Source organism: Sturnira hondurensis, unplaced genomic scaffold (genome assembly GCF_014824575.4).
Source record: "Sturnira hondurensis isolate 20B ecotype Veracruz unplaced genomic scaffold, ASM1482457v3 Scaffold0020879, whole genome shotgun sequence".
NCBI lineage: Eukaryota > Metazoa > Chordata > Mammalia > Chiroptera > Phyllostomidae > Sturnira > Sturnira hondurensis.
Window position 1 is genome coordinate 611,435 of NW_028093510.1, and position 72,089 is coordinate 683,523.

General features: G+C 43.0%; 1 protein-coding gene across 1 annotated transcript; it reads right to left on the reverse strand.

Annotated features, from left to right (window-relative positions):
* Window positions 1-1,770: 1,770 nt before the first annotated feature.
* Window positions 1,771-27,038, reverse strand: VSTM5 (V-set and transmembrane domain containing 5). Its single transcript, XM_037030681.1, has 4 exons — window positions 26,640-27,038; window positions 4,430-4,756; window positions 4,188-4,328; window positions 1,771-4,058 (listed from the first exon to the last, which is right to left on the reverse strand). Exons 1-4 carry the CDS (start codon window positions 26,728-26,730, stop codon window positions 4,015-4,017), a joined length of 603 nt encoding a protein of 200 aa, XP_036886576.1. The 5' UTR covers window positions 26,731-27,038; the 3' UTR covers window positions 1,771-4,014.
* Window positions 27,039-72,089: the final 45,051 nt, after the last annotated feature.

The following is a 72,089-nucleotide window of genomic DNA, read 5'->3' on the forward strand; positions in this document are numbered from 1 at the left end:
TTACTCAATGATTCCTCTTAGTCACCTGGACCTGTTGTGAATCTTTCCTATACAAGAACCCACACACTATGGCTGGCCCTAGGCAGACCCACTCAGGGCCAAGCCCCTGTCCGGTAACAAATAATGAACTCAGCCCCCTTATTCTCAAGGCTTGGGAAGCTGGGACGGGTTTGTGTGTGCAGTGAGGTACACACAGTGGCAACTCACCCCATTTTTTGGTAGAAGTTGAGCTGTGGATAGATGTGCTAACAGTAACCGCAGGGATTTGCTCTGTTTTTATAAATTGTAGATGTGTCTGATGTTTCCCCAGAAACTGGACAGAAGACAACTACATTGGATAGATGAAAGCTAATGACAGGAAGAGGGTTTCCAAAGGGTTGGCAAGGAGACTGCATTTGAGTCGCAGCCCTAGGGACTCACCCCACCACATTTGTTTCCTTGGCCTTGGTCACCTCCCCCATCATTCCATGCTGCCACTCCTCCACGGTGTTACCTGACCCTTCTGCACTGCGTCCTTCCCTGGGGCTTGTCTCTGCATTCCAGGACCGAACAACATGCCCTGATAAACTGTTCCTATCTCTCAGTGCCTTTGCTCACTTTTGTGTGGTATGATTTGAAATCAAGTGAGCGTGGTGTACTGCTAGGTATTCACCATCTCATGTGGGGTTCAAAGTACAGAGTTTCTGTTTCAGCTCTCCTTGCATACCCAGAACACCATGGAATGAGAAAAAATGGTAACACAGCTGACCCTGAAACAGCATGGGGCTTAAGGATGCCAAACACACACTGCCCTACAGTCGAAAACTCAAGTGTAACTGCAGTTGTCCCTCCACATACATGGATTCCCAACTGTGAATGGAAAATGCTGTTGACCCTTGAACACCATGAATTGGCACTTCACGGGGCCACTTACATGCAAATTTTAAACCTGTGCTGTTCAAGAATCAAACGTATATTACTAAAAAGAAAGAACAGACCCAAAATGGAGTTACTTTTCCTAAGCCCACCAACTCAATACCTAACCGAACTGCAGTTTCAACCACTTCTAGGAATGGACTTCTAAACTAATCAGTTTGGAATTCCCTGGTCCTCAGTGGAGCAATCTGCCTGATAAAATCCTGCCGCCCTGCTAGGAAAGGCAACCTTGCCTGGAAAACCCCGCTCCTAACTTGCTGGCCCTCCTCTCTTTTTGCCTGTGAAAACCTTTCATTTTGTACAACCCCATGAGATGCTCAACCCCTTTTGAGCGCCCTTTTAGTTACTAAATGATATGCTGTCTGATTCATGAATTGCTTAATAAAGCCTGGGAGACCTTCAAATTTACTCGGTCAAATTTTGTTCTTTAATGATAACTTTTTGGTTTCTTAGATCACAGTCCCCAAGAGGACATTCTGTTGGCCAAGCACGTGTGTCCTGTGGAGTGTCCTGCGCACCATCGAAGGGGGTGGGACAACTGCCACATCGATTCAGTCCTTTCCAGAAGCAGGAAAGACTGCGGAGTTAGATTCACATTCTGGAAGCAAAAACTTCAAATTCATCCTCTGGCTGCAATAGAGGAGAGAGTGATGGTGATAATAAAGTGTTGTTTTTCTGAATTGCTACAGAATGCTTATTGTTAGAACCAATGTGATTCATTCATCTGTTATTTTTTTAATGTGCCAGACTCATCACCATGGCTTAGAGTTTGGCTTGTGCTTGCAGCTGACGGAGCCCTGGCCCGGCGCCTCTGAGTCCACCGCTGGGGTTGGCTCACTCACAAAGAACCAGGGCTTTATTTCCAGGTTTTATTTCATTCTTTAAAACAATTTTCACAGTTTCAAACATAATAACTTATAGCTTAGCATTTACAGTGGCTAACCTCTGTGATATATTTTCCTTTTTGTAAAAACAGACAAGAGCCTCAGGCTCTAGAGTCAAAACCGTCCCATAGGAATGCTCAGGGTGAAGGGAGCTTAGAAGTGCAAAAGAAAGACACGCAACGCTGAGGATATAGCCTTTCGGGACATGTTTGGGGGACAATCTAATTTACATCTGGGTTTGCCCATGGAGGCCTCTCACTGAGTATTCTCCATTTCTCCTTTTATATGAAGATGTCCAGCCCTGAGTTCTGATGAGCAGAGAGGTCTGAAAAGCAGGTAGTGAAAGAGGACACACAGACTCCAGCAGCTACCAGGTGCAGATTGTTTCCTGCTGATGCACATTGTGTGTGACAGGAGAAACATATAAGCAGGTTATCCTTGACACCCTGTTCTCTTGGGTTCTCCTTGCGCAGCTTTTCCAGGGCCATGGAGACCCACGGGTAGAAGGAACCTGTCCTGGCACAGGCCTGGCTCCTCTGCTGCCTGGGCAAAGAGCACAGGTGTGCACGTTTGCCAGTGCAGGTGCACAGGAGGTTACCTCAGGTGAGAATGCTGATGTCAGGAGCTAGAGCTGCAAACCAGTTGCGCAGACCACTTACTCTTGCCTTTCAAGTCAGGAAGTGCCTTCAAAGCCCCGCTCAACATCACTGATAGCTCCTGCCTGAATAGTCCGAAAGATCTCTCCCTGCCACTCTGGTTCCATTACTCGAGGAAAGACCACATACTACCTTGTCCAGGCAGCTCCTTCAGCCACATGGGAAGCAGAATAGATGTGGGTGTTGGGGACGTGAGGAGGGAAATAGAGAAGGGAATGTTCCAGCTCTCCTTTGTATGGGTGAATTTTCAGCTGAGGGCTGGGGACACAGCTAATAACCTCAGCCTCCATCAGTAATCGGGGTGGTACCTTCAATCTGTAGCTAAGAATATTGGAAATAGAAAAGATACTGGAAAATAAACACAGGCCTGCTTTAGGGCTTGCCAAATAGGAGCTGGGATGGAGAAAACTTTCAGGTAAACACGCTAACCAACACCTGAGAGAAGGGCCAAAGCCAGTTGTGATCCTGCTGCCAATTTCACCCAGAGCCCAACAGCCAGGACGTTTATCAATTTCCCGTAATTGGTATAGCGCAGATTGCTTTCAGATCGCCGAAGAATCCTCACACCTGTCTTAAATTGCTTGGCGAGCCCTAGGCACATTATGGGCTTCATTTGACTGTATGACTGTGAGGTAGGTGGGCTGCAAGTGTTCCTTTGCCCAGCTGCAAGAGAGTGAGGGCCTGACTTGAAGCATGAAGCATTAGAGATTTAAGGGGACACATTAGAAGCCTGAGCTGACTGACCCCCCATTGATGCAGTGTACCACCCATGATGCAGGCCCAGCCTTCACAGTGCTTGTCAGGAGGCCCTCTGGGAGGCAGATGCTGCCCAAGTGAAAAAGACTCGTTCTCCTCAGACCTGCCTAAGCTGGGGCCACAGGCAGGATAAATTCAATTAAAGTTGGACTATGAGGGGAAGAGAAAGGTGATTTTCTCCCTTTTCCTTATTCCCAATGCTGGTCAAGAACAAACTAAGCTCTTCTCCCTAAAGTTCCAGGCCACGGGAGGCTCTCGCCCCTCCCTGAGCCACTCACTATAGCACAGCAGCACCCCTCACTCTGTTCCTTCCTGTCTCGGGCAGCAGGCTGTCTGAATGCCTCACGTCTTTTACCAACACCTTCCACAGCAGAGGGTTGGAGGGCACAGCCAAGCAGACAGCAGCACTGACTGCTCGTGCCGGTGCAGGCTGCATACCTGATCTGGAGCATGCTGGCCTCTGACATGGGGACACCTTCTGTGGCCATACTCCGGCTCGAGCAGAGTGTGGTGAGCAAGCAGCCAGTGTTTGCCCTGTGACATTGGTTACGGGCTCCCACGCTGCCACCACACAAAGCACTCTTCTTCCTGAACTTTGTGCAAGTGCAAGAACTGACTTTGTCTAACCCAGAATCCTCAGCTCCATGCAGTCAACTTCGTTCACATCTGGCAGTCCCATCACAAATGGGCGGTTGTGGCAGGACAATGGGAAGCTCTCAGGATGGATTGTTATGTTTGCTCCTTTCATCGGAAAAGAATGTTTTTCCTCTTGAGGTAGGAATGTAATTGGGGCTCAGCCTTGGCTAACACTCAACGTCTTGTAGCTCAATCTCCTCAGCTGTGTTCTCTGCAAAGCAAAAGACAAGTCAATGAGTTGCAAGTCAGCCATAAACCTGTGTTTATGGAGAGAACAAGATAACATGGGTCACCTCCAGCCATAAAAGCATGAATTGATTCTCACAAGGCCCAGAGTTACCTTTGAGCTTGTGTCTTCTCTTCCTCTGGAATTTATATGCACACTTATTACAAACCCACATGAGGCTAATTAACACTGCAGCTACAGCAGCGAGTAAAGCAAGGAAGACAGCGACGAAGTGGAGGTCTTCATAGAGGATCTCTGTAAGGTGGGGGGCAGGGAAGGGGAAGATGAGTCTCTTAATGTCTCGGAGTCAGCCTCCCGGACACTTGCAGTCAGAGGGGCACCAGGGTCCGTCTTACCTGACACGTGCAGCACGATGGTGCCAAACTGGCTGCTCCCCAGGTGCTCTGTCACCGTGATGACATAGTAGCCAGAATCCCTCACCCCCACGCTGAAGAGCTGGATGGAGCCATTGTCAAAGGTGCAGACTCTGTCCTTGTGGCTTTGGGAGATGTTGGCCTGGGTCCCCGGCTCCCACTCCACGATCTTCTGCACTCCCCAGGTGGATGTGTGCTTCCATTCGATGGTGGGGACGCCATGGCAGGAGTACGCCACCGAGAGCAGGATGTCTTCTTTCACTGTGGCGTTGATGGTGGACTGGGGGATGTGCAGGGACACACCCTGACCTGCAGGATGGAGCGCTAGGTGTGGGGCAACTTACAGGAGCTCAGCAGTGCGAACTTCCTGTAATTCATTAATTTACTTAGCAAATATTTCTTGAGTGCTTATTACATGCCAGGCTCTCTTCTAGGTTCTGGTCCTCGTGCTACAGTGGTGAATGTTATGGTACAAACGTTTATACCCTGCCCCTCAAATTTCTGCATTAGGACACTAACCCCCAGTCTGGTTGTACTTGGAGTTGGGGCCTAACTCCAGAAGGAGTTAAGGTTAAATGATCCAACAGGATTAAGGTCTTTATAAGAGGAGACACAAGAGAGCACGTTCCCTCTCCAGGGGCACACGTGGATGAAAGGTTATGTGAAAACACAGCAAAAAGGCAGCTGTCAATAAGCCAGGAAGAGAGCTCTCACCAGAAACCAAACCCTGCCAGCACTTTGATCTTGGACTTTCCAGCCTCCTGGACTGTGAGAAAATAAGTTTATGTTGCTTTTGCTCCCCAGTCTGCAGTATTTTGTATGGCAGCCTGAGCTGACAGACAGTGAACAAGACACACAGTTACTGTTTACTATTCCCTGGAGATTTCATTCTGTAAGGGAGACACACAAAGGCTAAAGAAACCAATGAGATCCTCTTAGATAGCAACAAGTGTTTAATAAAACAGGGCACTGGTGCCCAGTGGGGATGGAACTGGTCAACACCATTACAGAGAATGGTCATGGGTGTTCTCACTCAGCAAATGACTTTTGAAATGAGACCTGAAGGATAGGGAGGAAGAGGAAGCAGCCAGGTAACGAGCCGGGGGAAGCACATTTCAGGCAAAGGGAACAACCACAAAGCCTGTAGTGGAGAGGGAATGTTGCTGAGCTTGTGGGGCAGAAAGATGGCCCCTGTGCTAGAGTACAGTGGGCCGTGGGCAGAGGCGAGGAGACAAGGTGGGAGAGACGAGATTGGCAGGACCCAGGTCATGAGGTGAAGGTCAGGGGTGAAGTTTTTACCTAAGGCTAAGGGGAGGCTATAGGAGAATTAAGTGGGATTGTGATATTCCCCATTAAGCTTAAGAATGTTTGCTGTGGAGAAGGAACGTTGTGGGGGTGAGGGGACCCAAATGGAAGCAGGAAGAGCAGTTGGGTGGCTGGCGCAGGGGCCTGGGAAGAAGAGGAAGATCTAACCTTGGAGAGAGAGAAGAGGGGTCTGACTTAGGGCATGTATTTGGAAGTAGGGAGGACACGCTGACAAACTAGATGTGGGGGAGGGTCAGGTAAAGAGGCATCAAGCAGAGATTTCGGCATGAAATGGTAGTGCCATTGGCTACAGTTACATCTATGTTGATATAGGATATTAAGTAGGTAACAGGCACAGGCCCTATACTAACTGCTTTACCAAACACATTATTCATTAGCTTCACAAAACCTATTGCAATTCTATCAAAAATTTACATATAAGCAACCTCAGGCCCTGGCCTGTGTGGATCAGTTGGTTGGCACATCATCCCATACACTAAAAATTGCAGGTTTGATCCCTGGCCAGTGTGTATAGGAGACCAGCTAGGGACTCAGGCAGAATGAATTCTTGGAGCCCAGCCCTTGGTTTCTACCTGTTTCCTATTGAGCCCTCTCAGGCTTTGGGTGTCCGGATGCCCGGGGCTCCTGCTGTGTGGCTCCAGGTAACCACACCTGTTACTTTTCCAGGCCTTTCCCACTGTCCTCTACCACCCCCAGCACATGGCACTTGTGAGCAGTGCCAACTGCTCTAAAACCTGGCTCAGTGACTGGAGATAATCTGATCAATTCCATGCTGAAAAGTTGGGAGTAATGGCTTTTAAGAGTTATAGCTGCCACATAACAGAAATGTATTTTCTCCCTGACTCTGTATTTTAAAAAATGTTAAACACACAGAACATTTGAAAATAAGTACAGTTAATATACCATTACCTAGATTCGCCAATTATTAACATTTGGTACATTTGCTTTCTCTCTCTTTTTCTGAGGAAGAAAACAGAGGTCAAATTCCAGGACAGCCCGTAGAGGGCAGGAATTAGGTGTTTTCTTCATCTCTGTGCCCGCTGTACCCAGCACAGTGCCCGACAGAGTTGTTGGTCAATAAATGATTGCTGAGTGAATGAGTAAGTCAATGGACAAATATTTACAGAAGCAAGAAGGAGAATGAGCCATTCTTGATAAAACTGTTGTTGCTGTCGGGGTTAAAAAAGCTAGGCACATCTAAAAGCTAACAAGCATGTAAGAAATAACTACAGTCAAGACTTTCTGTGCCAGTTATTCTATTATATACTTACTATGTACTTTAAAATCCTTGTCTCTTATTGTTTAAATGAGAGTCAGCAACATGCCCACACAGCTGGAAACATCAAAGGTGGGATTTGCATGCAGTCTGTCTGGTGCAGAACCCATGTTTGTCCCATTCTACTTGGTGACTGTCATTTACATCTATTTATATTTTCTGATTTCTCTGACCTCAAACATGAGCAGTTGAAATAGTGATTTCTGTAGGATCTGGAGAGCCCTATTAGAACAAGCAACAAATCTGAATCATCACTTACGTGTGTTCCATATACTTTCTATGCTAGCCATGCTGATCGAGGGAGACTGCCAGCCTGAGGGACCTTCATTTGAGCTTTTCAACTACTTTGGCCCAAGAAAGAGCAAAATTGAGAAACAAACAACAATAACAAGCCCGAGTTTCTCAGATGCTGATGTAAAAACAAACAAACAAATAAATAAATGCATCCACTTTGGAATGCAGGCCTCCAACCTGTAGGACCTTGGGGGCCAGGTGGAGAGGGGCACAGGGGGGAAAATTAGGACAACTGTCATAGCATAAACAGTAAAATATAACTTAAAAGAAAATGTTTGGAATATTAAAACAGGGCAAAATAACCTTTGGACTGGACCTAAAGCAAGATTGTGCCCCAAAGAACTGTTCGCAAAGATAACAAGAAAGCCAAAGTATGACCACGCGACTGGAAACTAAAAACACTCTTTAGAAGTAACTTCACTGTGTCGGTTTGTCTGCACCAACAGAAAGGCCTTCCTTTTACCAGTGTAACTGTTCCTCTTCCCCTTCCCATATCGATTGCCACTGTCTCCCAGTCAGAACACTATTTGGATTTTTGCCTGAATCAGTGCTTCCCACTCAGTTATTATTTTTTGGCCTCAAATAAATGCATGTTGCCTCTTACTCTGCCTTTTTATTTTTAGGTTAACACCGATACAGCTGTGAACCGACCAACTAGTTTGCATTGGTTGCTGTATTTTCTCTTGACTAGAAAAACTTCCTCCTGATCAGACAAACCAATCAGGTGTTTAACTAGGTTTTAGGAACAAAGAGTTTCTCCTCCTGTCAACCTACCACATATAATTAGAAATAAATAATCTGCAGCAAGGAGAACTAACGGTTCTAAGAGTTTAAAGGCAAACTGCTTGTCAGCTGTTGAGAAAGTTATATTGACGAGCAGCCACCTCTGCACCTCATGCTAACATCATTCCAGAGCAAGTCCAGAGACACTCGGTGACTAGACCAATATTCAGACCTGGCTCCAAAGTTCTGCTTGAGGAGGTCCGTCTCGTAAATCAGATTCTACGTATAAAGTCGATGCCAAGCAGCCATTAACGTGGGTAAGCTTTGTAACAACAAGGAAAGGTGTGTGTGATATGTTAGTAAGTTAAAAAATAAATTTATAAAACGGCAGAATATGATTTATTTAGATTTGTTAATAAATATAAGAAAATGTTGGATTAATATATGCTAAACTGTTAACAGGAATTGCTCCTTAGAAATTAGATGGCAACAGAATTTTATTTCACAAGTTATACACTTCTATAATTTTGTACTTTAAAAATGTTTTATTTATCTCTAGAGGGGAAAGGAAGCAGAGAAGGAGAGAAATATCAATGTATGGTTGCCTCTCATGGGTCCCCTGCTGGGAACTGGCCTGCAACCCAGGCATGTGCCCTGACTGGGAATCGAACCACCATCCTTTGGTTCACAGGCCCGCACTCAGTCCACTGAGCTACACCAGCCAGGGCTAATTTTGTACTTTTTTATACTTACTCATTGAATTAATTTTTAAAAATGTATTTTTAAAATCTTTTTAAGTGCACCTGATTAGAACAACCAATCTGGTGGGCAAAGTTTAAAGAAAAGTTTAAAAGTTTACCTTGCTTCTCATTTTCACTTGAATTTTATGTGAAAAGCAGAGAAAAACACACTCCACCCATTTCCCAGATAGATGAAGATGCCTCCTTAAAGGAAGAAGTCACAAAACAGAAGATTTTAGCAGGGCCGAAGTCACTGGAACCCAAATCCAGAAGCATCCTGGAAGCTTGGTTTTGGGGCTTAGTGAGAAGTAATTGGAGGGAAATTATCAGGCAGGTGAAACCAGACTCCAGGCAACAGGCTGGAACACTGAGGTGGACAAAGTAGGTTAACAGTGAATAATACAATAGTTAATACACAAATAATACTATAAGAATAAACTGTTTTGTGTTCTCATATAACTGTAAACCTACTTTTGCCCACCCGATATAATACAGCAGGTTCTTGAAAAACATTTCATTCAGTGTTGTTCAGTTATAATGTTGATGAGAAAAAAAATTGATTCCTGGCCAGGGCCACCACCAGTGTGGAGTCTGCTCATTCCCCCCGTGTCTGTGTGGGTTTTCTCTGGGCCTTTCATTCTCCTCCAACACGCCTACGGTGTGCACACCAGGCAAATCGGTGTGTCTGCCTTGTCCTTGTCTGGGTGTCCCTGTCTGGGTGTGGGTGTTGTCAGTGAGTCGTGCTGGGACGGGCATCCTGTCCTGGATGGGTCCCACCCTGCACCCTGAGCTGCTGGGATGGGCCCTGGCCACGATGAGCCTGACATGTTTGGGTCTTTATTTAGAAATATTGTGAAGTTTTTGTCAGAAGTCTGAACCTGACTCTGACTTATATCAATTAGCCTAGGGCAAAATTGGTTTCGTCATCACATTGTTTTGCTTCAAGTCTCAGTTTCCAAGAACGTATCAATGATGGTAAGTGGAATTCATTGTATTTAGAATGGTTCCTTATCCCTTTTCTTACAATTAAATTACAGAGGTAGTGCTTTGCTGCTTTTAAACATATTTTTTAAGAAGGATATATTTCCTGAAATCACAACAAAGGTCAGTCAATGCGGTTCAGGACAGAATTCCGGTGGACAAGAGCACCAATGAATGGTGAGACAGATACACTGTCGATGTGGTCTCTGAGTTTAAGGAGTCGTGGAGGGGACCCCCTAATCAGGACACTTCCACCCACTGCTCTGGAAAGCTACTTATCCAGCCTGTGTGATCACCAGATGCAGCCGAGAGCCAGGAAATAAGTGTCATCATTGTTGTCATCATCCTTGTCAAGGAAGGAGAGTCAGAAAGCTGGGGTTCAGAAGTCCTGATTTGGACAGCTGCTGGCGTGGGTGGTGAGTGCTGAATCCTGGGGCAGTGAGTGTGGTGGAGACACCTGATGCGGGCAGGAGCCACAGGGGTTCAACCCTGGTGTCTCCTTGCCATGAGACCTGGAGAAAGTGCCTTCACTTCTGGGAGCCTCAGGGTCTTCCACTTTAGAATGAGGGGGGAAAACCTCGGGGAGGAAGGCTGAGGATGAGGACACACATGAGGCTGTGAGGATGAGGGATAGGTCACAGCACTTTGTGCTGGTCCAGCAGCTGCAGCCCTTATCACTGGCCCCTCTCGCATCAGTGCTACGTCACTAGCCTCAGGGTGACCAACCTTCCTGGTTTGCCTGGGACCGAGGGGTTTCCCAGAACTTGGGAGTGCCACTGCTAAAATCAGGAGAGTCTTGGGCAAACCACGACAGTTGGCCACCCTACCTGAGACTTAAAGAAATGTTGAAGAGCAAAGAGTAAACTCCAAAGGTATACAATAGCCGATTTCTAAGGTGCCCACGGGTCTCAGCAGGGGTGGGTACAGGACAGCCAGCTCCAGGTAAGCTGAGGGTGGACGAAAGCCATATTTCCCTTAACCCTCTGGCTCTGAACACATTTCCCATGGGTCAGCACTGCCACTGTGTCCCTATTTTAGTGGGGACCTCCCACCAGTTGTCAGTGAACCCAGCCTGCAGATACCACACCTTCCTCCCCAGCAAGACATGGGCATGTGGGTGCTGGCCTGGAGAATATCATTATCCCCATTTTACAGAGGACCAAATTCTGGCTTGCAGGAGTTAGGCAAGAGGGGAGATACTCCTTTAAGCTGAGGCTAGAAGAGTAAGATTTTAAAACCATGGACAAGGAAGGAAGCACAGTCCCAGCTGAGAGAACAGTGAACCTACCAGGAGCCATGGTGGATCCTCAGGTTTGGGACCTGGTGACTAAAAAGTGCAGGCTGGCTGCAGCATGAGGAATGTGCAACAGGCATGGGGTTACCCGAAGAAGATCTTCCTCAGGCCCGGAGGACACAGGGTGGTATTTGAATACAGGAATTGTAGGATCTGGACTTGGTTCCCAGAAGAGCAATCTGGCAGCAGAATTTGTCATCATTTACACACGTCACCTGCACTACCCTGGGCCCACCACATGTGCTGTCCTGTGCACCTTTAGGAGAACCTCTGGCTGGCACCCAAACAGTTGAGAACAGCCAGGGGTGGCCCCAGCTGGACCTGAACTGGGGAGCAGATAGGGGGCAGCAGGAAGTGCATGTGTGACGGTAGACCATGGGATCTTTGCTGGGCAAATCATTTCCTACCCATCTCAGAAACTCCCACAGTGGGGCTTAGGGCCTGGTCCTTTGTAGATGCTTCCCATACACTCATATGAATCCTTGTGGGACACTGGGTCCATACCGAAAGGTTCTTGATATTTGACCTGTATCCAAAGGTCCATGGAGACATTTGGTCTGTAGTTAATGAAATACAAGTTCTGCTCTTCTGCAAGATTTATACCCCAACCCATCTAACCCCACAAACCAAGACCAACTAGGCTACCATGACTTAGCTAGGCTAAGGTGAGAAGGGTTAGTATTGGCAATTTAGCCACAATGCAATTATTGGAGCAATAAAACATAACAGTACTTATTATAAATCCTATAAACCAAAATTAGAAATAAACATCATGGGCCCTTTGAACCTAGGGATATTTTTGACAGGACCAAAGGTTTGATAACTATATGAGTGAAAGAAGAAAGGAAGGAAGGGAGGGAGGGAGGGAGGAAGAAAGAGAGAGAGACAGAGAGAGAGAGAAGGCTGTCAAACTGCTGCCTATTTGGAGAGATCAGGAAGGGAGGACCTCTGCTGAGCTGAAGGAGTAATGGGTCAGGCTGAGGGAGGTGCTGGCAAGACCCCTTTCCCAGCCCCAAGTCTGCTGAGAGTTAAACAGCCAGGAGGGTCACTGGCAGTTTTAGACAACTAAAATATCCATGTCCCTGCTCATTTCTGCCATTTTTATAACAAGCAAGCTGGAATTTTGGAGACACAGCTGTGGTGTGGGTAGGAGGCCAGCAGAGTACTCACCCCCAAATAATGATTCTTGGTTTTAGATGCGGTGAGCAGTGTTGATGACTGAGTCCTGCACACAGTTTATAGGGCACCTATCCCTCCTGTTAGCTCAGGTATCGACCTGCACCCCAAAGCCTGATTACTCAGTTCATCTCTGAGGGAGCTCCCCGCATTTAATGGCCTTGGGACATCACCAGTTGTCAGACAAACCTAAACAAGACAGGCAGATGCAGGTTTAGATAGAGGCTGGTGGGCTGCTCCCCTCATCAGGCTCCTCTCTTCGTACCCCAACCAGAAAAATCACTCCAAAATAGCAGTAGCCACTACTTCTATTGGTAACACCCATTAGGTGCTCGCTGTCACACACAATGATCACAGCGAAACCAGGCTGGGGAAGGTGAATGACTTGGCCGCTATCAGACTGATAAAGATGAAGAGGTTTGATAATACTGTGTGGTCAGGAGTGTACAGAAGTGATACTCAAACATTACCGTGTGGGCAGTAAGTGGTGTGACCTGCTTGGAGGGCAATACGATGAAATCTAGAGAATTATTTACATAGCACATACCTCTTGACCCAGAATTCCACTTTTAGGAACTTATCCTACTAGTAATAAGGGCACATAGATGCAGGGATATAGGTATAGGTACTGTCACAAAAGGCTAGAGACAAGCTATGTGTCCACTGGTAAAGAAAACTGTTTCTTCCTTGACTCACAACACTTATGACACTAGCCGGACCTGGAGTCAGCACAGACCCCACAGTGTAAGGGCTCTGTCCCACAAGACTGCCCCCCACTTCAACGCCAATCACAAGTGGGGGCCTCTTGTACTTCTGACCAACTGGCTACACATTAGGGGTTCCCACGACCCTTCCCTGAGGTTTGATAGATTGCTAGAACAGCTCACAGAACTCAGGAAAGCACTTTACTTACTATTACCAGTTTTCTATAAAGGATACAACCCTCTCCCCTGAGGCCACATACATGGGGAGTGGTGTGCGTCTCCCTCCCAAGGCCTCGATATGCTCACCAACCCAGAAGCTTTCTGAACCCCTTCAGTTTATGTGTTCTTTTCTGGAGGGGTCAGGGGGAAGTTCCATTATATAGGCATGACCGGATGAAATCATTGGCCATTGGTGATTGATTAACTCAATTCCCAGCCCCTCTCTCTTCAGGGCCCTGGAGGTCAGGGGGGTGAGGCTGAAAGTGCCAACTCTCTGAACACATGGTCAGTTCCTCTGCCAACCAGCCCTCAATCTTCCAAGAGTCTCCTCTTTACGAAACAAAAACACACTCCTATCACTCTGGCAATTCCAAGGGTTTTAAAAGCTTCGGGTCAGGAACTGGGCCCTCAGACCAAACATGACAACAAAGGATGGTCCTCTCACTCAGGAAGCACCAGGAGCTCTGTGTAAGGAACCAGGAGCAGAGGCCGCCTGTTTCTTACTACGTCATAAATGAATGATCAATATCCATACTTTGAATTATGAATGTTCATACTTTAATATGCTACAGAGACATGAACAATTAGGTAGGTCTATATGCATTGGTATTAGATAATCTCAAAAATAATGAAAACACATAGAGCAGAACAGGGCATGGAGCATGTTTCCACTTGAGTAAAGGAAACATGTACACACACACACTTATCCGTGTAAATACACAGACCACCACTGTGTGGGCACAATGACAACCAGGAGCTGAGGCTATCTTTGGGAAGGAGGCAGGCTGCCTGGGGTGGAGGAAAGCCTTACATTTTCTACAGAAAATGAACAGTTGGAATATTTTAGGAAGATTGTGAATGATATAACAAAAACAGCATGATCCTAAACATAAATGCAGGCCAACACTGGGTCTGAGGCCCAGATTCTTCATGTTTGAAAATGTTAGTAATTCACATTTACACAATCTACAAAGTACTTGACAAACATTATCTCCACCTGTGACGCAGGCTGGACACTTGCTTTACGAAATCATGCTTTTTGCTTCACAGGTGCTTGCTTATTTGATCACTGAGAAGAAAACTATTACTAGTTCATTATAAGGAATACAACTCAGGGACAGCCAAATGGAAGAGATGCATAGGACAAGTGTGGAAACTGAGCCTCAGGCATAACATCAGTGCCCAAGTCCTATGTTGCCAAGTAGAAACTCAGAGCTGGGACTGGAACTCAAGTCTCTTAGTTTCTCCACAGTTGCCTCCAATAAGAGAAGGCACTTTCAGTATACAGGTGAAGTTTTCCACTTATTTTATGTTTCCCCAAAGAGCATATTGCTCCATGCTGGTAAAGACTTCGGAGAGAGACGAGATAAGCAAGAGTCTAGACCTGGGCTTTCCAATACAGTAACTGCTAAGCACACACAGCTATTGAGCACTTGAAACTGGCTAGTCCAAACAGATGTACTCTGAGTGTAAAATACACACCAGATTTTGAAGGCTTAGTACTTGGCACATTAGAATGTAAAATAGCTCATTAATAATTTACACATAGATTACATGTCGAAGTGGTAATATTTTGGATATATTAAACAAACAAGATATATTAAAAATAAAAAGAAACAGGTGAAGTTAACATGGCCACTAGAAAATTTAACATTACTTGTGGCTTGCATGAGTGTCTCGCACTACATTACGCTTGGGTCACACCAATTTAGACTCCACCCTTTTGCAAAATACACATGCTGTTCCCTTGAGGTTATTCCATTCTCTCCCCTTCTCCACAATGTGAGTGCTCTTTCCCCTGGTTCCAGCAGCTCTATGGAGAATCCATCCAGCACCTGCTTCTACAAGAACATTCTCCCTCTATCTGTTTCGGCTTCCAGTAAAGTGGCCTGCTCTGACCACAACCTTCTTTCTTGCCTGTTTACTGTTCCACCTGCCCCACTGGCCTCCTCCATCCTTCCACCTGATTGTCTCTGCTTTCCTCAATCCTCACTGCCCCTCGTATGCAGCCTTAGTTCCAAGGCCATCACGTCTTAAGCAGTCCTTCCAATCCTTCACTCTCCATTGGCCTCTCTCTTCTCGTCAAATTTGCCTGGCAACATCCTAACCCTGGATCAGCCACTCTCCATTTCCTCTCTGCTCCAACCAGATCAATCAATGTCGCGGATGAGTGTCCACAGCAGACACTCCCCAGAACAACAAAGTCCATTGTTTCCAGTGCACATTCAAGAATTCAAGAGGGCCCTCCACACTGCAAATTGTACTATGTTTTTAAATGTAAATTTACTCTTCTTTTTCCCCACAATTACTAAAATAAGATTTTCTCCATCTCTTGGGACCTACAAGTTCTTCCTCATTCTCAGTAGAGGATCTTTACCTCCTGGGACACCTGCTTGAAACAGGTGGCTTCTGGGTCACCACACTCACCTGGTTTTCTTCCCAGCTCCTCTGATGGCAGAGTGGACCCTCAGCAGGCTTCATGAGAGCGCAGCTCCACCCTTGTCCCCAGATGCCGAGCAGGCACACCTGCCTGTGGGAGCAGAGGGTGGCAGAGGAGGGCAAGATACTGGCTGGGGAAGCCCTGGAAGGGCCACCCCATGCACACTATTTGGAACCGAAAGACCCAGCTTCTATTTTGCCTGCACACACCCTTATGGGGTGATTCTGCACACACCCTTTACCTCTCGGGCCCACCATTTTCTCACTTATAATTAAGGATCATCATGGCTTGGCTGTCAATGGGTCAATAAAAACACAAACTAAAAAATATGTGAGAGAGCTTGGCAGTCAGGCACAATTCCAGGCCATGAGATTTGAATCCAGACTCATTTTATTCAATGAGCAGCTGGGAATGGAAGCCATGGGGACTAACATTTGCGCAGCACCACCTCAGTGTCACGTGTTCCACATGGGAGTTAATCTGGTGCCCCATTAGCTCAGCCCAATCTTTTCTCTGATCCCCCACAGAGTGGGTTGGTTGAACTAAGGAACGGGAGAGGCAAGTAATTCAATTTGCCCCCTCTGTCCTCTCCAATGCTATGATGCCGTATTTCTCAACATTTAGCTGTATCGGAATCACCTCGAACCCTTATTAAAACATAATTGCTGGGCCTCAGCCTCAGTTTCTAATTCAGTAGATCTGGCATTAGGCCCCAGAGTTTGCATTTCTAACAAGTTTCCAGGTAATGCTGCTCTCTGGTCCCAGAATCACACTTTTTGAACCTCAGCAGCAATGATTCTGCAAGAGGTTCAGGCAAAGGGGGACTGAAGGTGCTCCCACCATCCCTGCACGCCAGTCCCTCCTCTCCTCCAACACTGGTACCACCACTTCTGCCAGGCGGGGACCAGCCTCTGCTGCAGAACTTCTCATCTTGGGGAAGGGAAGACTTGGAATACCCCGTTACTATCAGAATGGGGACCAGGGAATAAAGATTAAAAGGATAATGGCTCTGGTGAACAGAATCGAGGCAGTGTGTGTACAATGGGTGCATTCAGAGACTGTGGAGGCAGACAGACTGGTGCTCAGAATTTAGCTCTTCCAGTAACAGCTGTGTGACCTTGGATAAAAAAATTCTTTCAGTCTCAGTTACCGTATCTATGAAATAAATGTCGTAAGTCCTCACCTAATGTCAGTGATAGGCTCTTGAAAATTATGACTTTCACTGAAATAACATATAGAGAAACCAATTTTATCATAGGCTAATTGCTATTAATAAGAGTTGAGGGACTTCTGGCCAAGAAGGAGGCATAGGTAGACACACTGTGCCTCCTCACACAACCAAAATAAGGACAACAATTTAGAAATAAAAAATAACCAGAACTGACAGAAAATTGAACTGTATGGAAGTAGGACAACCAAGGAGATAAAATAGACACATTCATCCAGACTGGTAAGCGGGGTGGAGTTGGGCAGCCCGATGGAGAGGGGTCGAAGCACAAAATGCGGTGGCACCTGGCATGAAAGACACCTTGGGCGCACAAGACGGCAGCGGGCAGACCCAGCAAGGTGGCAATTGTGAAGTGAGGCACTGCACACAAGGTGGCTGGCTGACTAGGTGGTGATCCCATATTCACGTGCAGATAAACCAGGCAAAACTGGGGAGCAAGACAGACAGCACAACCTAAGACCCCAGCACATGGAAATAGAGCCTCAAAACACTGATTGAAAACACCAGTGGGGGTTGAGGTGCAGGGAGAGACTCCCAGCCTCACAGGAGAGTTTGCTGGAGAGACCCATAGGGTCCTAGAATGTACACAAGCCCACCTACCTGGGAATCAGCACCAGAAAGACCCAGTTTGCTTGGGCGAACTGGCAGAAGGGACTGAGGTCCAACAGAGAGCAGAGCAAGTGCCATTGTTCCTTCTCGGACCCCTGCCCTGCATACAATGTCACAACCCAGTGACTGGGTTGCCCTGCCAGGTGAAAATCTAAAGCTCCATCCATCATATGTAAAGGTACGACAAGACCCCCCCAAAATGGCCCAAATGGAAGAACAGATTAAAGCTCCACAGCAAATACAACTAAGAGACGAACAGATAGCCAACCTATCAGATACACAGTTCAAAGCATTGGTGATCAGGATCCTCAAAGAATTGGTTGAATTTGGTCACAAATTAGATGAAAAAATGAAGGCTATGCTAAGTGAAATGAAGCAAAATGCACAGGGAACCAATAGTGATGGAAAGAAAACTGGGACTCAGATCAATGGAGTGGACCAGAAAGAAGAAACAACCAAACAGAAAAGAATGAAGAAACAGGAACTCAAAAAAAAATGAGGAGAGGCTTAGGAACCTCAAGGACATCTTTAAATGTTCCAACATCCAAATTATAAGGGTACCAGAAGGGGCAGAGAAAGAGCAACAGGTGGAAAACTTATTTGAATAAGTAGTAAAGGAGAACTTCCCCAATGTGGCAAAGGAAATAGACTTCCAGGAAGTCCAGGAAGCTGAGAGTCCCAAAGAAGGTGGACCCAAGAAGGAACACACCAAGGCACATCATAATTACATTAGCCAAGGCCAAAATGAAGGAGAGAATCCTAGAAGCAGCAAGAGATAAGGGGACAGTCACCTACAAAGGAGTTCCCATCATACTGTCAGCTGATTTCTCAAAAGAGACCTTACAGGCAAGAAGGGGCTGGAAAGAAGTATTCCAAGGCATGAAATCCAAAGACCTACAGCCAAGATTGCTTTATCCAGCAAACCTTTCATTTAGAATGGAAGGACAGATAAAGTGCTTCTCAGATAAGGTCAAGTTCAAGGAGTTCATCATCACCAAGCCCTTATTTTATGAAATGTTAAAGGGACTTATCTAAGAAAAAGAAGATAAAAAACATGTATAGTAAATGACAGCAAACTCACAATTATTAACAACCACACCTAAAACAAAAACAAACTAAGCAAACTACTAAAACAGGAACAGAACCACAAAAATGGAGAACACATGCAGGGTTAGCAACAGGGGAGTGGGAGGAGGAGAGAGGAGGGAAAGGTACTAAGAATAAGTAGCATAGAAGGTCGGTAGAAAATAGACAGGGGAAGGGCAAGAATAGTATGGGAAATGTAGAAGCTAAAGAACTTATGACACATGGACATGAACTAAAGTAGGGGAATGTGTGTGGGAGAGAGTGTACACAGTGGAGGGGAGTGAAGGGAGGGAAATGGGACAACTGTAATAGCACAATCAATAAAATATATTTTTAAAAAAGAGTTGAGTTCCTACAGCATAGTTCTGGTTACAAAAGTCAACACTTCTAAATAAAGACCCAAAACTCTTCTAATACTAAACATTGAAATAAATGTGAGCTATACATATACTTAAAAAGATTAATACAAACAAGTATGATAATTCTTTCCCAGCCTATGGCTTTCACTTTAGGGACATGAGTGGCAGAATGAAGTTGAAGTGAGACAATATGTGTAGGGAGATTATCAGTTTCTAACAGTTAGTAATCTCTCTGTAAATATTAGCTATTATTAAGAATTCTTTGAAGATGCATCGAGCTGCTTACTGTGGTGAACACCCATGCTCAGGGTGTGGGAGCAGCAGCTGGAATTATGCCAGGGACTGAAGCAGTAGACCTGAGACTGAAGTTGGAGGGTTGGGTAGGAGAGGCTGTTTCCTCTAGCTCAAATGACTTAGTAGGTAGAGAAACAGAACGAGTATTTTTTTAATCTATGATTCCCTTACTCAAGAGACTGACTGGATGACCTGAAATTATGCCCTGTGGAATTCCTTCTGGAATCTTTTTCACCTTAAGCAAAAGCCACCCTTGCTGGAAAGCTGAACTCTTCTGAATGCCCACAGGCTATGATCAAGTCACTGCCATGTTTCTTTCTTTTTTTTTAAATATATATTTTATTGATTATACCATTACAGTTGTTCTATTCCCTCCCTTCATTCCCCTCCACCTGCACACTCCCTCCCCCACCATTCTCCCCCCCCTAGTTTATAACCACGTGTCTCAAGTTCTTTAGATTCTATATTTCCCCACTATTCTCGCCCTCCCCCCTATCTATTTTCTACCTACCCTCTATGCTATTTACTGTGCCTTCTCCCCCCTTCTCCTCCTCCCACCCCCCTGTTTCTAACCCTCCATGTGTTCTTCATTTCTATGCTTCCACTCCTGATCTAGCTGTCCTCTTGGTTTGCTTTTGTTTTAGGTGTGGTTGTTAATAAATGTGAGTTTGCTGTCCTTTCACTGTTAATATTTTTCATCTTCTTTTTCTTAGATAAGTCCCTTTAACATTTCATATAATAAGGGCTTGGTGATGATGAACTCCTTGAACTTGACCTTATCTGAGAAGCACTTTATCTGTCCTTCCATTCTAAATGAAAGTTTTGCTGGATAAAGCAATCTTGGCTGTAGGTCTTTGGATTTCATGACTTGGAATACTTCTTTCCAGCCCCTTCTTGCCTGTAAGGTCTCTTTTGAGAAATCCGCTGACAGTCTGATGGGTACTCCTTTGTAGGTGACTGTCCCCTTATCCCTTGCTGCTTCTAGGATTCTCTCCTTCATTTTAGTCTTGGCTAATGTAATTATGATGTGCCTTGGTGTGTTCCTTCTTGGGTCCAACTTCTTTGGGACTCTCTGAGCTTCCTGGATTTCCTGGAAGTCTATTTCCTTTGCCAGACTGGGGAAGTTCTCCTTTATTATTTGTTCAAATAAGTTTTCCACTCGTGGCTGTTTCTTTCCCCCTTCTGGTACCCCTATAATCCGGATGTTGGAACGTTTAAAGATGTCCTGGAGGTTCCTAAGCCTCTCCTCATTTTTTTGAATTCTCATTTCTTCATTCCTTTCTGGTGGGATGTTTTGTTCTTCCTTCTGGTCCATTCCATTGATTTGAGTCCCAGTTTCCTTTCCATCACTATTGGTTTCCTGTGCATCTCCCTTCATTTCAATTAGTTTAGCCTTCATATGTTCCTCTAATTTGTGACTATATTCCTCTAATTTGTGACTATAATCTACCAGTTCTGTGAGCATCCTGATAAATAGTGTCTTGAATTGTGCTTCTGAGAGGCTGGCAATTTCTCGGTCGCTTAGAGTTATCAGCTCTGGGAATTTGAGTTCTTCTTGCACCACCTTTTGGGCTGTTCGTGCATGTTCCGTAGCAGGATCGGAGCCCTAAAGTGTTCACTAGAACAGGGCAACTAAGTCGCTGGGTTGTGACGTTGTATGTGGGGGCGGGGTCAAAGAGGGACAATGGCTTCCCATCTGCCGCCTGCCGCCGCGTCCCCGGCGCCGCAGCCACCACCGTCACCAGGCCCACGCCTTTCGTTCCACTGCATGTGAGTGTGCCACCGCGGTCAGCCCTCCACCACTGGGTTCGCCCCCTGGGGCCTGTGTGGTCCGTCTCACTGTGCACGAATGTGCGACCACAGTCAGTCTGCCCCACCCCCCGACTGGTTCCCGGCTGCCTGCGCGCCTAGGTCAGGGGATCTGTCCTGCCAGACCCAGCTCCGCTGCTGGCTCCGCCTCTCTTACCGTCCCCGTTGAACGGTTCGGAGTTGTCGGACTTCCGTATAATTCCGTTTTATTCCGTTTTGTGGTCTTTGGGTGTGTCCTAGTTCTCCAAACCTTTGTTGTGTTCAAACTTGGTTGTGGGAGAAGGCACAGTGTTTCCACCTATGCCTCCATCTTGCCGGAAGTTCACTGCCATGTTTCTATTCAGATGCCAAGTAAGCCACACAGAGGCAGTTCCCTGGCCCTGCACAACACTGCGGGGGTTGGGCACTGCTGGGTTTGCCCTCTGCAGAGCTGGGCTCAGTACTCAGTCAGGCCTGGACCAGGGGCCAGCCTGGGAAACTGGAAGATTGGAGCCTTCTCAGACATCTCTGCAGAAATGTCTGTGGACCCGGAGGACAAAGGAAGAAATGAGGTAGTGTGACCTCCTAACACTTCTTCTGGGAGGACTTGACAGGATATCTGAGGGCACTTGGAAGAGAGGTGTAGAGTGATCAAAAGATAATTCAAATGTGTACATGACTGGGTACCATGGTTAGAGTTATTTTTTCAAATAACAAGCCCTTCCAGCCAAGATGGAGGTGTGGGTAGATACATTGTACATCCTCACACAACCAAAAGAAGGGAAACAGCAAATTTAAAAACAAAAAAATAACCAGAACTGCCAGAAAATTGAACTGTATGGAAATCCGACAACCAAGGAGTTAAAGAAGAAACATTCATCCAGACTGGTAGGAGGGGTGGAGACAGGCAACAGAGGGGCAAGGAAGATTCACAGCAAGGCTGCGGCTGGCAGACTGGGTGGTCCCACAGTTTCGTGTGGATAAACCAGGAAGAACAACTGGGGAGCAAGACAGACCATACAGTCAAGGTTTCTAGCTTGGGGGAGTAAAGCCTCAAAACCTCTGGCAGTAAAAACCTGTGGGGGTTGTGGCAGTAGGAGAAACTCCCAGCCTCACAGGAGAGTTTGTTGGAGAGACCCACAGGATCCTAGAACATACACAAACCCACCCACCTGGGAATCAGCACCAGAAGGGCCCAGTTTGCTTGTGGGTAGCAGGGGAACTGACTGAAAGTTGGCTGAGAGCTAAGCAAGCGGCACTGTCCCTCTTGGACCCTTCCCCCTACATATGGCACCACAGCACTTCCCGTGGGTTGCTGCACCCTGGTGTATACCTAAGGCTCCGCCCCTTAAAATGTAACAGCTGTGCCAAGACAAAAAAAATATGGCCCAAATGAGAGAAGAGATCAAAGCTCCAAAAATAGAACTAAGCAATGAAAAGATAGCCAACCTATCAGATGCAGAGTCCACAACACTGGTAATCAGGATGCTCACAGAAATGGTTGAGTACAGATGCAAAATGAAGGAAAAAGTAAAAACTATGCAAAGTGAAATGAAGAGAAATATACAGGGAACCAAAAGTGAAGAGAAGGAAACTGGGGCTTAAATCAATGATTTGAAGCAGAAGGAAGAAATAAACATCCAACTGGAACAGAATGAAGAAACAAGAATACAAAAAAAAAAAAAGGAGGAGAGGCTTAGGAACCTCGAGGACATCTTTAAACCTTCCACATCTGAATCATAGGGGTGCCAGAAGGGGAAGTGGAAGAGCAAGAAATCGAAAACTTATTTGAAAAAATAATGAAGGAGAACTTGCCCAATTGGGGAAAGGAAATAGACTTCCTGGAAGTCCAGGAAGCCCAGAAAGTCCCAAAGTTCCTTCTTTGGGAACCAAAGAAGCACACACCAAGGCACATCATAATTACATTACTCAAGATTGAAGATAAGAAGAGAATCTTAAAAGCAGCAAGAGAAAAGGAGACAGTTATCTACAAAGGAGTTCCCATAAGACTATCAGCTCATTTCTTAAAAGAAACCTTGCAGGCAAGAAGGGGCTGGAAAGAAGTATTCAAAGAGATGAAAAACAAGGACCTACATCCAAGATTACTCTATCCAGCCAATCTATCATTTAGAATGGAAGGGCAGGTAAACTGCTTCCCAGATAAGGTCAAGTTAAAGGGGTGCATCACTACCAGACCCTTATTATATGAAATGTTAAAGGGACTTAACTAAGAAAAAGAAGATGATCAAAAATATGAACAGTAAAATGACAACAAACTCAAAACTCTCAACAACTGAACCTAAGAAAACTAAGCAAACATCTATAACAGAAACAGCATCACAGAAATGGGGATTCCATGGAAGGTTATCAGTGGGGAGGAGGAGGGCAGAGAATAGGGGAAAGGGTACATGGAATAAGAAGCATAAATGGTAGGTACAAAATAGACATGGGGAGGTTATGAATAGTATAGGAAAGGAGAAGCTGGAGAACTTATTTGTATGACCCATGGACATGAACTAAGGTGAGGGGAATGCTGGTAGGAGAGAGGGTGCAGAGCAGAGGGGAATAAAGGGGAGAAAAAAATGGACAACTGTAATAGCATAATCAATAAAATACATTTTTTAAAAAACCCACAAAGCTCTTTTTTCAAAGGAGACTCAATAGCCAATTCCTTTTCGTCCTCTAAGTCTTAGTTTAAAATCACTTCTTCGAGGAAGCCTTCCCCCATTGCTCAGCACATTCTCCCCTTCCTGACAAGCTGTTTCCATAGGACGGGGCTAACAGAGGGACAGGGAAATGGCCCAGTCCAGGAGCTCTCTGCTCATGGTCATGTGTCAAAATCACTGGAAGAGCTTAAATGCAAAACAAAAGAGTGCTGGGTCCTGCCCTTGGAGATGGTGATTTAACTGTCTGGGTTGGGACATGGGCATCTGCAGGTCTTACAAGCGCCCCAGCTGGACTTAATGTGCAGCTCTGGCTGAGAAGCACTAAACCAGAGCGCCCTCCTTATCCTGCATGCTCAGGGAAGGGAAGAGTCCTCACATACAGGGCTCACCACCAACACTGGGGCTGGAACCACTCCCCAGGACCTTCCTCTTCTGCTGGCTGAGGGTTCCCCAGGAAGCCCCAGAGCAGCTGAGCTCCCCTGGTGTCAGCACTGTACATACCAGAGCCTCCCCCTTGGGGTGCACCTCAGCGAGGGGAAAGACCAGTGTGCCTCCTGGTCCCTACGTGAGCAAGGAATGTCCTGTGCTCTCTTTACGGTTCAGTGTTCCAATTCCCCTTTGCCCACAGGGCCGACCAGTGCTTTCCCAGCCCAGCAAATCAGTTAGGGGAGAAAATCATTTTCCAACTTTGAACTTGCCAGTTGTGCCTCTCTCCTACTCCCATTTCTGCTGGATAAGTAAATAAGTTTCTACTCGAGCCCATTTTCCAGGGAAATGCCACATGTGGGCAGCCCAGGGCCCGAGTGCCCTGGACTGTGCAGTGCCAGGTCAGGGGGCTGCCAGCTGAATCCCAGGACATGCCTGCTAAGGCAGCATGCTACTTCCTCTTCTCTTGCTCAGCACATGGAGACTTGGCCAGGCCCCACGATGAACAGGACAAACTCTGGCATCTTCCTTTTTAAATAAGGGCTCTAATCTTATCATGGAGTTCCATACACCATGACCTCAACTAAATCTAATTACCTGTTAAAGGCCCCACCTCCAAATACCATCACTTCCTGGGGGTTAGGGCTTCAACATACAAATTTCAGGGGGACACAAACCTTCCATCCCTAAAAGTCCCCTTTACAGAGAAAAGGTTTCAAAGGCAGGCTGCTTGTGTGTGCATGTTTGTGGGGTGTGCTTTAACAGAACTTCAGTGTACGTGACGAGCATCATATTTTCTGGGTGGCAGCTTTTGACAGGGGCTGAAAAGGCAGGGAATGGAGGGCGCTGGTGAGAGAGAGCCTGCACTACATCATCAAGGCTGGCCCTGAAGAACAGGCCTTACTCAGGCAAGTGCACAGGTATTCACTGTCTTTTCAGGGGTGGAGCCTGGCTAGCCCTGGATAAGTGCTACAGACTTACAACTGGAAAGGTGGCTGGTTTCCTGGAGCTTAAAGCTGTTCTTGAGTCAAATATGAAGTGAAGAATTGCAAAACCTTTACCTGTCCTCCAGGTTTTGCACATGCTTCCTCTTTGCCTAGGATACTTTGTATTCTCTCAGTTTCATTTCCCTGGTTGCTCCTGTCCATCTGTCAGGTCTGGGGAGGTATGGCTCCCTTAGGAGGGCTTGCCTTGGTTCCCATAGTCTGGTTTTGAGCCTCTAGAGATTCCAGAAGTTTGGCACCTCCTTCCTCTTAGGGCTCGTCACCCCAAACTGGCAGTCCTGAGGGCTTATCTGAAGATAAGACTATGAACCATGCTATCTCCAGTACCCACTGTGGCCTGCTTCCTGCAGGTAGATGGTGCCCTGGATGAGTGAGTGAATAAAGTACACACAATGGCAGGCCCTTGAAAATCAGGGATATCTGTACAGAACTTGTCTGAGAATGGTGGCTGGAAACATGCTCTGGAGGGTTGAGAAACAATGGAAAAGGTCACTGCAACTCCAAACACACCTACCTACCCCCAGGGACTCACAGCAGCCATTTCTACCCCGAAAGACAGCTAGAGGCATATACTTCATGCCAGTCTTTCTGAGTTTCTGAGATTTGCAGCCTTCAAAACTGGGCCAGAGAGTCATGAAAGTCAAAGCACCAGACCATCCAGGTTTGAATCCTAGCTTTTCCACTGGCTAGCTGGTGACCTTGCACACGTTACAACAACTTCCCTGTGCCTCAGTTTCCTCACTTGTGAAACGGATACGAGTAGCACTTATTTCTTAGAATTGCCCAGGAAATTAAATGATAGAAGTCTTGTAAAGTCTGAGGGATGGTGAATGCCTATGTGCCTTAGCAAGTGCTGGCTCTAACTACAGGTCCTCCCACCTCCCGTGGCCCCGCACTGGTCACTCTTTAAACCTCAGTTGACTAATCTGTAAAATGGAAACCATAATAATGATAATGATTAAACTAGAAAGTAAGACTGTGGGGCTATGGGTCGCATTCAGATTCATCCAGAGGGGGATTCTAGTGCAGAGTGGCGAGGACCACCCTGCATTCAGGCCCCAACACCCAGCCCAAGCCCCCATCATCCCGTTTCAAGAGAGTCCGCCCGTGGATTCCTCTGCGTGGTCGGGGAAACTCACGGAACATGCCGGTGACCCGAGAGGACGGGTGGAGGAGTTGGTGTCAGCAGCAGGGGCCGGGCCCTGCACCCTGAGGTCTCGGACACCTCAGGTGCAGTCGGCTTACTCCAGGAAAAAGAAATGAAAAATATTGCGGAGGAGGCGTTCCCCGGACTGGGAGCGGGTTATCTCCAAGGCCGCTTCCGGCTCCGATAACGACTGGCCAGGGCGGGGCGCTCCCCGAGACGTGGCCCGGGCGACTGGGCCCCGGGAGACTCCGCTTTGCTGAGTCTCCCCCCGGCCACTGTCGGCGCCCAGCGTCCCCGGCGAGCTGCGCTTACCCACCAGCCCGGAGGCTCTGCGCAGGTGGGCGAGGGCGGGCATCGCGCAGCCGCGACTCCGGGACTCTCAAGCGCTCCGGCCCGCCCACCCCATGCTTACTCTGCAGACAGCAGGCTGCGGCCAGGCCAAGGGCGAGGAATCCCAGCGAGACGCTTTGGTGCTTCCTTAGCCCGCTCCGTAGAGGCCTCATGAGTAAGGCCTGGGTGGTGAGTCGGCTTGGGCTTCCCCTGCAGCGTGGCCCTGCCTGGCGGTGCGCTTTTGCTGCTCCCGCCTTCCCGCCTACCTTCCCTCTCCTCTTCCTTCTCTTCTGGCTCCAGCAAGTCCCCAGGGCCAGATGCAGATGAGCTGGTTGCACTCTGGTGGAACCAGTTCCCTAGGAGTTTGGAGAGAGAGAGAGAGGGAGAGGGGAAGAGAGAGACAGAGAGAGAGAGAGAGAGAGAGAGAGGAGAATGAATGCGGGAATGCACACAGGTAAATAATGGCAAATAAGGAGCAGACTCCTTCAGTTCACACCCAGTTTACTGGTATTGATTCAAGATTCAGCTGGATGCTGGGTGGCAGGAGGGAGGGAAAGAACTAGCTGTTGCCGGAGGACCAGCAGGGGCCATCTAATCCATGGGAAAGGGAAAGGAGGACTTTTAAGAAAGCATAATTAAAACACTGGGGGGAGAGGAGTGAGAAGAGGGGGCAAGGGAGCCACAGGCTAGCTGCTCTGGGTGGAGCCATTGAATGGTGATGATACTCATCCACCCATCCATCATCTATCCATCTAACCATGCACCCCCGTCATCCATCCGCCATTCATCCACCACCATCTAGCCACCTAGACTTCCACCTTCCACCCATCTGTCCACCCACCCACCCACCCACCATCCATTCATCCACCATCCATCATTCATCCATTCATCCTTCCAAGAAGCGTTCACTGAGAGCCTCCCTATTTGCACAGGACCTGACACGTGGTAGGTAAGTTAGAGAACATCGGTGGAATGAAGCAAGTGCTGGGGCTACAGCTATGAACAAGACCGATAGGGACACCTCTTTAGAAATCCAGTTGCTGTCCTGTGCATGTATCACTTTGATAAGGGAGGCCAAGATGCGATGGATACTCTGAGCAAGAGTATGTAACCCTGGGGAAAGGCGGAGGAGCGAGGGGTGGGAGAGGATTAATGTTGGTCACAGAGAGTAAAGACAGGCTTTTGTGTGTGTGTGTGTGTGTGTGTGTGTGTATGTGAGATGAAATTCTATTCCAGTTTGTTACAACTAGATTTTCTAGCTTCCGGTACAGCTGAGGGTAGCAGTGTGATCCAATGCTGGCCAGTAGTTTAAGAGAAGTCTTCTCGGGATGTTTCTGGGTAAGTTTTTGTATTCCTGAAAAAAGTGACAGGTAAGGTTAGGGTTGCCCCTCTCCTTTCTTCCTGCCTTGAAGACAATCATAATGTTTAGATCTACAGCACCTTTCTTGCATCCATGAAGTTACATGGATGACGACAAAAGTCATCATATTAAGTAAGATGGTGGAACAGAAAGATGGAAAGATAGGAATATACTCTTCACCAGCCAAAGTGTTTGGTTCAAGGATGGGCTGACAGGACCCTAAGAATCTCCTCTGGGAATTATATGTGGTCATTGTTGGGACTGTTAAAATCAGCGAGTATGGGGGACCATCTTGCCTATCATGTGGCAAGTCCCGAAATTAAGAATGAAGCCAAGGTGATATAAACTAAGATGGGAACTGAGAAGAGACACAGAGCCCTAATGACATGGTTTGTCTGGGATTCTACACTTGTTTTTGCCAGTTATGAACAAATACATGCCCTCTTTTGTCTCAGAAAATTTAAGTTGGATTTCTATGACATAAAATTGAGAAAGTCCTGATTAGTACAAGTGGTCTTCCTGATATTCTTCTGTTTTCTTTATTTCGTGTAAGGGGGTTCAGGAATCAATAGTATTTGTGTATTTATTCATCAGACCTTGATCTAGTCTGCCCTTGTACCAGGCCTTGCAGCTCCAAAGATGAATCACCCATGGTTCCTAGTCCCAAGAAGCCCACAAACTAGTGGATACAGAATGATCCAGATTGAGAAAGGCCTTCCGGTATTCAAGTTCTTCCTGTTGAGGGCGAGGTGAGAGGAAATTGGCTGTTTTACTCACTGTTATATACTGGGCACCTGGTAGGTGTTTAGTAACTATTTGTTAAATGAATATATGAATGAGAAAAACTGCATCTGAGAGATGTGAGAGAGAAGGAAGGACTTCATGAGATAAATAGCCAATAAAAGCTAGCTAGAGTGACTCAATGATGCTATGACCTTTTTAAAAAAATATTTATTTTATAGAGGGTAAGGGAGGGAGATAAAAAGGGAACAAAACATCAGTGTGTGGTTGCCTCTCGTGCACCCCGCAATGGGGGCCTGGCCTGCAACCCAGGCGTTTGCCCTAGATTGGGAATCAAACTGGCAACCCTTTGGTTGGCTGGCACTCAATCCACTGAGCCATACCAGCCAGAGCTGAAGCTGTGAGTTCTTTTATACTGCCTCTGTGACCTACCAGCTAGCTCTCTGGCTGTGGAGAAGTGACATCATCTCTCTGGACCTCTGAGGGGGTTGGACTGTACCAGAAATGGTTAATTCTATCTGCACATTAGAAAAAAAGCCTCACTCCAATTTAACTGAATCTGATTGTGGCAGGGGGAAGGGTGGCATTAGAGTTTTTTAAAAAGCTCTCTTAAGTGATTTTCATGTGCAGCCATGAGGGAAAACCAATACTCTAGATTAGTTAGAAGCTTCTCTTGGTTATGCTGATAACATTTAGATCTGAGTTTATCAAATCGTTTTTGTAGAGTAGGAATTCATTGAGGGGAGGGTTTACAATTTCACTTGCCTTCCTTCCTGACTCCCTCTTTTCCTCCCTGTTCTTCCTTCCTTCCTTCCTTTCTTCCTTTCTTTCTCTTTCTTCTTTCTTTTCTATTTTCCTTTCCTTCCTCCTTTCCTTCTTTCCTTCCTTCCTTCCTTCCTTCCTTCCTTCCTTCCTTCCTTCCTCCCTTTTCTTTCTTTCTCTTCTTCCTTCCTTCTTTCCCTTTCTCCCTCCCTTCCTTTTTTCTTCTTTTATTTCTTTTTCTTTCTTTCTTTGCTTCCTTCCTTCTTTCCCTTTCCTTTCCTCCCTCCCCTCCCCTTCCTTCCTCCCTTCCTTCCTTCCTCCTTTCCTTCCTTCCTCCTTTCCTTTTCTTCTTTCTTTTTCTTTTTTCTTTCATTTTCTTCCTCCCTTAGTCTTTCTTTTTCTAAATTACTTTATTGTTGTTCAATTACAGTTGTTTGCATTGTCCCCCCACCACTTCCCTCCACCCTAGTCAATCCCACCTCCCTCCCTTGTTTCCACCCTCCCCCACGTGTCCTTTACAGTGGTTCCTAAAAACCCTTTCCTCCACTATTCCCTCCCCCCTCCCCTCTGGCTATTATTAGATTGTTCTTAATTTCAATGTCTCTGGTTACATTTTGCTTGCTTTTTTTGTTGTTGTTGATTAGGTTACAATTAAAGGTGAGATCATATGGTATTTGTCTTTCACCACCTGGCTTATTTCACTTAGCAAAATGCTGTCCAGTTCCATCCATGTTGTTGCAAAGGGTAAGAGTTCCTTCTTTCTCTCTGCTGCATAGTATTCCATTGTGTAAATGTACCACAGGTTTTTGATCCACTTGTTTACTGATGGGCACCTATGTTGCTTCCAGCACTTGGCTATTGTAAATTGTGCTGCTATGAACATTGGGGTACATGGGTTCTTTTGGATTAGTGTTTCAGGGTTCTTAGGGTATAGTCCCAGCAGTGGAATTGTTGAATCAAAAGGCAGTTCTATTTTTAGTTTTCTGAGGAAATTCCATACTGTTTTTCACAGTAGCTGCACTAGTCTGCATTCCCACCAACAGCGTACTAGGGTTCCTTTTTCTTCATATCCTCTCCAACACACAAAGCATTTAAGGGAGAGCTAACCCTTATCCTTCACAGATTATTCCAAAAAATTCAAGAAGATGGAGGACTCCCAAACTCTTTTTATGAAGCCAGCATCATCCTAATCCCAAAACCAGATAAAGACATAACAAACCTAGAAAACTTCAGGCCAATATCGCTGATAAACATAGATGCTAAAAACCTCAACACAATATTAGCAAACTGCATCCAGCAATATGTGAAAAAGATCATACACCATGATCAAGTGGGATTCATTCCAGGAATGCAAGGATGGTACAATATTAGCAAATCAAGAAACATAATACACCACATAAACAAAATGAAGGACAAAAGCCACATGATCATGTCAATAGATGCAGAAAAAGCATTTGATAAAGAGCAGCACCCATTTGTGATAAAAACACTTAGCAAAGTGGGAAGAGAGGGAGCATTCCTCAACCTAATGAAGGCCACGTATGAGAAACCCACAGCTAACATCATACTCAATGGGCAAAAACTTAGAGCTTTCCCACTAAGATCAGGAACAAGACAAGGATACCCACTTTCACCACTCCTATTCAACATAGTATTGGAAGTCCTAGCCACAGCAATCAGATGAGAAAAAGAAATAAAAGGCACTCATATTGGAAAGGAGGAAGTAAAACTCATTATTCTTAGTCTTTCAACAGATATTAAGTACCTATAAGATCTCAGGCATGGCATTAGTTTGGTTAAAGCAGAGTGGGAGGAGTAGGGATGAAGACTCCCTCCCTAAAAAAGTAGATTGGAGTTCAGATTTGAGGAACCTATATACTGAATACTAAGGATGCTTATTCTTGCTAAAAGGCTGTAATTCAAGATTCACACTTACCCTGAAGCATTGGCTCCTCCTCTACAATTTTTGGCATATGCTGTAGCCCTCTGGTATTTGGTAACTCTTATCCCCATCAACCATTCTGGAAAATGCTCACCAGTATTTACTTTTTCAAGACCTTAGGAGCTATCTTCACTTCCAAGAGAAGCATATTATGTGTGTTTATAGTGTCCTGGCTTTATGACACCTATATATCTTCATACAGTTGTCATTTTCAAGGACAGTTCTAATGTTAAATATGTGATTGCTTTGTTCCTATAAGCACATATGAATCTGTAAGACCGTATATCCTGGTATTGGGTTCTGCAAAATTGGTTACCACATTCAGATGACATATAGTAGTATTTTTTGTGTGGATTATTTAATACTCATGGATGGTTTAGAAAGACAGACATCATTTACACACAACAGAATGTACAGATTCTAAGTGTCCAGTTCAATACATTTTTATTTTATTTTACTATTCTTGTTTATTCTATTACAATGGTCTCAATTTTCCCCCTTTGCCCTCCTCCACCCAGCACACCCCCTGCTCCCACAGTCAATCCCCACACCATTGTCTATGTCCCTGGGTCACTCACACATGTTCTTTGATTAATCCCTTCCCCTTCTTTCCACCTTTCCCCCTACCCCCCTCCCCTCTGACAGCTGTCAGTCTGTTCCCTGTTTCCATGTCCCTGGTTCTGTTTTGCTCATTAGTTTATTTTGTTCATTAGATTCCTCTTATAAGTGAGATCATATGGTATTTGTCTTTCACCACCTGGCTTATTTCACTTAGCATAATGCTCTCCAGTTCCATCCATGCTGTTGCAAAAGGCAGGAATTTCTTATTTCTTTCTGCTGCATAGTATTCCATTGTGTAAATGTACCACAGATTTTTAACCCATTCCTCTCCTGATGTATGGGTTTTAACCCATTCATCTACTCAGGCTGTTTCCAACACTTGGTTTTTATAAATACTTATGGGTGATTTAGAAAGGCATAATTTACATACAATAGAATGAACAAATTCTAAGTGTTCAATTCAATAAATTTTGATAAAAGTATATACCAGTATGACTGCTATCCAAAATAATAGCACATTTGTATCATCTGAGAAAGTTACTTCATGCCTCCTTCCAGTTAGTCTCTTCCCTGCCCTCGCTTCTCTGACAGTTCCACATGACCATTGGTCTCATTTTTTATCACAATGGATTAGTTTTAATGACATCCAAAGATGGTCCTCTTTTTCAGTGTCTCACAAAGTTGCAATGAAAGTCAATTGCGGCAATTTGTGTACTTTTGAATTTTATGTAAATAGAATCATATTCATTTGGTTTGGTTTCTTGTACTCAGCATTTTATTTTTTTTATTTTTTTAAAAATTTTTTAAAAACATTTTATTGATTATACCATTACAGTTGTTCTATTCCCCCCGCTTCATTCCCCTCCATGCGCACACTCCCTCCCCCACCATTCTCCCCCCCTTAGTTTATAACCACGTGTCTCAAGTTCTTTAGACTCTATATTTCCCCTACTATTCTTGCCCTCCCCCTATCTATTTTCTACCTACTGGCTATGCTATTTTCTGTACCTTCTCCCCCCTTCTCCTCCTCCCTCTCCCCTGTTGCTAACCCTCCATGTGTTCTTCATTTCTATGGTTCCACTCCTGATCTAGCTGTCCTCTTGGTTTGCTTTTGTTTTAGGTGTGGTTGTTAATAACTGTGAGTTTGCTGTCCTTTCACTGTTAATATTTTTCATCTTCTTTTTCTTATAAAAGTCCCTTTAGCATTTCATATAATAAGGGCTTGGTGCTGATGAACTCCTTGAACTTGACCTTATCTGAGAAGCACTTTATCTGTCCTTCCATTCTAAATGAAAGTTTTGCTGGATAAAGCAATCTTGGCTGTAGGTCTTTGGATTTCATGCCTTGGAATACTTCTTTCCAGCCCCTTCTTGCCTGTAAGGTCTCTTTTGAGAAATCCACTGACAGTCTTATGGGTACTCCTTTGTAGGTGACTGTGCCCTTATCTCTTGCTGCTTCTAGGATTCTCTCCTTCATTTTAATCTTGGCTAATGTAATGATGATGTGCCTTGGTGTGTTCTTTCTTGGGTCCAACTTCTTTGGGACTCTCTGAGCTTCCTGGATTTCCTGGAAGTCTATTTCCTTTGCCAGACTGGGGAAGTTCTCCTTTATTATTTGTTCAAATAAGTTTTCCACTCATGGCTGTTTCTTTCCCCCTTCTGGTACCCCTATAATTTGGATGTTGGAACATTTAAAGATGTCCTGGAGGTTCCTAAGCCTCTCCTCATTTTTTTGAATTCTCATTTCTTCATTCCTTTCTGGTTGGATGTTTTGTTCTTCCTTCTGGTCCATTCCATTGATTTGAGTCCCAGTTTCCTTTCCATTGCTATTGGTTTCCTGGACATCTCCCTTCATTTCGATTAGTTTAGCCTTCATATGTTCTTCTAATTTGTGACTGTCATCAACGAGTTCTGTGAGCATGCTGATGACCAGTGTTTTGAACTGTGCTTCTGAGAGGCTGGCTATTTCTTGGCCGCTCAGAGTTATCGGCTCTGGGACTTTGAGTTCTCCTTGCACCATCTTTTGGGCTGTTCGTGCCTGTTACGTAGCAGGATCAGAGCCCGTCCTGGTTGAATGGTTCATTGTTGTGGGACTTCCGTATAATTCAATTTTCTGTTCTTTGGCCGTGTCTTTGTTCTCTAAACCTTTGTTGTATTCAAACTTGGTTGTGGGAGAAGGCACAGTGTTTCCACCTATGCCTCCATCTTGGCGGAAGTGTCGGTACTCAGCATTTTAGAGATTCATCATTATGTTGCATGTTTGTTTCTTTTTGTTACTGAGTAGTAGGAATAGACCATGGGGATTTATCCATTTTCTTATTGATGAACATTTGAGCATTTCCCAGATTTTGGCTATTATGAATCAAGCTGCTAGAAATATTCATGTTTTATCTTTACATGACCATAGGTTTTCACTTGTCTTGGATATATGTGAAAGGCTGGAATTGTGGGTTCATAGGGCAGATGTATGTTGAACTTTATAAGAAAAGAAATGGACAGTTTTCAAAGTATTTGTAACATTTCACACTTCTACCAATGTATAAGAGGTCAGTTGTTTCTACATCCTTGCCAACATTTGGTCAAGTCAAATTTTTAGCCAGTTTTGTATGAAGTGGTACCTTATTGTGTTTTATTTATTTATTTTTTTGAGGGGGGAATGTTCTTAGCCTGATTTCAAGCTTGTCTAACAGGTAATTTCAAATACCTTCCCAGACTCTTCTGATTACTGCCTTTATGTGTCCTGAATTCCATTAACAGTGGACTTTTCCCGTGCCCTGAACCACTGTGCTTTCCTGCCAGATTGAGAGTGGGGAGTTAGGAGTGGGGGAGGAGGGAAGAGGGGAGAAAGAGGGACACAGAAAGGGAGACAGAGACAGAGATACAACTAGAAAGAGTCAGAGAGGCAGAAAGATGGAATTAGACAAAAGACAAGAGAAACAGACGGTGATGGAAAGGAGGTAGGTACCAGATAAAGGAAGAGAGGAGCAATGACAAAGTAGGAAAAGTGATTAAGAAGGAGGAAGAAGAGAATATGTGTGGGGGGAGGGAACAAAACAGAGTGAAGTGAGGGCAAGAAAGGGAAGAGAGGATATGGAGATGGGAGATGAAGAAAGAGAGGAGAGGAAAGCAAAGGAGAGAAGCCTAGTCTTTTTCTTGCTAGCCCTCCAGCAGGCAGCTTTGGAGTGGCCCAGGACTGGAAGGAAATGCATTTGCCATGAGATCTGTCTCTGTTCTTAGTAGGTTGATGTCCAGGAAGCAAAGCTCATTTGTGCTGAGAGCATCCCTCATTAATATTACAGGCCCAAGTCAGCCCTAATGGCCCTTGAGCCTTGTAGGCTGCAAAGGGACTGAAGAGTGAACATGTTGTTTGGGCAGGTGCCAGGCTGTGCTTACAGAGGTGGCACCTTCCTGGGCCATCCTGGGGTCTGATGCCAGGCCAGGGCCAAGGGACTGCTGAGTCATCCAGAGGATAAGGAGTAGTTTATTTGGGATGATAGAAACATGATGAGTCCAGTTCCCTCTCCTAGGCCTAACCAGAGTGACAAGCAGCCCCTATGAGTGTGGTTAATGGCTGTTATTTGACAAGTGATCAGTTGTTTGGGTCTTTTTGTTCAGTCAACAGATACTGAACCTTGCCTGGATCCCATCTTGTCCTCAAAAAGCTCAGTCTAGTTTGTAGGAGGTGACAGTCAACTACATTACTAATAGGGCTGAAAATTGTCGTACAAGAGATGAATACTATAGCTTCTTTCAAAAATTAGGAGCTCAATAAAGATTTATTGAATGAATGAACTGTTTATGGAGAGAGACCCAAGTCAGGAGGCAACCCCCACTCCCCACCCCTGTTCTTGTCTCGTCATAAGAGACAAAGGCAATCAAGAGACAGCATGTAGAGTGGAAATGAGATAGCAAGTTTATTTATGAAACACATGAGCACAAAGCTTCAAGCATGCACCCAGCTAGTCTGAATGCCTCACATAGATGAAATAAGGTTGTTAGTAAGTTTGTTAGTGAGTTAGTAATTTGCTCTATACACTTGAGCTGAGGCTATAAGTGGGTACTTAGCTGATCTACGTATGCCAACTTTTGGGGTCCAGGGGTTACACACCTTAGTCAGTTGTTAGGTTTTCCTTCTTTCTCTACCTTCTAAGTCTTGGGAATGATGTACGGCAGCTACAAAGCCTTTCTTTGGTTAATAAAGGCTCCGTGTCTCAGTGAGATTGTTGCAGAGGCTCAGAGAAAGACAAATACCATAGGATTTCACTCATATGTGGAATCTAATGAACAAACTAAACTAACAAGCAAAATAGAGACAGACTCATAGAGAGCAGGCTCACAGCTCTGGGCAGAGGGGGTGGGGAGTTGGGGGTGGAAGGATCAAGTCAAAAAGAAAAAGGACTCCTGGACATGGACAACAGTGTGGTGATTGTGGGGTGGGGTGGGGAGGGGATGCGTGGAGGTGGAAGAGGGATAAATGAAAATGGAAAAATATAATAAATAAATAAATAAATAAATATATTATAAAACATTTTAAAAATGTTTCTAAATTTGCAAAAGTTAGTAGGTACCAACCTCACTATATACATTTTTATTGTTTTTTTAATAAAAATTATAATTGAGATGTAAATAATAGAGTAAAATGCACCAGTCTTAGCCGTGTAGTTTACTGAATTTCTCTATATGTAAATACTCATACAACAACCATCTGGATCATGATATAAAACATTTTCAGCACTCTATAAAATGCTGTTGTCCTTCTCCCAGTTGATCCTCCCAACCCCTGCAAGAGCTATTATTCTGACTTCTCTAATTATTAATTCCCCTTGTTCTTGAACCTGTCAATGGAATTATATTGTGTGCACTTAGGTGTATTCTTTAATGTGTCTTGTTTCACTTGACAGAGTTTGTGAGATTCATCCAAGTTGTCATGGCGTCCACACTCTCTAAGAGACTGTCCTTTGCCCCTGAATTGCAGTGCCTGAACAGACCTGGGCATATATGATCACTATTATTAAGTGACAACTCAGTAAATGTCCCTTAAAGGTGGCTGACAGGTGGGTTTTGATTCTATTGTAAACAGTATTTATATTTTCCAATTATTCATTGCTGGTACATAGAAAAACAATTATTTTTTAATATGCTGCATTCAATGAACATGTTAAAAAAACTATTTAATTCTAATAATTTGTCTAATTATATAACTGGCTACTCCTTTTAAAAAGTTAAATTAAAAAGGTGAAATTAATTTTAATACTGTTTTACTTAACCTAATATATGTAAATTATCATTTTAGCATGTTATCAACACAAGATACTTTACACTCTTTTATCTCATATGAAGTCTTCAAAATTCAGTTTTTTATATTACATCTCAATTCAGCCAAGTCTCATTTCAACTACTTAATAGCTACACATGTCTAGTACTGGATAGTGTAGTTCTAGACTTGATTGGATTCAGAATAAGCATTTTTGGCAAGAATACTTCATATAACATGGCATCAGGAGGGTATTATGGTGTCTCATGATTAATGATGTAAATTTTATCACTCAATAAATGGGGGGGGGGGCCGGGAATCATCAGATTCCTTCATTACAAAGCTATATTTTCACATTTATGTTAGTTGGAAATCTGTAGGCTTATACTTTGGCACCACATAAATGTCTGCTTCCCCAGCCAACTTTTAGCTGCCAATTTTAGCTACTATTGCTAATGCCTGCCTGGGTCAACTATTCTAATGGATGCTGGAAGCCACTGATTTTCCAATTCCATATGCCTTTTGTATTCATTATATTCCTTAAAGAAGGGCTTTAATTTATCCTGCTACCTCCCTTTTAAAAAGTTATTTTTAGAGAGAGGGGAAAGGAGGGAAAAAGAGAAGAGAAACATCGATGTGTGGTTGCCTCTCATATGCCCCCTACTGGGGACCTGGCCCACAACCCAGACATGTGCCTGGATGGGGAATCAAACCTGTGACTCTTTGGTTCACAGGCCAGCACTCAATCCACCGAGCACACTAGCCAGGGCCTGCTTCCTTTTTTTCAGACTACAATGATGGTTTGTGGGTTTTTATTTACTTGGTGTTTTATGATTAACCCATTTTTTTATATTCAAATTATTGCAAATTTTAGTTTCTTCAAGCTCATTTCTATAAAACAACTTGTAAATTTCTTTTTTACTTCTTTAGACAATTGCCTAAATAATAGCTTTTCAAAAGACTTCATAATCTGTTTAAAGTAAAATATAAATAACACGTCAGAATAGCAATATTCCATATTCTATTGTCTGTGTTCTGGTGGTTTTTAGATGTTCATTTCTTATTCTAACATTGGCAGGATTGTCTTTTAGCCAGAATGTAAAAATATATTCATTTTTTTCATCTAAGTAACAGTAGGGTTATTTATTTTTTAAACAAAACAACAAGTGTTGGGGCAATAATAGACTGCTACTGCCAATCTCCCACTCTCCACCGATGTGTATCTCCTGACAGGAGTTCCGTCAATGCCAAGATCAAGAAGACTACACTCTGTCAGTCTCAAACTGACCGGTGGTGGTTCGTTTATTTTGTGTTTCCTTATTGGTGAGTTTTTGCCTTTTCCCCACACTCATACCTTCTCCAAGCTAATAGACTAAGAAATTGATTTCAGTGTGTTTTAAAAGAAGGAAAGCAGGAGGCATAAAAACTTCCTTTCTTTTTATAAAATAAGCCAGGCTTTCCCTTAATTAGCAGCTGTATTCATTCAACAGCAAGATCATCTTTAGTGCCCCAGATTCACTGGACAAGTGTGTTTGGAAAGCTGCACATTTTTCCATGCCTTGATGTTTCCTCAGGATAGACAATGGAATTGGTTGTACAGTTGGGCAGTGCTGGAATTGTCCCTGCCTTGAGCTGGCACGTGCCTGTGCCAGGCGGCATGACAAAGCAATCAGGGTCAGCAAGAACATGCAAGACACACTCCTGTAACCCTGCTGTCACCTCAGGGCTTCTTGCTTATGTTATTGCATCTTGTTCAGCAGAAGTGCTGGGTTTTCTCCGTAGCATCACTTCACATTGTCCAATCTAAAAAACAATATAAACAAACAAAACAGAGATGGACTCCTAGAAACAGAGAGCAGACTGATTGTTGCCAGAGGGGTGTTAGGGTACTGAGTGTAAAAGGTGAAGGGATTGAGTAGTACAGATTGGTAGTTACAAAATAGTCACAAAGATATAAAAAAAAAAGCATAGGAAACATAGTCAATAATATTTTGATAACTGTATGGTGTCTTTGTAAAATATTGGGAGGAACACTTTGTAAAATATATGATTGTCTAACCACTCTGTGGTACACCTGAACCCAGTACGGAATAATATTGAATGTGAACTGTAATTGAAAACAATTAAAATTTTAAAAATTGCATTGTCTAAGATCTCTGCACATGCAGTTCAGTTTGGCCAGCATGCAAAGTTGGACACTGACCCGGAAGAAAGACAGGCCCAAGCATCTCGTCTTCTCTACCGCACTGTTCAATGGAGCCGATGTTAGAGCACAGTTGCGGACTTGGTATTCCCCACTCTCTGTAATCAAAGCAGGATAAAAGTGCTGTCAGTAGAAATATAATGTGAGATACAAATGCAGGAAACATGTATTTAAAATTTGCTAAGAGCCATATTTAAAAAGTAAAAAGAAACAGGTGAAATTAAGTGTAATGGTAACATTTACTTACTAAATATACCCTTTTTTACCTTTCTTAAAATAACAAAGCGTAATATGCCCAAAATGTTGCATATTTTCTTCCATCTTCAATATTAAAGTGGCTACACAAAAATTCACCAATCTTCATGTTTTTAAAAAATGCACAGTGAAGTGACAGCTGTCACAACACAATCTAACAAAATTGTTTCAAATAAAGTTAAAGACAACTAAGTGCTACTAGAGCCATCTTATGGGAAAAAAATAAGTGAACTTTCTGGCCAACCCAGTATTTTATTATTATATTGACGATGTGGGTTCCTTGCCCTGGTCAAATATATTTAAAAGTAAGAACTTGGTGAGGTCTTTTTTGATCTCCACTATTGTCCACGTCAACACGTTCACAGAGCCACTGCCCTGCGTCATTCAATGTTGCAGGAAGCCCCCCATAGATCAAGAGTGGGAAACAACTGCTACTCACTGTATAAGGACTGCCAGCAACAGACCATTTCCTAAAAAGCTTTTGATGACATTGTATCTGCATTTCCCCCTAGTGTTGTCACACATGAGAGTGCACATGCACACACATGTTTTTTCCAAATTAAAGGGTCTGGCTGGTGTATTAGTACCTATCAAAGCACTTACTGGCCATAAAGGCATGCTTTAGAGCCATCAGTAACAACACACATATGGCCACATTGCTGTTTCCTTTCCATCTTTTTCTTTATTTCTCACAGTCTTCCTCGCATATGACAACTTACTGATGCATGACACTTGAGGGCTCATTTTCCCTTTCTGCAATGGTTCAGCCTGTCAGAATTAACTTGGCCACTCTTCCCAGCATTCATTGTCATACCACTATTTTGTGTATTATCATGTCTTAGACCTATAATACTTGGGGCCCGCAGAAATAGATGGTCGCCAGTGTCAGAAGTGACAGATAAAGATGCCGAAAATCCCAGGGCTACACATGCCCAAAACGCCTCTCTCTACTGATGTTCATTCTAGTACGTGTGCAGTCTTTGGCATCCTACCAAAAAACCAAAGCCGTATTATCACCTCTGAAATTTCAAGAGGACATATCTTATGAAGGCGAAGACTGATAGTTGCAAGCTCCCAGACTTCTCTCATGAAAGTGGCAGGGGAAAGATGGGACCATGGTTCCAATGAACTCACCAGCAGCAATCCTATTAAATAAAGTGATGAGGATTCAAAGTAAACACTCTGTCAAACAACAGTCTTCAATATATTCTGTTTACTGTCTCATCATTGCATCGTAGCTGGGAAACTAGTGCCTCCTGTTTTAGGTGGGAGAGGTGAACATAATCACCACAGAGCTCTGCGGGAATGCCTTTAAAATGCCAAACTTCACAAATCTCAGAAACGTTATCTGTCACTTCCAGTACTGCATTTACTCCCACAGCGTCCTACAGAACACCAAGTCCCTGCCATGGCTTTATACGCGCAGAGGGTGGGTCAGCTGGTCTGAGCCTGAGTGCAACAGAGCGCAGATGTGAGCTTTCTGCCCCTCCTTGAGAGCAAGGTGGGAAAGCATGTACATTAGAGTGAATACAGTTGGATCTTTTCTGGATCAAAATTACATTTTTTAGTATCTGCCCAATGATCATAATTTGTGGGAGTATTTCACCTTATTCCTGAGAGTAATATAACCTAGTGTTGTCAGAATAGGGCACCATTGCACCAGTCTTTGAACTGTGGTGTATGCAGGAAGCATTTACTGGACACCCTGCACCTCCTTGCAAAGTGGAATCTCTGGGTTCCAGAGGCAAGAGCAAGTCATGCTGCCTGGGAAAGCTGATCCTAAAGGGAGACTCTCTAGAGAATGTAATCGACCACAGTTCTGGGGCAAATTATCTCCCAGGTTGCTCCAACTGTAGCACTGTGCTCATATCTCTGAAGCTGGTGAGGCAGCCATTGAAGAAAATAACATAAAATTGCTTGACAAGAAGGACAGAACAATGCTCCCAGTCAGAGGTGGCCATGGGGAACCACAAAATTAGCATGTGTGTATTGGCAGTTAAGGCTTCCCTGCCTTGCATGCAGAAGTCAGGTAGAAGACAGAGAGACATACACACAACAGTGTGCCTCCCAAGAGGACACCACTCACTGCATATATAGCGGAAAAGATACATGCACATCTCTGGAACAATGTCTTTGCAATATAGAACAGCAGCCATATTCAGAAGCTGAACATTACTCTTATAGCTGCACTGTAACTCTCTTTATGGATCTAACAACTTATTCTCTATATTGTGTTGTAAAAACTCTCCTCCATCAGCTGGCATCCGCTGATAGAACTACAGTTCAGAGCTACCGTGCACCTAGTTTGATTCTGAAATAGTTTCATTAAATGGGGACTTCTCAATATTCCCCAGGAAGCCCAAGACCTGTGCAAATGTGGTTAGCTTCAGGGACTACAAGGGCAGCATCAGGGAAGTGCGTCCCTATACATGTCATCATCCTTCCCAAAACATCTTGCTGAGTGGTCTCTCACCAAGTGACCATTTGTTATAATACACTCACCCTGACTTGAACTGTGTGTGCTAAACAGTCTTGAAAATCAGCAGTGATATGTGTGTTCAAATGTTAAAATTGGTCCCCAACTTTTCCCCTGTAGTTTACTTTGAACATGTGTGCTGCAAATTTGGTATGAGATGGGTAGCCTGAATTCTCACATATATTCAAAGTATTTGGGGGTCCAAAAACAGATAGATACTCGCCCTTCACAACAACCCTCCACTTATTCCATAGCAAAGCCTCACATTCATGTTTCTGTGAGGAAACACATCAAAATCATTGACTGCTCAGTGTCTTTTCTTGAAAGCTCATGTATGTGGGATTGTTTTCCCTCTGGGCCATTCTAAAAGAGATGAGGGTGAGGGAGAAGTAGCATAGACCTCTGCTTATGCTGTGATGATGCACAGCTGTTAGCAAAATAGGTTTGCAATTGCACTGGTATTTATTCTTATAAGATACGTGGCCTTGGCCACAGATCTGCATACAGCCTCTATGTGGACAGAGAAATAGTGGGGTCAGATAACCCTCTATGAAGACAAACACAAACCATACATTGAGAAGCACATCTCTCTTTCCAATAACCAGGTTAGTTTCCACACAAACCACCTACATCTTTGTGAGTCTTTTCTAGGTCCGTGAATCTTCTATCATGGCCTGAGAAATAAGGGAGCATTTGAACCATTTCAAGCAACAAAGTCTCCCTGTCTAATGTCCAAGTGAAACCCCCACTCCCACCTCAGAGGTCTGTTGATTTCAGTTTTCTTCCTAGAGACTAGAATCCTATCCAAGTTATACTGTAGGTCCAAAGATACAGAAACCTACTCGGAAACTCTCTTTCTTAAACATGGCAAGGGAGATCAATATACCATCTGACTGTTAGCAAAACCCGTGATCATGATAACTAGTGTATTCCTTTATTAAGTGGCCAATAAGACATACTTCTGGAACTGCTCTACGCATGACAGTGTTGGCAACCCTTTATTATCTCCTTAATCAAAGGACACTATATTCATACACTGACAGACAAGGTAGCCCTATATACTGCTGATAAAATGTATTGAGAAAATTTACCACCTCTCCTCCAAAAGTTTGACAAAAATTGTGCTCAGAGTAACAGAAATGAGTCTCTGGGAAGTTATTTTAACCCTTTGAAACCAACTGGGGAGGCTGTGGACTGCTCTGTCAGCCCCCACAGGCCCACCCTCTCCTCCTAAGACTGCATCTAAAAAGAGTGATGTGTATGCTGATGGAATGCCTTATTTTCTTTCTTTCTTGGGAGAATTTTAAATTTTTAGTGGTATGGAAACAGGGAGGTACATTTTTGTATTGCCAGCAATGGCTGGAATCGTTGAAGTTCAGTGGTAAAACCTTTTGAGTATAACTTTCTGAGATTCTTATACTCTTAAAAATACAGTATATTATATTTTATATGTGGCAATTTATCTTTAAATACTCAAGTATTTATAGTATGGTATAAATCCATGTGACATTAACCTTGTATTAATTGGAACAAAATTGTGTAACTGAGATTTTCACTCATCCCAACAGCCCAACAGCCCAACAGCAAAATTTCTTCCCAGGATATTTTCAGAAATTTGGCCAGCTCCTGATTGCTTCCCTTGGCCATGCAGGAGAGCTAGTTGCTGGTTTATGAACTCCTGGTGTTTCAAAGCAGATGTTTACTAGTTGTGAATTGGAGTCAGAGGCCACTGTGTCACCTGTTTGCTCAGTCTCTGGTCATGAAAGGGGGGAGTCACTCCACATTCCCAAGGGAGATATGCACATTCCAGTACAGTTTATAGGACAACAGAAAGTATTTTTCAGGATAGATAACTCCTTCACAATTAAAGACCTGGGACACCACAATGGGGCTCTTCACATCAACTTGCTGCCTAGAGAGAAAAGAAACATTCACCTGTGACATGCACCTTCCTATCCACCAATGGCTTTAACCACCTTTAAAATGATGACAAGTTCAGATCTAGTCTCTCCAGCCAGGAACTCTCATCTGAGCTGCAGACAACCCCATCCAGCTGTCTACTGGCCCCAGTGTCTCGTGCATGTTTATCATTCTCTCCCCAAATCTGTCACTTGCCACTGCTTCTCTGCCTCAGCATCTGTTCCACACAGTGTATCCTCAGATCCACCACCATCCAGAGTCCTGAGTGTGTGTGTGTTTATTCTACTGAAATGTAAAAAGATTAATTCTAGAATTTTGCTTTAATAATAACATTTTGATTAATAATAGAATTTTGCTTTTCATTCATGGTGAGAGAATCTCTGTTTCCTTTCTGTCACTCAGGGGCCCAGGCTGAGAAATGCCATTTTTCACATGTGGCTTTCAAGGTCACTCTGGGCATGGACCTCCAGGCAACTGACAAAGGCAGAGAGAGTGGATTTGGTCTGCAGCCTGCAGGTTGCTGACCTTTGTTTGAGAATGTCAGCTCCATAAGATCTTGAGCATTTGCTGTCTTGTTCATTCTATATCACCTATGTGTTCAAATACACTGACCTTCTAGGGAAAAAGTCTTCCTATTGTGCCTGAACTAAAATCTGCTAGAGGTGATCTTTATTTCAAGCAGGATGGTGAGCACATTTAAGGTTTGTGAGCATAATCAATTTCCTCTAGTAAATACATTTAGCAGTCTCAGTGAACAAACTACATTTCCTCAAATAAATTCTAAACAAGCTTTGTGGTTATAAAAATGTACAGTTAAAGTTTACAGTTCTGTGAGAGTAAATAAAATAACCGAGTATCTTTGAGAACCATCAACTTGCTTTCAACACCCTCAGACTATTAATGGGAGTGGGAGAGAGATTTTAATGAAGAGAGATATGTAACCTAGACTTGTTTGATGTTTATAGGCATTAAAAAGAGAACACAATATGGACAAAGAATTATTTTGGCCAACTTTCTTACTACAAACAACTATAAATACTGTATTATACTTAAAAAGTACATTTTTAAAAGCACTGAAGTGTTGGTAAGTATGTTACTATTAGGAATGTTTACCAATATTTTAATTTCTGCCCCTTCTGAGCAAATAAATGATCACATTGTAATTGCCAACCAGCATGAAGTTAGCGCAGCCACGTGACTTGCTTTGGACAATAAAATAGGAGCAGAGCTAACTATTTTGTGTTACTTCTTGGCATACCTTTAAGGTCCATGTGTGAGTCATCACAATCTCTCCCCCCTGCCGTGGCAACCAGCAATTTTCTAGATGACCACACTTCTGTCATCCTGCATGGATTCCTGAGTAAGACAAATGTGGAACACACCGCCTGCCAACTTGACATGGAGATGTATGTTATCAAGAGTAGATCTCTGTTATTATAAGTCACTAATTAAGGGTATATGGTACCATAGGATATATTAGTTTATTGTAATTTATGTATTAAGACTATAAATTACCAGACTAAATTGTAAAGGAGTCTGTAAAATCAGAGGGCTTAAGCAGGAATAGAACACATAGAAGCTGCTTTAATCCTGAAGACACATGCTGATCTGGGCAAATTTGAACTTGATTTTGATGGTCTTATGGTGTTTGGAAAATAGGTCAAAATCCATGACTGTCAAAGGAGACCCCTGTCACGTTAAGCTGGGATCCTAAAGAAGCTATACATTAGATTAAGGCTGAATCAGAGGGAAATTCACTTGCATCCCAGAGAACTTCAAAGGAAGTTAACTTAACATTGAGTAGAGCCAAGAAGGAATTAAACACAAAACAAAGAACAAAGTTCATTTTTGTGAAATTGAAGTCAAAATCCAGCCCTCTAATGGGTTTATGGTCCCAATTCCCAGCACATCACCTTGTGGGCACCATCCTGGAACATCTCCTTGTAAGACCTATGTGAGAAAACCCAAATTCTTCCTACAGGAAGGATGTTTTATCCTACACCTAGGAGAACACCATGGTAATGTTTCAAAAACAGTGATCAACATACAATAAAATACATTTTACTATGTACACAAGGAAATAAAACACTATTAGCAAGGGAGCAAAAGACAACAGCAGAGAATAAAGGACTTTAGGTATTAAAATAATCAATTTTTTAAAGAGGCTTACTTTACTCACATAAATAAAAGGAAACTTGGATGTAACCACAAGAATGAGAAAAATTATAAAATAGTATCTAGACGATTACAAAAAGAATCAAATGGAACTTCTAAACATGAAAAATGCAGTTATAAATATTTACGACTTGAGGCTTAAGATCAGTTAGATATAAGTAAAGAGACAGAGCTGAAAGACAGCCAAACAAAGCTGTATAGAAGGCACCATAGAGCTAAAATAATAGAAAACATGAAAGCAAGGTTAAGAGACATGAAGAACACAGTGAGAAGTTCTATGACATTTCACTAGGGTGCTAGAAGAGAGGAGAGTGGACACAGAGGCAATATTTGTTTAGACAATGGTTGAGTTTTTCAAAACTAATAAAAATACCAATTCACAGATTTGAAATTGTGATTCCCAGGTACAATGAACAAAAAGATACTGCTTATGAAATCCCATTCAACACACCATAATGAAACTACACATAGTTTTTGCATACAAAAATTAAATCTTAAAAGCTGGTAGGAAAAGATAGTTCACCTTCAAAGAAGCAATAGTCAGACTGCCATCTGGATGCTCAAGAAGCTGGAAGAGAGGGAAGTGATTTTATTAATGTGCTGGGAGAATATAAATGCCAACTTTTATTCTAAAACCTGTGATAACAGCTTTAAAAAAAGATTTAAAAAATTTATTTAGAGAGAGGGTAAGAGAAGGAGAAACACTGATGTATGAGACACACACTGATTGGTTGCTTCCTGTATGTCCCCTACCAGGGACTTGGCCTACAACCCAGGCATGTGCCCTGGCAATAAATCAAACCAGTGACCCTCTGATTCACAGGCCAGCATTCAATCCGAGCTACACCAGCCAGGGCAATAACTTTTTGTTGTTGTTCAGTTATAGTTGTCCCCATTCCCCACACCCCTCTGTTGCTCTCCCCTGCACCATTCAACTCTCACTCCCAAAGGCATTCCCCACATCATTGTCCTTGCCCATGGGTCCTTTGTATATGTTCCTTGACTTGACTCATCCCTTTCTTTCCCGTTACCTCCCTCCCCTCTCTCCTCTGGTCCCTGTCAGTTTGTCCTTTATTTCCATGTCTCTGGTTCTTTTTTGCTCATTTTTTTGTTCTGTTGATTAGGTTCCATTTATAGCTGAGATTGTATGGTATTTGTTTTTCACCACCTGCTTATTTCACTTAACGTAATACTCTCCAGTTCCATTCATGATGTTGCAAAGGGTAGGGGTTCTTTCTTTCTCCAGGAAGGACATACAGATGGCCCATAGGCATATGAAAGGATGGTCAACATCACTAGCCATCAGAGAGATGCAAATCCAAACCACGATGAGATATTTCACCAGTCAGAAGGGCCGACATAAAAAAATCAACAAACAAGTGTTGGAGAGAGAAAAGGGAACCCTGGTACACTGTTGGTGAGAATGCAGACTGGTGCAGCCACTGTGGAAAACAGTATGGAATTTCCTCAGAAAACTAAAAATGGAACTGCCTTTTGATCCAGTGATTCCACTGCTGGGAATATACCCTAAGAATCCTGAAACACTAACTCAAAAGAACCTATGCACCCCAATATTCATAGCAGAGTTATTTACAATAGCCAAGTGCTGGAAGCAACCTGAGTGCCCACCAGTAAATGAGTGAATCAAAAAACTGTGGTACATTTACACAATGGAATTCTATGCAGCAGAAAGAAAGAAAGGAGTTCAGGGGGGTGATTTGTGGAAGGTCACACAGCTGGTAAGTGAGGCAGCAGATTTAGTAGACTTTTGGGGAGTCAGATAGACCCAGTCTCATATCCTGGCTATAACATTTCCTCATTTAGTGATGTTGAGCAAGCCTTTTCAAATCCCTGGGCCTGAAATTCCTCATCTGTAAAATGGGACTAGAATGCTACCTACCTCACTGAACTATGATAAGGATTCAAGTGAGATACTGCTTATGAAATGCCTAGGAGAGGGCCTAGTAAGCAGAGAAATTGCCTAATAAATGTTAGCCATCATTTGTCCAGTTTTTAAAAAATATTTTATGCACAAAAACACCTTAATATACATTGTTATGAAACCGAATAACTTTGTGACATGGTGCCACGACTCCCATTCTAAGATTATCAAACGGAGACTCAGAAATAAGACGTCTTTCCCCACATCACACAGGAAGTAAGTGGAAGAGGTAAATTCAAATGCCAGATACAAAAGGCACAGGCCCTCCCTTCCTTCAGGCCTTATTCAGATAACTCCGTCTCAGTGAGATGTGACATGACCGTCCTTCAAAAAGTGCAACCTCTTCCTGCATCCTGCTTTATTCTTCTCTCCGAAGCACTTTTTGCTTTGTTACACTGTCTTAAAAAAAATAATATTTACTCTGCATATATTTTATTTCCTGTCTCTCTCTTACTTGACTATAAACCCTAGAGTAGGGAATTTTATTTTGCTAACTGCTGCATTCATGGTCTGAGCACAATGACTCACACATAGTAAGTGCTCAGTAAATATTTGCTGAATAAATGCATGAAGCCTACCTTACTTGGAAGTTTTTATTTTTTGTACCATACCACATCATAAATGTTTTATAATTAGAGCTATTGTTAAATGCCTACCATGTTTTAGGCATCATGGAGGCATTATAAAGATAATGATGGTTAATTTGACCAGAACCTCTCATGGAAGGGATGATTATTTAGGTGTTGCAGTTGAGGAAACCAACACTCTGCAAGGTTATGTAACTCATTGCCTGTCAGACAGCTATGAAGGGGAGTCACATCAGGGTCAGCTACATGCCAAGACCTGTTCTCCTTCTCTAGCACCTGACAAATTATAAGACCTAGCTTCTTTCTTAGCAGCTGATCATGACTGTGAGCCTAGGACTAAAATTTTTGCTTGAGAGCCAGACCCTTCTGATGTGGATACCAGCCTGCAGTGTCTGTGGTGTTATAAATGAGATATGAGACAAATTCACATGGACTACAGAGTCCTGTGGAGGAAAAGGGATGGCATGGCTACTCTCTCAAGGGAAGAGCAAGCTTCAGAGCACCTTGGCCACTCTCTCAAGAGGATAGTGCCCGGACCCTTGCCTTGACAGACTTTTATTGATTCAATTTGCATAGGAATACAGAGTGTATACATAAAGCTCACCAATCACTGTCAGGCAGAAATAATTAAATAATAGATAACATCAAAAGAACTCTGAGGGCCTATTTTGAGTCAGGTTCAGATAGTTAAATGGCCATGAAACTTTGAGAAACAAACTCACTTTCTGCTTGGACCCTTATCATTTAAATTAAGGGTATTAGCAAAGTAGGTTTCATAGGATTTTATGCATTCTTTCTTAGGTATGATCATGCTAGGGAACCTACCCTTTCCAGCACATGGCCGCACCCACCTCCTGCATTGTTTCAGGCTTAAGTCAGGCTGGGGAAGTAAGGCAGCCAAGAGATTAGGAGACTTCTTGCAGACAGAATGAGGTCTCAGGCTCTGTCAAAGCTGAGGGGTGAGGGTCCATCACCACTTTTCTGTAGCCCCCCCGCCCCCAAGTCCTTTCATGGGGGACCTCGTGATTGTGCCTGCCTTAGGTCATCCCTCACTTGAGTAATCTTACCCATCATTGGCTAACTAATCAACCACTGGGGGACAGGCAAGGTGAAATAAAAGGAGCAGAGGTGGTGCCCCTGCCAGGGAGATAAGCTTTGTCTCTTTAGTAGCTTAGTGTCCCAAAGTTGCTCACTCAGCCTTAGCCATGGCGGGGTTACAGCTCCTCAAACCAGGCAGTATAGTTCCCAACACCCTTTCTTAGCTCAAAAAACTCACCAGATCTCATGAGCAGACTCTATGGACACGTTTTTCAGAGTGGAGCCCATCAGACCCACAGTAAGAGAATCCTTAAGGTTAGAGGAGGCTGTGGGAGGTCTAGGTATCTAATTTTTGATAAAAACCTGGGTGATATCTATGATCAGGCTAATATGGGAAACAGAGTAATGGAATTCATCTATTTATCCACCTACCCACCCATTTTCTCATCTTTAAAATAAGGATAATACCTGTACCCAGCTTGTATGGTTCTAGTAAGTTTAAATGATGATGTATGCTTAAAACCGTGCTGGCAATGTTGTAAAAGCTAAGTAAGACTTATACTTGGGTACCTCCCATGGGCCTGGTGCTGTTCTGATTATCAGGGAATAGCAGAGACAGAAAGACAAGGCCTGGCCCTCCTGGTGCTGACCACCCACCTGAAATGAGGACAGATTTTGGTATGAAACAAAACTGGATTAAACTCCTGCTTTTGCCACTTGCACTCAGATATGAATATGAATAAACTTCTGAACTTCTCTGGATCCATTTGCTCAAATGTGAAGGGGGGATAAAATTATTGTTAAATAACAAAAATGTTTTGGAAGAGATCTAGGCTCAGAGAGGCAAAGCAACTTGCTTGAGTTCACACAGCTAGTAGGTAGCAGAGCTGGAATTTGAACCCACATCTATTAGACCCTGGGTTACCTGCCATGTGATATGGCTCCCCACAGAGAGAGTTAGCTATAAAGCTTGTAAGGAGTAGGTGGAAAGGGTTACAAACCCAGTGAAGGCTTCACCCAACAGGTGAAAACCTGCAAACTGAAGTACATTCCACTGAGGCCTTGTGGAAACCCCCCTGTGACAAAAAGACGTCCAGACTCACCCATTCCCATTAGCTTCACACAGAGCCAGGCTGACCAAGTCTTCCTGCAACACAGGAATTTGGAGAGTCCCTTGGAGAGATTAAGATTAAATCCGGGAGCTGATTTGAGGCAGATTGGGGTGTGGGGGTGTGGCTGGGAGTGGGGAATGGGGTTTGGGACTCATAAAGGAAATGCTTCCAACCTGGGAGGAAGGAAACCAGGAGGAATATGAAGATGAGAAGGATGTGGAGGAACTGTGTGCTCCCACTTAAAGAGAGGTCCATGGGAACAGGACAGGGTTTGGAAAATACTTGCCCTCTGACCCCTGTGGGAGATTCAGTGTATGGTGTCCTGTTCAACGACGTTATGCGATTCTTGAGGTAGTGATCCCCTTGGCTAGTTCCACCTTCCCCAGTCTCTGGCCATAGGACACCTGCAAAACTCTGGTTGCTTAGAGAAAACCTGCAGAAATGTGACTTTTAAATGATAAAAATGAGCAGATTTTAATCATTGTAACAAAGAATGATAACATAAATACACATGGTTATTGGCTCAATTATTTTAAATGAAAAGACTTGTTAGCTTGGTTAAGTAACTGATTAAATTACACAGTCTTCTTATTTGGTCAATATTTTTTTCTCCACTCTAACTGGTTTACTGTTGGTTTTAGGACTCATCCACACAAGCAATTTAATTCTAAGGGATGAATTTAGTTTTCAGTCCATTACTCAGGTCTGCAGATTGATTAAGAGCCCCAGTTTGGGAGTCAGATGTACTACAGTTAAATCCTGACACCTTCACTTTCTAAAAGCATAACTTTGGGAAAGCTCTTTGGGTGATAGGGGAGGCTGTGCCACTAGATCCTACAGGACACCTATATTAGGCCACACCACCAAAACAAGGAGTTATAGCACCTCTATCTAATATGTAGAAGCAAACACAGGGAGGCTGCCAAGATGAGGATACAAAGTAACATGGCCCAAATGAAAGAGTAGATCAACACTCTAGAAAAATGCCCTGGCTGGTGGAGCTTAAAGGATTGAGTGAGGGCCTGTGAACCAAATGGTCACCAATTTGATTCCCAGTCAGGACACATGCTTGGGTTGCGGGCCAGGTCCCCAGTAGCGGGTGTACAAGAGGCAACCACACATAGATGTTTCTTTTTCTTCCTTCTTTCCTTCCTCCCTTTCTAAAAATAAATATGTAAAACCTTTAAAAAATCAATTAAAAAAAAAACAAAAACAAAAAACTCCAGAAGAACTAAATAAAAGGGAGATAAGCAATCTATCAGATGGAGAGCTGAAAACATTGTTTATAAGGATACTCAAGGACATTAGTGAAGACCAAAACAGCATGAAAAAGATCCAGTCAGAAAGGAAGGATAAACAAATTAAAATAAAGAACAATTTATAGAGAAACTACAGTAGAGGGGATGAAGCCAAGAAGCAAATCAATGGTTTGGAACATTAGGAAACAAAATACAACCAACCAGAACAAGAAGAAAAATGAATAAAAAAAATTGGATAGTGTAAGCAGTCTCTGGGACAACTTCAAGTGATCCAACATTCATATTACAGGGGTTCAAGGAGGAGAAGAGGAAGAGCAAGAAACTGAAAATCTATTTGAAAAAATAATGAAAGACAACTTCCCTAATTTGGTGAAGGAAATAGACATGCAAGTCCAGGAAGCAGAGAGAGTCTCAAACAAGATGGATGCAAAGAGGCCCACTCCAAGACACGTAATAATTAAAATGCCAAATGTTAAAGATAAAGAGAGAATCTTAAAAGCAGCAAGAGAAAAGCAGTTAGTTATTTACAAGGGAATTCCCATAAGACTGTCAGCTGATTTCTCAAAAGAAACTTTGCCAGCTAGAAGGGAGTGGCAATAAATATTCAAAATCATGAAAGGCAGGGACCTATAGCCAAGATTGCTCTATCTAGTAAAGCTATCATTTAGAATGGAAGGGCAGGTAAAGAGCTTCCCAGACAAGAAAAAAACCACAGGAATTGAATATCACTAAACCAGTATTACGTGAAATGTTAAAGGGACTTATTGAAGAAAAAGCTAAAACTATGAATAATAAAATGGCAACAAATACATATCTATCAAATTAATCTGAAAAAACTAAGTAAACAAGAGATACAGAGAGATTATGCATACAGTGTTTTGATGTTTGCCAGATGGGAGTGTGGTGGTGTTGGGGACCGCTCTGCCTGGTTTCAGGAATTGTAACTACCCTGATGGCCAAGGATGAGCGAGTGACCTCTGCAATGCGAGCCACAGGAGACAAAAGCTTGTCTCTGGTAGAAAACGCCACCTGTTTCCTCCCCCTGCCCTCAAAGCATGGTCGATGTTGTTGATGGGTAAGACTCCTCACACAGCAAAGGGCAACCTAAGCCAGTCTAGATCACTTGGAAAGCCATCATGGAAGGACTCGGTGGCTGCAAAAGAGAGCAAGCAATAGACCCTTGTCCCTGGTCTAGGTGACATAGCCCAAATCCCCATGTCCTCTGGACGTGCTTCCTGGCTCTAATCCACTTAAGCCTTAACACCTGATGAGGAGGGGGTCCAGCTCCTTGCCTTGCTAGAGCGAACCCTCCGGGGAAATCGGGCACCAGAAAGAATTTCTAAAACCACCTGTGAAACCTGCTCTAAGAGTGTTTTCATTCATATGTTAAGGGTCTGAACAGGAAACCCTAAAGTTTCTGCAAACCCCCTTCCTGACAGACACTGACTCAGACTAAGCCCTCAGATTTCTTTGAAATGTTATGTCTGATCCTTGCTGCCCTGTATTCCTGTGTTTTACAACCCAATAAAAGCCCCTGGAGGAAGGGGCTCCTGGCCTTTTTTCCCTGAGAAACTGGCCACCTCTCCTTCCCAAGCAGATCATGTCTTGGTAATGTTTACTTTCATCTGTGGAAGATGAGGGGACTTTGTGGGCAAAGTCGCCCCCACAGGGTGGGGGAATGGGTGAAGAGATGAGGGGATTAAGAAGTACAAATAGGTACTTATGAAGTAGTCATGGGGATATAAAGTATGATATAGGAAATGGAGAAGCCAAAGAACCTACACATGACCCACGGATATGAAAAGTGATGTGGGATAGCCTTTAGGGAGTTGGGGGTACTGGGTGGAGGGGGGCAAAGGGGGAAATTTTTTACAACTGTAATGGCACAATCAATGAAATATAATAAAAATATAATAAAAAATCTTACTTCCAGTCTTAGGGATGCTTAAGAAAAGCTGGACACTCAGTGTTATCAATGTAAATGTGATATATTCTCTCTCTATACACACACACACTGGACCCAGAAAGAGAACCAATGGTTCACTAAGGAAGTAGACACCAAAACAACCAGTGGAATTCTCCAGAAACCAGCAATGGCCAGTAATGCCCTGCCTCTTTAAGGACTTGAGACCAGCCTCTGAAGACAGGAATTCCAGGGGAGCAACTGACTGACTTGCTGTCCAGCTTGTCCAAGACCCAGGGGAGTCTTGAAAAGCAAGTAGTATCTCCAGGATGAATGTCTCGCAGCCCTGAGAAAGCCTCGGAAGAAAAGTTTGTTCTTATTCCTCAGATAAAAGCATCATATTCTGAAATCCTAAAAGACCCTCCTAGTTGGCATCCTGAGACAGGGATAGAGGCTCTGCAGAGAACACTGGAGGAAGCTCACACATGGTCCCTGCTTCCCCGTGGGCCTCCTGGGATGCACCCCAAAGGAGCCTGCAGGGAAGGCCCCTCACTGACCCACTTGGGGGACCTGGGCACCTAAGGATGCCTCTGGTCCTCAGCCCCGGGCTGCAGAGACTCTCCTGTGGTGCAGACCCGACTCAGGAAGGAACTGCAAGATTAAGAGCCTCCCAGGTGAGGTCTGGTGTATGTACATACAGGGTGTCAGGTAGTGGTGTGTAGACTACATTTTCTAGTAGGTTAGGCAGACGCTATGGACATCACGGGAAACCAGCTGAGTGAATGTAACTGCTGAGCCTAGTCCCAAGACTACACTTGAGAGAAATCTTCAGCGGTGAAGAACCTTTTAAAAATGTATTTCCAGCACGCTGCAGACCTTCTGAAAAATAAAATGAAAATGATTTATTAGAGAAAGAAAAAAATTAAGATAGAGAAACTCTAAGCCCACTGAGCATGCGTTAGTGCGCCACAGCAATGGAAGTTGCTGTAAGAGTTTCCAGCTGCTCTCAGTGTCTTTCTTGACCTCCTCGGGAAACAGGCCGCCCAGAGGCGGGCACAGGTCTGTGAACCAGACTCAGAGCAGCCCCGTTTTAGAGATGCACCAGCAGGAGCTCCCCCCAACCCTGATGCCCTGCCCCTCCCCACTTACCTTTTCAGGTCAAGTCTACAGTGAATTGTTCTGTTGTTGATGACAAAGGAATTTTTAAAATTTCTTCTTATTATTCAAGTAGTACATGTATGTTGTAGAATAAAAAACAAACATTTTAAATTCTTCCTTGATTCTATCACTGTTGTTAACATCGATATTCATACTCATGCACATGGGAATGCACACTCACGTATTCCAATAGGGGAGGGAGAAGCTGACACAAATAACTTATACACATAGCCGCTTAACAAACTGCTCTTTAAACATTAGTACATTATAATACGAAACATTTTGCATGTGGATGTGTACACTTACGGCAACACTTTTAATATTCTCACAGGATTCTCTTTTATGAATGCATCATTTATTTAACCCATCTCCTATTCAGTTAACTGGTAAATATTATTAATTAATCACCTATTCTTTGCTATGAATGGGGGTGTGGCAATAAGTAAAAGCAGAGTCTGCTTTACGGGAACCCGCACTGCAGGGGTCGCGACAAACAGTAAACGGGCGACGAGCGCACACGGAAGGGCGGCACTAATGAATGTGTCCGCATCTAATGACCTCTAGCCTTCTTCCCCCGCAGGAAGCTGGTGTGAGCAGGGAGCCCGGGTAAGGTTATTTCAGTCAAAATGCCCAACAAAACTGACCCAGACATGGTTGCACAATTAAAAGGAATTTTTAAAACCCAGTTTTAAGTTTTTCCCTACAAAACTGAGGAAGTATTTGGGAAAACTACACAAACAGCATGCATCAGCATTGGTGCCGTCTTGGTCCGTCTCTCGCACATGCACACTGCTCTATACCTTAACCACAAAGCATGGGAACAGGTAAAAACTCACAATTCCATTATTGCAAAAATATTGAAAGATCCACAGTAGTCCTAATGTCCCATTTATGTTTAGTTTTTCACTTTTGTAAACTCTAGAAGTTAAGCATTCTCATATGCTGTTTAGAAGTATAAATTAATCAACAGTTTTAAAGACAGTTTGGCTGCATCAAAATTTTTATATGTACACACTACTTTTTATGAAGTTATATATATATCTGAACTAGATGCACACTGTAAAAACAAAAAGTTTTTACAACTTGGAAAAAGTCTCTGCATATATATATATGCATATATATGAATTGTTGAAATTCATATATATATATATATGTATATATGAAATATCTGGAAAAATCACACATCTATTAACATATAACTTTTCAAGAAAGAACTGGGCTAGAAGAAATGGAGGATTTCTTACCCTACAGTTCCATATTGTTTGAAATTTTTACTACATGAATGTGTTTATGTATTATTTATATAATGTTTTAAAGTATAAAAAACCTTAGTAGTAATATGAATAATTTTGGATTGTAAACAGTAATGAGGTGTTAAGCTGGGAGTAATATTTACCTATTTTTGATATTTAGATATTACAGTGATTCTACGGTTATTTGTGAGCACCAAATGCCTGTGTTCTGTATGTTGAGCACTGGAAAGGAACATGGACAGGAAAATATAAGAGTAATGAATTTATATCATGAAGACCACATTACAAACTAATGGAGCAAAACCCCCACATACAAGATTTGGATATAATTGATTAATCAAAAATTGAATAATAAATTTGCAGCTTTATCACAGAAAAGAAGTAAGGAATCAAGGCAACCACCATGTTTCAAAATTCAGTATAATTATTTTTCTATTTTTCTCTCATTTTATTTTATTTTAAATTTATTGAATTATTGTTCAAGTACAGTTTTCTGTCTTATACTTTCATCCTAGCCCACCCCCTCAGGACTCCCCACCACCCTCCCATTCCCCCCTGACCCCGCCTTAGTTGTTGTCCATGTGTCCTTTATACTAGCTCCTGTGAATCCTTCCCTGTTTCCCCTGAAATTCTCTCCCCTCTCCTCTCTCGTCACTGTCAGCCTGTTCTGTATTTCAGTGTCTTTGGTAATATTTTGCTTGCTTGTTTTGTTGTTTAGGTTCCTGGTAAAGGTGAGATCATATGGTATTTGTCTTTCACTTCCTGGCTTATTTCACTCAGCATAATGCTTTCCAGTTCCATCCATGCTGCTGAAAAGGGTAGTAGTTCCTTCTTCCTTTCTGCAGCATAGAATTCCATTGTGTAAATGTACCATAGTTTTTTGATCCAGTCATTGATCCATGGGCATCTAGGTTGCTTCCAATTCTTGGCTATCGTGAATTGCGCTGCTATGAACATCGGGGTGCATAGGTTCTTTTGGACTGGACTTTCAAGGTTCTTAGGATATACTCCTAACAGTGGAATTGCTGGGTCAAAAGGCATATTCACTTTAGTTTTCTTAGAAAATTCCATACTATTTTCCATAGTGGTTGTACCAGTTTGCAATCCCACCAACAGTGAACTAGGGTTCCCTTTTCCCCACAACCTCTCCAACATTTGTTTGTTGCTTTGTTTATGATGGCCATTCTGACCAGTGTAAAGTAGTATTTTTATATGATTTTTAAGTTTATAAATCTCAGATGGCAAAGCTATCACCTGTATGTATCTCTTTTATGATAGAAACATTGACAAAAATTATTAAAGTTTCTTATATTATTCACAAAAAACTATTTTTTCCTCAAGTGTCCTGAAATACAGATAAATCCCACTTCATTTCTTCTCTGTTGGTTAGAAACGGTATATCACAGAATACTATCCTTTAATAAAAATCGACAAATCTTTTAAGCTCCAATGTCATTCTTTACTATTATGATTACTGAGTTATTTATCAATTATGAGAATCATTGTGTTTAAAATGTTCATTATATAAAATCTGCACCCCAAACAATGCACATGAATAGTGCTTATATTGGAGAACATTTGGTATTATAATAGTAGGTATGATTTATTGAATGGCTACTATGGCCCAGGAAATATTCTGAATGCTTTGCCCAAGTTGTCTGATTTACTCCTCACAATTCTGTGAGGTCGGTGCTAAGACCCCCACGTTTCACACACGAGGAAACTGACGCTGGAAGAAGTGAAGTGGCATGCAAGATCGCACAACTGAACTCAGGGCACAATCTGGAAGGTTTGAACTGCATCGTATTTCAGACCCAAGAATTCAGTCTATGTCCCCATGCAGCCTACGTTAGCAAAGAGATCTGAAGAAAAAAACTTAGACATCTTTTCATGCAGCACTTTCTCTTAAAAATGTCAGTTTATAAAACTCAGCCAAACACAGTAGGAAGAAAATACCTTTAGTGCTGAGCTTACAAATAATTTTTAGCATCAAAGAGAAAAAAGCAAAATAAAAATAATACATAAATGGGTTTTTCTTTCATTTTCCATAATAAATGGTGTATCCCTTAGTGTTTCTGTTTGGTCTCTGTCTTTCTAATTACAATCCACATCTCAGCAGATGTGCATTATGTGTTGTGCATTATGTGTTTAAATACTTCAGGGCTCTGGGATTTGTAAATCCTTTCACAGTTAGCATTTTACCAACAACAGTTCAGAATTAGATAATTTTAAGCAAATTTTATTTACTTAGTTTGGACTATGATAAAGCATCTCAGAACCATATTGCCACTGTAAGTTTAATATGTGACATTATTTATACATTATTTCCTTCATTCATACAGCTTTCTACTTAATTTTCACTGACCTCTAATGATAGTTTTGTTCCCGAACAGAGGTCCAAGGGCGGGGCAATACTTGGCCCACCGAGGGATGCCAAAAAACTGCTACAGAACAACAGGGGCCCCTCCCAAGGACGGTATACTAATACCTACTGGGCTCTTCTGTCCACCGCCAATTGGAAAGACATCTCTCAGTGCCAGAGATTTGTGAAAAGTAAACAAAATGTTTATTTAATGCTATTCGGGCCTAATGCCTCCATTAAAATATCAAAGTCCTTTAGGGTATACACCTACAGACACACACACATACACACACACACACACACACCACACACACCACACACACACAGAGCTCCCCTCTTCCCCTGTCCTAACTCCGGGTACCGTAAATAAGGAAAAGAGCACACGTCCGTTTTTTCCAGGCCACTGGTATCGTCAGCTGTGTTGACCGTGCAGGCGCGATCTCCAATTAATCCAAAGTCATGTGGCACCTTCCACTGGCAAGAGTTCTTTGTACCAAGTTCCAGTCAAAGTCTCTACTGCTTCCCAGGTCACGTGGCCAAAGGGAGTGCCCCAAGGCTTCTACCAAAGCTGCAGGGGTCCACATTCCACCAAAGCACATGTCTTTTTTCTTCACCTGGCTGCAGGGATCTCCATTCTGGCAAAACTGCATGGTTTTCCCTTTCACCTCGGAAAGAGGGGGTCTGCACTCTGCCCAAACCACATGGCTCTCTCATGACTGCAAGAGAGGGTCCTAACTCTGCTGAAACGGCATGGCTCTCCCTCTTTCACCTGGACAAGAGGTCTTACTCTGTTGAAACTGCGTGGCTCTCCCTTTCACCTGGACAAGAGAAGGTCCTCACTCTGCTAAAGCCACATGGCTCTCCCCTCATGGCTGCCGCATCTGGGTTTAAACCCCCGCATCCATCTTCCTTTGCAGCCCCATTTCCGACTCCTCCCACAATCAGTTACACCTGCCGGTATTTCTGTATTATTCCAAGTTTACTGGGCTGCCGTCCTTAGTCTGGGCAGGGATGGCCCCATGGTGTGGAGCCAATCAACTCCAAGCTCTCACACAGGTGCTGTAACTCGGGGGACCTGCCCCTAGTTATGTCTTGGGTGGAAGTCACTTCCACGCCCCTGGCTCAGAGCATGGCCACAGCTATTTAACATATCTATGAAACCAGTTAAAGGTTATAGATATGTTAAATGACCATTCTAGAGGTTAGCTGCAAAACTGTTGCTATGCAAAACAGCTCTCAATGGCCCTGCTCCATTTGTCCCCGCCCCCCCCCCCGGGGTAGGGTGGGGCAGTGAGGACATCTTAATATTTCCTGGACACCCTGAACTCTGGACCCCATTCCAAATTCTTTTCTGGGCACCGCTCCTGGCTGCACCCTGTTACAGTTTCATAACAAAGTACATAAAGTAATTTTAAATTCAGCCATTTTGCTTATTACCTCTTGAGACTTTACACGTCTTGGATAAAAGATCTGGAATTACAAAGAAGGATGGAGCTGCCAGAGTCACTCAGGCGGCCTGGAGAAGGTTCCTTGGGAGGCTTTGTTTTGCAGCTTTATTGAGATGTAGTTTAGATACACGGTCCCCCTGTTGAGAGTGCATAGAACCCCCAGCTGGACCTCTGGACTGCTACAGATGACCATTTGGGCCTTGGTGCGTGGCAGGGTGGGAGGGGCAGGGAGCCATTTAATCACTGAGAAAACTACTTTGAAAACTGTCAGTGGTCTTATTTTGAGTGATTTTCCAAAGTACAGAAGTTGTTTTGCAGTATTTTTTTTAAAATTTCAAGTGATAGAATTTAAAACTTAAGATGTGTTTTAAAACATCAACAAGATTGTATTGCATTTTTGCTATAATCAACTGTATATTATAAACATAATTATTTTATCATGGTTTAAAATTTTTATATATTTGCTTTATTCTATGTTGCTGACTTTTTAAGTGAGATTATAAGATTTTGTGTAGGAGACCATTCTGTGTGGCGTGGGGAAACATTTACTGCAGAGTAACTTCCTAAAATCCATGCTAAATCTTCCAAGGATGAGTGTAACTGGTTCAACCACTTTTGCCTTTTCATTTGCTAATATCCTTCTTCCCTGATGTGATTAGAGGCATTGGTTCCTTTGTTTTCTGTAAAAGGTAACCGCCTAAAGCAACCTGTGCGTAAATGACGAACACCACGTCAGGTGCTGAGAAACCCAATACCAGCCAGTCACAGCAAGGGCCAAGGCTTTTTGCTCCCCTTGAGAGAAAAGCCACGCTGTCCCTTTTCTTCCACAGGACTCAGTAGTCCGTGTGAATGTCTCATCTCATTCGTACTGACATGGACACTGCGAGCTGACGTCCGCATTGATTTTGTTTATCAAAGCAACTATTATGTGGTGACTTGCCTATATCATGAATTATTTAAGATTTTTATAGTTTTTTAACTAGAAATTATTTCAAAAGTTTTGTCCAGGATGTTATCCTTCGGGGTTACATGCTTATCAATGAAATAACTGCAGAGGAATGAGGGAAAATAACCAGTCATGTTCAGGAATAACTACTGTCAATGATGAACATGTTTGAAAAAATCCCTCCAGCATTTGCTACTTGCCAATCTTAATTTAGCCACAATAATTGATAGTTAATTCTACATGAGTACATGAATTTTGGCAATAGCCCTATCATCTAAATGGCAGAATAACCAAAGAGTATGTCTCTGAAGATGCTGGGCGTTTACCACCACCTTTCTATTCCCCCCCGCCCCATGCAACAATAGAAAATTAAAAAAATATATAGTGTTTTCTGAAAATCCATGGCATGCTCAAAGCTTATGATCACATCAAGTCAAGAGGATACTTCATGAATGATACATTTCAATGCAGACAAACAGTTCACATCTATCAGCTGTGAGCCTGTTTTGGCACACGCGGAGTGAGACTACTCTGGCTGCAGGGTCTGGTGATGGTCTCGAATCCGGTCTTTCCCTTTCCTGCAGCCTTGGGCCCTTGGACCTTCCCAGTTTCCTATGAAAGTGTCAGTCAGTTGAACACCACTTCTGGTGTTTTTGGCCATTGGGTTCTACCTGTAGCTTAATCACGTTAATACCAGCTCTTGGGAGGTTCCAAAGCCTACTTAGATTTTTGTGGGTAATGTATCAAATGAGCAGTACACAGTTCATCTGAAAACAGTAGCACGCAGCCATATGTACCATTTTCCAAGGACTGTTGCTTCACACTGAGCAGAGAAGGCAGAGGTGGTGATTATTTAGTCTGAGTCTTTCATTTTTTGTATTTGGTTCTCAATAAAACATGCTGAGTGCTGAGTGGTGTAAGAACAGTGCTGCTTCTGATGAGTGGGTGTTAAATGTTTATATTTTATGTTTGCAGAATTATTTCCCATTAACTGCATTTTTTTAGTAAAATGTCATTGAAGTCTCATCTCTGAAGTATATTGCCAGTAATGACCCAGGCCCCTTTTGTAATATTTGGAAAAGGGACTGCATGTCATGAACTAGGAAATGTATATTTAAATCAGTGACAAGGTTCTAGGCAGAAAGCCCATGGGAATGAAAGACCAGGAGGGACAAGAACTGGTGCAGATAAAAATGTAGTGTCTGAAAGTTTGCTTGGCATGTTATTTGTGTATTTTGTGCAAAATTCCTTTTGAGTAAGATATTTTAGATCACTGTTAATGTGCAGCATTTAGGATTAAAATACACTAGCCTTTTTATATGCTTTGGAACAGCAAGTTTGTTTTTGATTATTTCAAACCATGATTTCCAGTCTCCTTTAAAGTTGTCAAACTTTTTATCAATTTCTTATTTTTTATTTTTTTTAACTTAATTCTTGTTCAAGTACAGTTTTCTGTCTTATATTCCGAGCCCTGCCCCCACCAGTGCTCCCCACTTCCCTCCCATCTCTGCCCCCCACCTTAGTTATTGTTCATGTGTACTTTATACTTGTTCATGTGAGTCCTTCCACTTTCCCCCTGTGATTCTCTCGCCTCTCCCCTCTGGACCCTGTCAGCACGTTCTTCATTTCAGTGTGTTTGGTCATATTTTGCTTGTTTGTTTGTCTTGTTGTTTAGATTCTTGTTAACGGTGATATCATATAGTATTTGTCTTTTACTGCCTGGCTTATTTCACTCAGCATAATGCTTTGCCATTTCATCTATGATGTTGCAAAAGGTAGGAGCTCCTTCTCCCTTTCTGAAGCATAGAATTCCATTGTGTAAATCTACCATAGTTTTTCGATCCAGCCATTTACCGATGGGCATCTAGGTTGCTTCCAACACTTGGCTATTGTAAATTGTGCTGCTATGAACATCGGGGTGCATAGATTCTTTTGGATTGGTCTTTCAGGATTCATAGGATATACTCCTAACAGTGGAATTGCTGGGTGAAAAGGCACATTCATTTTTACTTTTCTTAGAAAATTCCATACTGTTTTCCATAGTGGTTGTACCAGTTTGCAATCCCACCAACAATGAACAAGGGTCCCCTTTTCCCCACAACCTCTCCAGCGCTTTTTGTTTGTTTCTTTGCTTTCTGATAGACATTCTGACTGGTGTAAAGTGGTATCTTATTGTGGTTTTAATTTGCATCTCTCTGATAGCTAGCGATATCAAGCATCTTTTCATGTGTCTCTGGATTCTCTGTATGTCCTCCTTGGAGAAGTGTCTGTTCAAGTCCTTTGCCCATTTTTTAATTGGGTTACTCATCTTCTTTGAGTGGAGTCATGTGAGTTCTTTGTATATTTTGGAGATTAAACCTTTGTCTGAGGTATCATTGGCAAATATGTTTTCCCAAACAGTTGCTTCTATTTTTATCTTGATACTGTTTTCCTTAGCCATGCAGAAGCTTTTAATTTGATGAGATCCCATTTGTTTATTCTTTCCTTTATGTCCTTTGCTCTAGGGGACATATCAGTAAAAATGTTGCTACGTGAAATATCTGAGAGTTTCCTGCCAATGCTCTCCTCTAGGGCTTTAATGGTTACAGGGCTTATATTTAAGTCTTTCATCCACCTTGAATTTATTTTGGTGTATGGTATAAGTTGGTGATCCAGTTTCATTTTTTTGCATGTAGCTGTCCAGTTCTCCCAACACCATTTGTTGAATAGGCTATTTTTAGTCCATTTTATATTACTGTCCCCTTTGTCGAATATTAATTGACTGTAGAGATTTGGGTTTATTTCTGGGCTCTCCGTCCTATTCCATTGGTCTATGTGACTGTTTTTATGCCAGTACCAGGCTGTTTTGATTACAGTGGCCCTGTAATACAGTTTGTTATCAGGTATTGTGATCCCTCCTACTTTGCTATTCTTTCTCAAAATTGCAACTGCTATTCGGGGTCTTTTATGGTTCCATATAAATTTTTGAAGTGTTTGTTCTATGTCTGTGAAATATGCCATTGGCAGTTTAATAGGTATTGCATTGAATCTGTAAATTGCTTTGGGTAGTATGGACATTTTGATGATGTTACTTCTTTCAATCCATGAACACGGTATATGTTTCCATTTGTTCGTGTCTTCCTTGATTTCTTTCTTCAGTGTTGTGTAGTTTTCTGCATACAGATCTTTTACCTCCTTGATTAGGTTTATTTCCAGATATTTAATGTTTGTTTTTGCTATATCAAAGGGTTTTTTTTCTTGATTTCTGCTTCTGATGTTTCATTGTTGGTATACAAAATATACCAAAAATGGTATGTTTCTGGATATACCTTTGATTTCTTTGGATATTGACTTTGTATTTTGCTGTTTTGCCAAATTCATTTATTAGTTCAAGCAGTTTTTTGGTAGAGGCTATAGGGTTTTCCATGTACACTATCATGTCATCTGCAAACAATGACAGTTTTGTTTCCTCCTTTCCATTTTGGATGCCTTTTATTTCCTTTTCTTGTCTGATTGCTGTGGCTAGAACTTCCAATACTATATTGACTAGAAGTGGTGAAAGTGGACAACCTTGTCTTGTTCCTGATCTTACTGGAAAAACTTTTAGTTTTTGCCCATTGAGTATGATGTTGGCTGTAGGTCTTTCATATATGGCCTTTATTATATTGAGGAATGCTCCCTCTATTCCCACTTTGCTGAGTACCTTTATCATAAATGGGTTCTGTACCTTATCAAAAGCTTTTTCTGCATCTATTGATATGATCATGTGGTTTTTGTCCTTGCTTTTGTTTATGTGGTGTAATACATTTACTGATTTATGAATATTGAACCATCCTTGCATCCCTGGGATGAATCCCACTTAGATGTGGTGTATGATCTTTTTGATGTATTGTTGGATGCGATTTGCCAATATTTTGTTGAGGATTTTAGCGTCTATGTTCATCAACAATATTGGCCTGAAGTTTTCTTTCTTTGTTGTGTCTCTATCTGGCATTGGAATTAGGATGATGCTGGCTTCATAAAAAGAGTTGGGGAGATTTCCCTCCTTTTGGATTTTTGGAATAGTCTGTGAAGAATAGGGGTGAGCTCTTCCTTAAAAGCTTTGTAGAATTCTCCTGTGAAACTGTCTGGTCCAGGGCTTTTGTGTGATGGGAGTTTTTTGATTACTGCNAGTTCTGCATGGTAATTTCTTACAATCCCTTCTATTTCTATGGTATCAGTTTTAATCTCTCCTCTTTCATTTGTGATTGTGTTTATTTGGGTCCTCTCTCTTCTTGATGAGCCTGCTTAAAGGTTTGTCTATTTTGTTTAGCTTTTAAAAAAACCAACTCCTGGATTCATTGATCCTTAGAATTGTGCTTTTATGTCATTTAATTCTGCTTTGATCTTGGTTATTTCCTTCCTTCTACTTGCTCTGGGCTGTCTTTGTTGTTGTTCCTCGAGTTTTTGCAGGTGTCGGGTTAGGTTGTTTGTTTGAAATGTTTCTGTCTTCTTTAGGTAAGCCTGTATTGCTATGAACTTCCCTCTCAGGACTGCCTTGGCCGTGTCCCATAAGTTTTGGGTTGTTGTGAGTTCATTTTCATTTGTTTCCAGAAGCTTTTTGATTTCTTCCCTAATTTTAATCTTGACCCATTCGTTGTTTAATAGCATACCATTCAGTCTCCATGATTTTGGCTGTTTTGGGTTTTTTCCTATGGGGTTGGTTTCCAATTTCAGTCCCTTGTGATCAGAGAAAATGCTTGGTATGATTTCTATTTTCCTGAATTTGTTGAGACTCGTTTTGTGTCCTATCATGTGGTCTGTCTTTGAAAATGTTCCATATGCATTTGAAAAGAATGTGTATTTAGCTTCTTTGGGATGGAGGGCTCTCTATATATCAATTAGGTCCATTTCATCTAGGGTGTCGTTTAATGCTGCAGTATCTTTGTTGATACTTTGTTTGGAAGATTTGTCCATTTTTGACAGTGGGGTGTTAAAATCCCCTACTATAATTGTGTTGCTGTCAGTATCTTTCTTGAGGTCCTCTAGGATTTTCTTTATATATTTGGGTGCTCCTATGTTGGGTGCATATATATTTATGATGTTAATGTCTTCTTGATGGATTCTTTTCTTGAGCGACCTTGTGAAGTGACCTTTTGAGTCTCTGTTTATGGCCCTTTTTTGAAGTCTATTTTGTCTAATATGAGAATTACTACCCCGTTTTTTTTTCTTGTCCATTTTCTTGGAAAATTTATTTCCATCCTTTCACTTTTAGTCTGTGGTGGTCTTTTTACCTGAGGTGGGTCTCTTGTAGGCAGCATATGTGTGGGTCATGCTTTCTTATCCATTCAGCTATTCTATGTTTTTTACTTGGTGCATTTAGTCCATTTACATTTCACGTTATTATTGAAAGGTACTTATTCATTGCCATTTATGTATCTGTGTTCCTTTTCTTCGCACTCTTTTCCTTCCTTTCCTTAAAGCCCTTTTAGTTATTCTTGTAGAGCTGCTTTGGTGGAGGTGTATTCTTTTAGACTTCTTTTGTCTTGGAAGCTCTTTATTTGGCCTTCTATCTGGATTGAGAGCCTTGCTGGGTAAAGTAGTCTTAGTTGTAGGCCTCTGTTTCTCATTATTTGGAATATTTCTTGACATTCTCTTCTTGCTTGGAATGTTTCCATTGAGAATTCTGTAGCCAGCCTTATTGGGACTCCCTTGTATGTTACTTTCTTTTTCTCCCTTGCTGCCTTTAGGATTCTCTCTTTGTCTTGGAGTTTTGCCATTTTCATGATGATGTGTCTCTCAGTAGGCCTCTTTGGGTTGCACCTGATTGGGACTCTCTGTGATTCCTGGGTTCGTGTGACTTTATCTCTCATCAAATTAGTATAATTTTCCGTTATTACTCTTTCAAGTAGATTTTCTATCCCATGTTCTTCCTCTCCTTCTGGTATGCCTATTATTCAGATATTATTACGTTTCATATTGTCTTGCATTTCTCTTAAACTCTCCTCATTTTTTCTGATTCTCTTTTCCATTACTTGCTCCATCTGGGAGATTCTTTCAACCCTGTGTTCTAGTTCACTTATGCGGTCTTCCGCCTCATCGATCCTACTTTTCATACCTTCTACTGTGTTCTTCTGTTCAGAAATTTTATTCTTCATTTCCTCTTGGCATTTGATGATGGTTTCTATTTCCTTTTCCATGTTCATATAGTTTGCAGTGAGTTCATTGTAGCTCCCCTGTAGTTTCTGGTAGCTCGTTGTAAGCTCTTTAAATTTCCTGATAAACAGTTCTTTGAATTCAATATCTGATGGTTGACTTGCCTCTATTTCATCTAACTTTCTTTCTGAGACTTCCTCCTTTTCTTTCATTTGGGGATTGTTTATTTGTCTTCCCATTGTTTATGATACTCTTCTTGTTGGCCTCGGCTTCTTTAATTGATCTGTTCTGTTTCCCTGGGTTTATGGTGTGAACTTCTGTGGTAGGATGCCTGTGAAATTCAGTGGTGCAGTCTCCTGCAGGTATCTTGGTGTTTTCCGCTTCCACATACTCCTTTCTCTATTGCGCGTGTGTGATCAGTTGGAGGGGGAGTCAAAATGGTTTATGATAGCAGAAGATTATTTTATGTTATTTACAGTCTCATTCAGTAGAGAAGAAATAGACAATCTTTAGGCTGTGTATAGAGTTAACCATGATCTTCGACCCAGATTGCCACTCTTAAGAAGGATGGACAGAAGATAAGTCCCTTGTTGGGAAGCGGAGGCTTGTGAGTTGTATCTAGAAAGCACTGTAGTTGTGGGTGGTCATATTTTGAGGTAAGCTGAGAGTAAACGTTTTTAACTAGGTGTAGCGTGTGAACAAATAGAGTTAATCACTACAGTAATAGAATTCAGGAACCTGTAAGGTGGTCTAAGGTCTGAGCGATGTGTTATGAAGTATTTACCATTGTATAGAACAGCTATTATTTACAATGCCAAAGGAAAGCAAGTGGCGTGGAGTATAGAAATTTAGCAATACACCGTGGAGGAAAGAGCACTGGGAACTTGTCAAATAGTACAATATAACCAGTCAGGACTAAGAAACCTATAGAGAAAGAGGAGGAATACAAAGATATTATTAAAATAAAAAAAAAGAAGTGAGAATAATGCAAAAAAAATATAATCATACACCTAAAAGAAAACTAAGCAACAAACAAACAATCCAACCCCCCCCCCCCCACACACACACAAAAGTCAGGAGACAGGAGGAATAAGCGAAAAGTTTGTGAAGAAAGCAAGGAGTAAAACCGGAGAAAAAGAAAAGAATGAGGGATAAAGTATTGAAGATAGAGCAACAATACAGTTTAAAATATATAAGATTACTCTAGAAAAGAATTTGAGAGAAAAAAAGAGAGGGGGGTAGAACCCTCCTTTGTCGGTTTCAAACTGTCCAAAAAGGTTTCTCTGGTTGCGGCAGGACTTCTCTGTGGGCTGGTATGCTGGCACTTACCCTCCTGCACCATCCAGGCTACTGGACTGGGATGTGGGCGCCCGCACCCCTGGCAGGCTGCCTGTGTCCCCTGGTATCTGGAACTGTCCTTCTCAGTCCCATGGCGGGACCCAGGTGTTCCCGCCCCTCCCCTGGATGGCTGCTGGGTGGTTGGGCAGTGAGGCAAGTTGCTGTCGCAGAACACCTCAGTTCACTTTCCAATAGAAACTTCTCCACGAAACCTGCCTCTCAGCCCAGCCCAATCCCAAAAGACCGGCAACCACAGTGTCCTTCTCAAATCCCCCGGGGGGNACAAAGTATTGAAGATAGAGCAACAATACAGTTTAAAATATATAAGATTACTCTAGAAAAGAATTTGAGGGAAAAAAAGAGAGGGGGGTGGAAACCCTCCTTTGTCGGTTTCAAACTGTCCAAAAAGGTTTCTCTGGTTGCAGCAGGACTTCTCTGTGGGCTGGTATGCTGGCACTTACCCTCCTGCACCATCCAGGCTACTGGACTGGGATGTGGGCGCCCGCACCCCTGGCAGGCTGCCTGGGTCCCCTGGTATCTGGAACTGTCCTTCTCAGTCCCATGGCGGGACCCAGGTGTTCCCGCCCCTCCCCTGGATGGCTGCTGGGTGGTTGGGCAGTGAGGCAAGTTGCTGTCGCAGAACACCTCAGTTCACTTTCCAATAGAAACTTCTCCACGAAACCTGCCTCTCAGCCCAGCCCAATCCCAAAAGACCGGCAACCACAGTGTCCTTCTCAAATCCCCCTGGGGTGGCGGGCTGGTGGGCTGGCAGGCTGGTGACCACAGAGTCCACAGTTGAACAGGGCCCTCTGCCCCTGCTACCCTTTATGTTAACTTAAGCCCACAGGTCTCTGCCTGGTATTACCCAGCCTGCCTAGACGGGGAGTGGGGGAGTCAGATCTCTCCCACAGACCCTGTAGCAGGCCCATGGCTCCCACAAAGTCTTTTGTAGACCCACCGGGTGCCAGGCTTCTGGAGTTCCCTCTGCCACAGGCACCCCGGCATTGGACCCAGCCGGGGCCTCTGTTTCCCAATGATGCTGCTGGCCCAGATGGCCTGCTGCTTCTCCTCCACACTCACGCACTGGCCAGAGGTCGACTGATGTAGGTGCAGCCTGCCGTGGCACAGTCCGCTGCCGAGGAGGGCGCAGGCGCAGCCGCTTTTGTCCTCACCCGCCTTCTGGAGTCCTCCTCGACCTGCAGCTGTCTGGTTCCTCTGTCACACCCTCTGGTCTCTTATTTTCATAAATTTTGGGGAATTGTTGGTTGATTATGCTGTTCTTCAGTAGATCTGCCTGGATTTTCTACCAGGTGCACGGGAGCTGGGTTCCCTCCATGCTACTCTGTCACCATCTTAATCTCCTCCTCTATCAATTTCTTTTCTACTCATACAACATCATGAGTTAATGTTATTAAGCACATTAGAATTTTGAGACTATAACGTCACACCTTGATCTGTAGAAACAGGATTGGAGCTACAGAGAAATGTGAGCATGAGTGTGTTATTAGTTTATATTAGTTTTACAGTTAACAAGCACTGTTTCTAGGATAGATCATTCCACTATTGCACTTTAACAACTGATATGCTTTCAGAAGTGTCCCACATTTTATGTTTGGTTGCTAATAAGCCATTTCTATTAATACAGGTTTTGGTTAAACAAGGAAAACCAGGTATTCTTACTGTATCATTTGTTGTAAAGCCAGCTCCTACTTGCCAACCAGCATGTTGCAGTTGATTCAGAGACAATGAACTCTTATTAGTTAATGTAGTCAAAAATACTTGAATTCTATCCTGAAAACAAAGTCTATTTGTTAAATGCCTTAGGTTTTTTAAATGCAGCATCTAAATACAACGTTCCCTCTTAAATTTGTTAAGCCAAAGATATACTTGTTAGTTTTATTTTGGAACATTTTTGAGCCTTCAAAACACCTTAAACATTTGCATTTTTAAAAAGAAATTATAAAGAAGATTTCCGTCAGGCAGAATTTAATGTGAAACCACCTACCATGTCTTATAAACTTTGGTTTTTTAACTTTACACATTTAATATACCCACCACCTTACTGTCAGAAAATTATTTTGACAGATCTGTTACTTAACTTGGGAGGTTAGAAAAGAGACACTAATTCTAATTCTTTCTACATACTTCTTCCTGGTTCACGTTCTGTTACCCTTTAATNTTTTATTTTGGAACATTTTTGAGCCTTCAAAACACCTTAAACATTTGCATTTTTAAAAAGAAATTATAAAGAAGATTTCCGTCAGGCAGAATTTAATGTGAAGCCACCTACCATGTCTTATAAACTTTGTTTTTTTAACTTTACACATTTAATATACCCACCACCTTACTGTCAGAAAATTGTTTTGACCAAGATCTGTTACTTAACTTGGGAGGTTAGAAAAGAGACACTAATTCTAATTCTTCCTACATACTTCTTCCTGGTTCACGTTCTGTTACCCTTTAATGTATACGGACCATTTGTAAAATGATTGTGTTGTTGGAAATGCTTAATTATCATATACACACACAGAGCATCTCAACTCTCACACTGCTCAGTGAACAGTTCTCATTTTGTCACACACCCTCGGCTGCTGGTTGTTACTAGTATGCACTCTCCAAGTTGGTAAAGGTGCAGTGCATTCACACCAGACTTCCTGAGAGAAATGCCAGCCTCTTAAATGAAGCTACCTCAGAGCTCTAACAACACAGAGGAGCTTGATCATAAGTAAAGCAGCAAACTTTCCTGTAAGCCGTTGTTAGACAGTTCCGTGTGAGTCCTGCCCTGCTGTGTCGGGAGATGAAGGTGAAGACAGGTCAGTGTGTAACAGTACAATCAGCTGCAGGTGAGTGAAGCTGCCGCGGGGTTCCAGATAAGACGTGGTTCACACTATTGGCCAGTGAGTGCTCCCCATAGGAAGACTTAACTCCTCAGTGTTGCCTAGGCATAAGCCTGCACGTTTTGAGGTCAAAGGCATCTGTTTTCAAACTGTTGGGGGTTGTGTGTGATCATTAGTCACCCATTAGCTGTGGAGGGGCTGCATGAGGGCCAGTGACCCCAGGACACTTCTCTTCCTGTTAGAAAACCCAAACACCACCACCGTCATTAGCAACCCTCTTCAGTGCTGACTCTGCATCCTTTACATTTTAGCACTGATTGTGTTTCCACCGATCTCTCTTAGTTTTTTCTGAATCAGGGGAAACTGATTTTTCCCTAAAAGCAAGAAAGATAAGAGATAAAGGGCACTGAAGCAAAAATATATAGTTTGGGGTATGATTAGAAAACTCATAAAAAACCCCAGAAAAACGGGCAAAGGACCTGAATAGGAACTTCTCCAAAGAGGACACACAGATGGCCAAATACATGAAAAGATGGTCAGTGACACTAATCATCAGAAAAATGCAAATTAAAACCTCAATGAGATAT

Excerpts from the sequence above, each read along its gene's own strand:
- VSTM5 (XM_037030681.1), bottom strand. The coding sequence starts at position 26,730 with ATGAGGCCTCTACGGAGCGGGCTAAGGAAGCACCAAAGCGTCTCGCTG. Across the intron at positions 4,329-4,429 it reads CATCGTGCTGCACGTGTCAG|AGATCCTCTATGAAGACCTC; the intron begins GTAAGACGGACC and ends CCCACCTTACAG. Across the intron at positions 4,059-4,187 it reads GAGAAGACACAAGCTCAAAG|AGAACACAGCTGAGGAGATT; the intron begins GTAACTCTGGGC and ends TTTGCTTTGCAG.